General features: G+C 36.5%; 1 protein-coding gene and 1 long non-coding RNA gene across 4 annotated transcripts; both read right to left on the reverse strand.

The window, feature by feature from the left end:
* Positions 1-35,486: 35,486 nt before the first annotated feature.
* Positions 35,487-36,606, reverse strand: LOC147556534 (uncharacterized). Its single transcript, XR_015235440.1, has 2 exons — positions 36,401-36,606; positions 35,487-36,045 (listed from the first exon to the last, which is right to left on the reverse strand). It is a non-coding gene; the product is annotated as an uncharacterized LOC147556534 (long non-coding RNA).
* A 3,464-nt stretch (positions 36,607-40,070) lies between these two features.
* LOC147556535 (diacylglycerol kinase 7-like) lies at positions 40,071-54,706 on the reverse strand. 3 transcript variants are annotated; one of them, XR_015235441.1, is made up of 13 exons: positions 54,091-54,706; positions 52,223-52,345; positions 50,158-50,295; positions 49,989-50,074; positions 48,436-48,532; positions 47,190-47,256; positions 46,656-46,738; positions 46,192-46,262; positions 44,964-45,041; positions 43,840-43,927; positions 43,001-43,117; positions 42,393-42,504; positions 42,184-42,297 (listed from the first exon to the last, which is right to left on the reverse strand). XR_015235441.1 is itself a non-coding variant. In XM_086664529.1 (12 exons), exons 1-12 carry the CDS (start codon positions 54,418-54,420, stop codon positions 40,274-40,276), a joined length of 1,434 nt encoding a protein of 477 aa, XP_086520655.1. In that variant the 5' UTR covers positions 54,421-54,706; the 3' UTR covers positions 40,071-40,273. The 3 variants fall into 3 exon arrangements, 2 of the variants coding, with proteins under 2 accessions (XP_086520655.1, XP_086520656.1); XM_086664529.1 differs by lacking the exons at positions 42,184-42,297; positions 42,393-42,504 and adding an exon at positions 40,071-40,429; XM_086664530.1 differs by lacking the exon at positions 42,184-42,297 and having other exon boundaries at positions 42,391-42,504.
* Between the last annotated feature and the right edge of the window lie 17,383 nt (positions 54,707-72,089).

Genomic DNA, 72,089 nt, shown 5'->3' on the forward strand with positions numbered 1-72,089 from the left:
TGAAAGTTGAGTTTTTCTAACCGGATAACTTGACTAAAATGGATTTGAATTGAAGACATTAGTTATTGACTCATTTTGCTTACACACAACACAATCTTAGAGAAATTACCTACTTTTAATTCCAAGTGTTAATTTTTTTTTCTTACACTCAGTTTACACAAAGAATTTAATGATGTCTAAAAATGGTTTTAGGATATCACTCAGATAATGAAGAATCAACCAACTAAACGATGAACTTTTACTGTAATTTTAGAGACAAACCTTGTAAAAAAAAATTTAGAAACCTTTCCAATGCTCAAGTCAAAATATGAGTTTAGAGGTGAACATTCGATGATTTATTAGGATGAACCTGATGCGTTTCTGACCTACTAAGATGATCGACTGAAGTGATGCGGTGATGAAGCACCGACTTAGATGAAACCACTCTTTGATGGCCGTCAGATAGATAATTTTACTTGATTGCATATCTTTTAAATTTTAATAGATCTTCTTAAGTGATTCGCGTCACCTAGCTTTGTTCAAACTTTTTTTTAGAATCCGGACGAACCTTGCTTGTATAGTTGATCGTTTTTTTTCTCTTTCGAGACCTCAAATCCAGCCAAGACTTAGGTTGGGTAAACCTTGGTTCAGATTCGCCTTTTTGTGCATTGAGGCAAGACAGACATAAGATCCGAGTTGATTTCTGCAAGACTTTCCTTATTGTTCTAAGACTCATAGTAGAACCTTAACCAGCGTTGACCTGGTTTGTTATAGAGTCGCGATAGAACTTAAGATGAATAGGAAACTCATACTGACATATTAGTTCTGGGCTTAGGTGACATAACCCTTTCGTATCCGTCCCTTTGATTACTTGGATACCGATTGACGCTTTCCTTTCTTAGTCTTTTCTTGACTTTTTGGCTTGGTCAATTATTTGGATCATCACACTCAAAAGGTAGTTGACTTCCCAAGTACTCATTTCTTCTTACACTAAGCTTGCACAAATAGTCATAGAATTATAGAGAAATGGAAATTGTGTGACTTCCAAGTGCATATTTTTGCAGGATCATTTCCTTGTAACAGACTCACTAACAAAGATTAAACAATAAAAGTTAATAACCTTTGAAGTTCAAATAACAATGAGGATTAAGGTGAAAGTTAATTAGATAAGTGTAAACGATTAGGCTATTTAATTTGTTAATAATCCATTGATTTCAGGAAAACAGTTTTGGTAGGCAAAATAAGACAAAACATGATTTACCAAGAAAACATTTAACGTTTACCTTGTACCTGCAGGAACAAGTACAATTTGTATGTATTATTTACTTGAAAAAATGTTTAGATTTTTATTATAGAAAACAAAAATCCTGCTTATAATGAGTTATTTCATTAATTTGTTGGTTAGTAAAATCAAATACTAAAGCATCATTTAACCTTTTTTAGAAGTTGGGCTCCTCTTTTGGACTTGTTTTGAAGTATGAAATTAGCGGGTCTTTTTTTATTTATTTCAGACATCTAAATAATTCAGATCTTACTATCTTACTAAATAAAAATTAAGTTGATTTGAATGTCAATTCAGATTTCATATCCAAAAAATAAACAACACCGAAGTGAGTTTTACTCTCAAATTCAAATATACTGTTGAATTGAAAAACAATTAATATGGACAATTTTAAAATCTAATTGCATTAGAAAATAAGTTTTTAGTCTCAAATTTCATGAAATGGCAAGAACAGACCTATGAAAAATTAAGTTAGGTTTTTATACTAGCTATAACCTATGCATATGCTCTAGCTATAGTGCTATTAACATGCATAGGTCTCTAACTGAATCAACTGTTGCTAAAAAAAAAAAGTTGGAATATATTAACTGCCACTTGATTATATTATAGTTATTCTTGAGCTCTATTTAATGCAATAATTGATTTTATATCAATCCAATTCTTGGTTGTCCTTTTAATAAATTTGTATTTCAGTAAGTTATTTTCATGGTTCCTGTTAAATAGCTACTTTATATAGAAAAATAGAGATGGATTTTTAATATGGCTTGCTCTTTACAGTTGATTGTTTTTGCCACATTCTCAGAAATATTGTATTTCAATAAAAAAAACTAGCAATAACATAGGAACTAGGGATGACTTAAAAAAAATTTGCATATCAAATTTGCATTCGAAAGGTCAGTATTTGTAGAAGATTAAAACATCTTTTATTCGATTACAGTTACTTCATGCTTTTAATCAAACAATTTCTAGTTTTTCCACTACTAGACATGCCTAAGGTTTGAGACGCGATTTATTTTTGAATCTAGTGCGAAATAACATACAAAAAATGAAACAAATTCTTTTGACTTGCAAGTAAATGAATTAAGATATAAAAAACATACTAAGCTAGACATCTACGAAGAAGAGAAGTTCCGGCGACCCCTTCCCCACAATAACTAAGGGAAAGAGGAAAGTGGACAAAATAAAGAATGTGATAGAAAAATAAATTATCTACGAGAGAAAGATAAAGTCAACCAAAGAAAAAAGAAAATAACAATATGAAGAATGAAGAAAAGTAAAAGTACCATAAAAGAAATTGAAGGAACCATTTTATTGCGAATTGACCCCCACACCAGTGGGCTGCAAGACTATGTTTCTACCGACCGTTGTAACTCTTTCAAAAACAAACAAAAAAACTTTATATTGTAACTCTAACAAGTCATATATCAATTAAGATAGTTTTTCATAAATTACTACTATCAAATAAGAGACCCTACTCTTAGCAACTCAAATAATATTTTTTGGAGAACCTAAAAATTCATTAAAAAGGAAAAAACCTAGCAACCTAAATTTAATAGGTCCACAAATAATAGCTTCTTTATGTCCATTAATGAATTCCAACAAATATTAATCTTTGGTATTATTTATATCAAAAACTATTTTTCTCACAAAAATTAAGAATTAATTTAAAAGTAAAACCCTTTTTTTAATAATAAAGTTTGATTATTTAATAATTAATACCACGTTTATGATTATAATGTGACAATGTTTGGGTCCATTTGCCAACTGTATGTCCGCTAACCAAGAACCTAATTAATAAATAATATTTTAAAAAGTTTTATCATTAAACAAATCAAATTCAGTTAAGAGAATGTAAACCTATTGACATACATTTATGTACTAATGAAACAATCCATTGAATTATTATTTTGGAAGTTGAGACAACTTAAATGCTTAAATGAATTATTCACATTTATATATGACCCATTATAGGAGAAACTTGATCATTCTAGAGTTTTGAATAATAATCAAATAATGTTGGTTCAGTTGGTTATTATTTTTTTTTTAATTATTGTTGGTTATTACTATCAAGTGGATACTGATATATATAGTCATTAGGTTTTAGTGGTGGATCTTTGCATATTTTGGACAGGTTTGTAACAAAACATGAAAGATGATGAAGGACCTGTCCTAGTCATCAATGATTCAATGTCATAAACCTTGGATGTGTAATATAACTAGGGTATATCCCGTGCCCGTAGGACACGAAAATTTCTATATTTATGCTATACAAAATTATCAAATATTATGGTCTTATACAAATATTGAAGTAATAAAAATATATTAAAAATAATAACCGAGATTATATTGAGTTCTTTGAAGAGATCAGAAAAGAGGAAAGAGAGAAAAATAGTTAGAGAGTTTATAGGGAGTGGGTAGTTATTTTCATTTTTACACCTTTATTTTTTAAAATTCTTTAAAAAAGAACGGTTGTGATTTACAATAGAAAATTGGATGGCTGAAATTTATAAATGAAAATTATGACATGGCACAAAACCTATTTCATTTGTTATATAGATAAGTGTTATTTCCCAAATGGTTCCCCAATTTGTGACCAGCTTCTCACATAACCCCTTAGTTTATCAAAAATACTTTTCGGTCTCTTTTTTGCCGTTATCGTCACAGGACAGTTAAAGTCAGATTTTCTATCTCAAATCTACCATTCACGCGACTTTTGAAGCTGTTACATCAAATCTTTTCCTAATCATTTCCAATATTTTCTTTTTTTTGTCATCTTCTCCTTCATCTTCCCCTCCAAGAGAATTCTTGTGTACCGGTGAAGATTTTTAGTATTGGTTATAGCAATTCGCATTGTTATTTTCAAATTCCGAGCAGGAAAATCTTTACCAACAAAAGAACATCCGACTACTTTATTTCTTCATCGACATTGTTCACTAAATCTTCTTCCACCAGTTTTTAAGCTACGAAGAACTTGAATCATCCACAAATGGATTTGAAACGGTTAATCGGTGATGGTGAATTTGGGTCAGCCTATCTTGGCCAACTCTATGTTTCTCGTCTTGTTGCAGTTAAAAAGCTTCATAAATTACAAACTAGTACTTCTACAACAAAATCATTTCGTAATGAAATCTTAATTCTTTCATCAAATGATCACCCAAATCTTGTTAAGTTTCATGGGTGTTGTATTGATGCAAGAGGAATTCTACTAGTTTATGATTATGTGTGAAATTGACCCCTAGCTAATCATCTCCATGAATCTCGAAGTTCATACGTCTTTAACCTGAGAGGTAAAAAAATCCTTAATTTTCAAGATTCAATTTTTATTCATTCATTTTGAAATTTAAGAGGAACCCATTTTAATTCATGTAGAACCAGCAATTGTTCAAAAAGATATTGGTTTTAATAATGGTAATAATAATAAGATTCAGGAAATAATTGACTAAAGATTTTGGATGAGATTGGACTTGATTCTTTCCAATATATTGTATATACTATTTCCTACCTTATGTATTTTCTTTCCTCTCTTATGTATTTTCTTTCTTCTCTTGTGTATAGCTATCTATGTCAATTACATATTTATGTAAACTATTAACAATATAAATATACAAGGGAGGTTAATGGTTTTCCTCACACACAAAACCTATTCATATTCTTTTATGGTATCCAGAGCCATTCTCTAACGAGTTCGATCCTTGTTATTTTTTTTTTCCGGTTGTCTCCAACCGAGATCATTATTCTATTGTCCGGTTCATCTTTACCGAGGTCTTCTTCTTTTCAAGAGCTATTTTTTTTCCGATTTCATATCGAGGTTAAAATCTTCAAAAGGTTTTATTATTAAGTTTGTTTGCTATGGAATCTTCACCCGGTTCTTCTATTTCAAGTGCTATTTTATCTCCTTCGGCACCAACTATGATATCTTATCCGCATCTTAGCTCTATGATCAACTTAAAACTTGATTCAGAAAATTTTTTGCTATGGCGTCCTCAGATTTTATCTTTATTGGAAAGTCAACGTCTGGTTCATCATCTTGATAATACGGTCCCTCCACCGGAACCTACACTTGCTTCCCCTACAGGTTCGTTAACTGTTAATCCCGTCTATGAAACTTGGTTAACTACAGATCGCCTTGTTTTTTCGATTATCTATAGTTCTCTCTCCAAAGAGGCAATGACTGATATTATAGGCTTAACCCGAGCGGCTGATGTTTGGGCTCAGCTCAATCAAACTTATGCTAGTCCATGCATTACTCGCTCTCTTCAGCTCAAGGAACAAATTCAATGTATTAAACGAGGTAATGCATCTATAGCGTATTATGCTCGTAATTACAGGGTTTAATGTGAAACCTTAGCCACCACTGGTCATCATATTTCTGAAGCTGAGAAAGTACACTGGTTCTTGAAAGGTCTCGGCCCGGATTATGAAACTTTAGCCGAATCTATTCTCTCTAAACCACCTCTTCCAACTTTTAAAGATATTTTACCTATGCTTCAGGCTCAAGAAGGTGTTATAAAATCCTTTCGGGTTGTTTCTCCTATTACCGAAGGTGCTTATGTCTCTACCTACAATTCAGGTCATCGTCGATATCGGTCTCCACAACGTTCCTCTCGTTATGATCGGTCTTCTCGGTCTCCCCCTCGCCATGATAGACGACCCTCTCGGTCCACACCGACGTTTGTCTGTCAGTGGTGTAAGAAGCCTGGGCATTCTGCTGATCGTTGTTTTTTGCTTACTGGTCGACCACCGCGACGTCAAAGAGACTCTCCTCGTCGCCGTGATCAATATTCACCACGACAACCATACCGAGAACTCTCTCCTCGTCGGACCCGTGACTCATCTCGTCGTCGTCCTCATGATCGATCTCTATCACCTCGCCGAGAAGCCCACGTTGCCGATGCTGAATCTATTGAAGCCGCCACTGATGCTCTTCAGTCTCTCGTCATCACCAATCCGTCAGATCCGTCTTGGTATGCCCATAGTGGTGCCTCAAGTCATATGATGTCAAGTTCCGGTAACTTTTCTCACTTAACTCCATATTCTGGTTCAAATAAAGTCTACATCGGTGATGATTCGCCTCTCACCATTCGACATAAAGGTTCCCTTTCTCTTCCCACTCCTCATGGTGTCCTCACCTTACCTGACTCACTTCATGTTCCTTCTCTTACTAAGAATTTATTATCTATAAGCAAACTTGTTGATGATCTTCATTATTTTGTTCTATTTTTAAAACATGGTTTTGTTATCTTTCAGGAGAAAGGAAGGATTCTGGGCACCGGCAGTAGGCGAGGAAATTTGTTTGTCTTGGATGAAGCTCATTCCTCATTTTTTAGTTCTACTTCAGTCTCAGTCAAAGCACCACTTGCTATATGGCATAGTCGACTTGGTCACGTGTCTTCTAGGGTATTAGATATTTTAATTAAGGATAATTTAATTCAGTCTGTTTCCAAGAATTCTATGTCTTCTACTTGTATTTCTTGTAATATGAGTAAAAGACATAGACTTCCATTTACTTTGAATAATAAACGAGCTTCTTCTCCTCTTGCTCTTGTGCACATTGATTTATGGGGTCTTTCTCCTGTTCCTAATTCTAATGGTTTTAAATATTATGTGTTTTTTGTTGATGATTACAGTCGATTTTCTTGGTTTTATCCACTTTGTGCTAAATCTGAATTTTTTCAAGTCTTTGTAAAATTTAAATCTCTTGTCGAAAATCAATTGGACTCTAAAATTAAGACTCTTGAATTAGATGGAGGAGGTGAATTTCAAAATACTCAATTTTTAAATTTTCTAAGTGAAAATGGCATTGACAGACGTATTTCTTGTCTGTATACACCTGCTCAAAATGCTCGTGTAGAGCGTAAACATCGTCATGTAACTGAAACTGGACTGAGTCTTTTATTTCATAGTGGGTTACCTGCTATTTATTGGGTTGAAGCTTTTCAAACAGCAAATTTTCTCGTTAATTGAATGCCTACGACAGTGCTCCAGGATGCTTCTCCCTTCTCCACTTTATACGGTAAGCCACCTTCCTATTCCATGTTGCGTTCGTTTGGATGTCTTTGTTTCCCTTATTTGCGACCTTATGCTTCTAACAAACTTTCACCTCGGAGCTTCCCATGTGTGTTTATCGGTTACAGTCAATTTTATAAGGCTTTCAAATGCTTAAATCCTACCACCAAGAAGGTATTTATCTCTCGTCATGTTATTTTTGATGAAGCTATTTACCCGTTTAAAACGTCTGATTTTGTGTCTTCATCTGATGATCTAGTGAGTTTTCTTGATACTCGTCCCTTAATGTCTGTCTCGTCTTCCACTACTACCCCTAGCATTGAAGCCAATCCCATTCCCATTCCGGTGGATGATTCTGTCTCAAAGGCACCTTTAGTTACCACAATTCGTCTAGATGATACCCCTGTCAGTTCATTCGTGACCCCTATTCCTGCACCTACTGGGGAGGTGCTTTCAGTCTCGACTGAGGGCCCCTCCGCAGCTCCTTCTACTACACCACCGGAATCTACTCCTACCACTCCTCTAGTATCGGGTCCTCGTTCTTTGGCAGGTATTACTCCGGTTCCCATGCGTTCTCTGACGGATTCGATTACGGGAGGGGTTGCTCCGACGGTTCATTAGATTCTAGCTCAGAGTGTGGTCCTCAAGGTTATAGGTTGATGGACTCAATCATGCGTGATGCTCTACTAGTTGACACGACTCCATCTCAGGTATATTCTCGGTACCCTATTTCTCCCCGTGATTCTGATATTTTTGGTTCTTCTGGTTCCAGCTTTTATGCTGCCTTATCTGCTATCACGGAACCGCGGGGATATCGTATGGCTAGTAAATCAATACATTGACAACGTGCTATGGAAGAAGAAATGGAAGCTCTTATGAAACAACGTACTTGGTCTTTGGTGTCCCCTGACCCCTCTATGAACATTGTTGGTTCTAAATGGGTTTTTCGCACTAAGCTCAAACCTGACGGCACTATTGACAGGTATAAAGCCCGTTTGGTTGCCCAAGGTTTTACTCAGAAACCTGGACTTGATTTTGTTGAGACTTTCAGCCCTCTGGTCAAACCTACAACTATTCGGATTATTTTATCTATTGAAGTTTCTCGTGGATGGTCCATTCTTCAGTTAGATGTGAAGAATGCCTTTCTTCACGGGGATCTAACTGAGGAGGTTTACATGGCCCAACTTCCTGGCTATGTTTATACTTCCCATCCATCGTATGTTTGTCGTCTTCACAAGGCTCTCTATGGTTTGAAGCAGGCTCCTCGGGCATGGTATGACAAATTCAGCTCTTACCTACTCCGTATTGGTTTTCGTGTTAGTAAGTCTGATACCTCTCTTTTTATTCATACGACTCCAGTGGGTATGATTTATTTGTTGCTTTATGTTGATGATATTATACTCACGGGAGCTGATTCCTCCACCATTGATACTATTATTTCTCAACTATCTTCTGAGTTTGATATGAAGAATATGGATTCTTTACATTATTTTCTGCGTATTGAAGCAACTTCGAATAAGGATGGTCTTTTACTTACTCAATCTAAATATGCATTAGACATCCTTAAAATTTTAAATTTAGAGGGTGTCAAACCAGCTTCTACACCTATGACTACAGGCATTCAGTTGTCAGGACAGGGTGTTGCTTTTTCAGATCCTACTCAATATCGTAAGGTGGTGGGTTCTCTTCAGTACCTTACGTTGACTCGTCCAGATTTAGCCTATGCAGTCAATGTGGCGTGCCAGTTTATGCACGCTCCCACAATTGACCACTTTCAAGCTGTTAAACGCATATTGCGTTATGTTAAGGGGACGATTCACATGGGTTTACAGTTGTTTGCGGACTCTGCCTCTAATTATCTTCATGCTTACTCTGATGCTGACTGGGCAGGTTGCCCTGATACACGTCGTTCTACATCTGGGTTCTCCATTTTTCTTGGTCGGAATCTTCTCACCTGGAGTGCTCGTAAGTAGCCTACGGTTTCTCGTTCCAGCACCGAAGCTGAATATCGGGCTCTTGCCTCCACTACTGCTGACTTAACTTGGATTGGTTATATTCTTCAGGAATTGGGTATTCGCCTATCTACTCCTATTAGTATATATTGTGACAATAAAAGTGCCATCCTCATGACTGCCAACCCAATGTTTCATGGTCGTTCTAAGCACATTGCTTTGGACTACCACTTTGTTCGGGAAAAGGTGGCAGCCGGATCAGTGAAGATTCAGTTTGTCCCATCTCATGATCAGCTCGTTGATATTTTGACGAAAAGCTTATCTCATTTCCGGTTCTTGGAGCTTTGTCCCAAATTGAACCTTTGCGTCTCCTCGAAGCTCAATTTGTGGGAGGGTAATAATGGTAATAATAATAAGATTCAGGAAATAATTGACTAAAGATTTTGGATGAGATTGAACTTGATTCTTTCCAATATATTGTATATACTATTTCCTACCTTATGTATTTTCTTTCCCCTCTTATGTATTTTCTTTCTTCTCTTGTGTATAGCTATCTATGTCAATTACATATTTATGTAAACTATTAACAATATAAATATACAAGGGAGGTTAATGGTTTTCCTCACACATAAAACCTATTCATATTCTTTTAGGTTTATCAAGACTCTCTCTCTCTGTATTTGTCTATTTCTCTCTCTTTCTATTTGTCTGTTTCTCTCTTTCTAAAACTTTCCCTTTCCCTCTCTAGAGACTTTCTCTGAATCACACGAAGAAAGTCTCATAAAAGCAACTTTCAATAATGGAGTTAATTGTTTATTTGAGTATATTTATTCAACGCCATTAACGACCATGGAATTGGTTTAAACAAGTTGGACCTTGAAGACGGTTGTTGTCAAGGTAAACTTATTCAAGTTTAGAGAGAGAAACAATGGAAGGCGATATGTTACCAGAGACTAAATCTCTTTCTTTCTCTATAATTAATTGTAAACCTTGGAAAAGTATTCAAAAAGATTGAAGTGACAGATGAAAAAGGCTTGACTTGATAACGAAGATGGGTAATTTGGGAATATAAAGCTTGACTTTAACGACGGACGTTAACGAAAAAAAGGCGACCATCTCGATATTTTTGATAAACTATGGGCTAGACAGGAAGCTGGTCACAAACTAGGGGATTATCTGGAAAATAACCCACATAATAATGACAAGTAGATTATTGAATGCGAAATTTGGTAACTCCACAAAAAAGTTGGATTTTACTAAAGAAAAAAAATTACTTTCGTAATTTACCTTAAAAAAGAAAAGATGAAAAAAATGTTCTTATTTTCGTTCCTAGAAATTCAGTGAAGGTAGAAAACGAAGCAAAACCAATCTGGTTCGCAACACCTCTTATCTTCAAATCGAATAATTTTTCTCTCTCTAAAAAAACCCCCATAATTTAATTTCTTCAAGATGACAAAAGGAGAAGCTTTCAATTGAAGTTTTTAATACTCAAACAACAATATACCGAGGAATGAAACACTAAATTTTTTTACTTTTGATTTGATTCAAGAATTAATTTTTTCTTAGAATTTTTTGCGAACAACTGGGGGAGGTTTGCATTATATTTGCAATTTTTGCGAAAAATTTACAGTTGTTTACAAATAATTTGTTGTTGTTTGTGAAGAGTTTGCAGTTGTTTGGAAACAATTTGCAATTGTAACTTCCCATGTTTTTAATGTTAGTTGAGGGACTATGACAATTGGGTTAAGTCAAAAGAGCGGCCAAATCAACAGAAAGGACAATTTAGGGGGTATTTTACAACCAGCCCAAAATCAGGACCAAAGTGTAATTTCAGGTGACTTATGATAAGAAAGAAAAATTAGATTTTCTTTTTCTCTTTTGCTCGACAGAAATTGGGTTAGGGTTTTTTGAGAGAACCAAATTCGATCAAATAGACAATTTCAAGTTGATTTCAAAGGGGAATTCGATTTCTTTATTAAAGGAATTAGAATGGGTTTCATCATAGGAGAAGCCAAACATCTAAATCAAGTTAAAAGATCGATAGAATTTCGGTTAACACGAAGTCTTCCAAATTACGGGTTTCTTTTGTGTTCTTGTTCAACTTTTATTGTTTTACTTTTTTATACTCTTTAAATTATACCAAGGTTCTTACCGAAGAACCTAATGTATATTTGTTTCATTTATGGTTTGGTAGAGGGGGAGCCGGAACATTTCGTGAACGATTTGGCTATGGTTGCAGCGGAGGAAGACTAGTTCTTGTACCACTAGGTAGGGGTCCTGAATCCTTTATCCAGCATGGTTTTATAGATTATGAAATATGCTAGATTCTATAGTTATATATGCGCCATTATAATTAGAGTTTAGGTAGCATGAAACTAGATTTTAAGTGATGAACTGAAATATGATTGAATGGTTTTACTACGATACGAAAAATATTTTCGAATACTGTGATTGCGAACTACTTGGGGTTTTCTTGTATGTACCCGACTGCAGATTATGTCAACCTACGGGCACGTAGCCATTGAGGGTAAGATGACATGTGGACATGGGTGTGACCCGTGCGAGACCGGTGAGGTGAGCACACTAGTCATGAGACCCGTGGGAGTAGAGTGCTTCACTTGCTGGCCATTGGTGCTCGTGCCTCCAGCTCGAGGCTCAGGGCCGTAAACCCTGACCGCTCGCCTGGAAGGTGACATTGATTGGGAATCCCTCTATTTTGTGTGCGATATGACTATAGGTTTTTCCATTTCCGTGTTTGATAAGATAATGAATTGGATATGGGAATATGGTTTTGATATACGAATGAAACTGATTTGAATCGAACATGAGAATATGGTTTTGATATACGAATGAAACTGATTTTGAAAGATCGCATTAGATGCATGACAGGGTACCGAAGAGAATGAGGTTCAGGTCTTTCAATGGGTATTGGGGGACGACTCTCTTTTTCGTACTCGGTGATCTAAAACGTATTTAGATACTTAAGATATATATGTATCATGAGGTAAACTCTTCAATGATTGAGGAGTTCCTTAGTGGGAGAGGGGCTTACCGGCTAGGGGTAAGTCTCTTTCTCGAGGAGACGTTAATGCATTAGCTAGTGCCTAAATGGGCCGGTATTATCTAACGCACTCTAGGCTCTCCTGAGAAACTCTCCTCTTTATTGGGAGCGCATCATGGGTGGACAGCTAATCACTGCTATTGCTTGCTAGATTAAGGAAAATGGTTTTGTATATCGTATATATAGTAACTGGTATGATAACTCGTTTTGTCATGATGTTTACAACTTATTGAATGAACTTTTGAAAACGTGATGGGTTTTGGATTGGTCTTCTACCAGAATAACTCGTGTCGGTGAGTATTCTGACCCCCTACAAGTTGTTAGTGTGCAGGTGCTTGGTTGTAGCCTCGAGGCGGAGTGTGTTTTCCAGCAGGTGATCTAGTCTGACGAGGCTAGCAGTGTAGCGTTGTTTGCTTATTGACTTTTCGTTATTTCCAAGTTATGTATTTATTGCAGAAACCAAACTCAAATATGTATATACGTAACACTTAGAGTTGTTATAGATTGTATTGATGTTTATGAGGCTTTTATATTTTTGTGGTTTGGGTTTCGACCCGAAACTGAGTTGGATTTGTTTAGTTTCCGCTCGATAGTTCATTTTTTTGCGTATGCGAAAGTATGGTTTGCATGACAGGTTTTACAGGTGCGACCGGTTCGATTTACAGAAGAGACTCTGCCGGATTTTTGTGTCTTCTGTGAATTGCCGGTGCGTGATCGTGTCTATTTTGGGACACTGGGCGTCACAACAATTGTTTGCAGCCAGAGTGCAATGGGTTCATACTATTTCCAAATGCTTCACAACTTGCAATGATTTGTTGGGTGCTTTCAACCGCTCGCAAATTGTTTGCGGAAGGGTTGCACTTGATTTTATCTTGAAACAAAAAATATACAATGCTTTACAACTGAAAATTGGGAACATAACATAAAACTTGCACCTTCTTTGCAATTAAAAATCAGGAAAAGAACAAAAAATTCTTCTAACATAAAACCTCGAAACAATTGAAATAGAAATCCTCTCAAATATTAATTGTAGTCTAAAATCACCACGAAATTGTAAGCAAATAATATAATACAGAAAACAAGAAACCTTCATGGTGTGCTTGGATGATGGAATCATGAATCCGTGGATTCATGAGTCCAAGTAAAAAATTTTGGGTTTGTTTGGTAACTAATTAAAATCTGAGGATTTATTATTATTTGAGTTTTTTTTAAACGCTTCTTTAAATTTATTTTTTTGAAGAAATCATTTTCTTCAAACTCGTTTTGTCAAAATTGTTTGTTTTTTTTCAAATATCAATTTCTTCAAAAGTTGTTTCTTCGTAACAACAAATTTCGAAATTTATTATTTTTCTCAAAAACCGTTTTTTCTCGGAAATCGATTTTTCCCGAAAAAAACACTTTTGTTCTGAATTTTTTTTTACCCGAAAACTATTTTTTTGTTAACTGAAAATTGTTTTTTCTTCTTTTTTCTGAAACCGTTTTCGCCTTTAAAAAAAGGTATTAGGGAAAAACCATCTTCATGAACCAAAAAGTTTTTAGGAAATTTCGGTTATCAGAAAACATTTTTTTGGGGAAAAAGCTTTTCAGGAAATTTTGGTTACAAGCAAAAAACGGTTTCCGGGAATAAAGGTTTGCGAGAAAAATGGTTTTCGGGAAAAATTAGTTTTCGGGAAAAAATTGTTTGGAGAAAAAATAGGTTTGGGGAAAAAACGTTTATCGGGAGAATCGTGTTTCGAGAAAAACGCACCATCAATGAAGTTTCTCTTTAGAATCTTGCAAGCAAACGCACCATCAATGAAGTTTCTCTCTTTAGAATCTTTTTACAAAATATTCAACTAAAAAGCCCGTAAATAACATGATTTTAAGTTCAAATGAACTTTAATGGATCGTCCATTAGTTTCTCGAATAACTAATCACTTGAATCGTCCAAATCTTCAGTCGAAAATCTCAGCTCGTATCTCTCTTCCAAAAAATAATGACCCAATTAAGGAAGAAGTATGAAGGTATAACATGGGTAGTTTGGAAATTGGACGTTGATCTCATTTCAAATTTTGGACTTGAAGTCTATTTTGAAAATATAGTTGGTGTCTAAAGACAAAAAAAAATGGTCCAATTTCCTACTATTGAATCCAGTGATATTTCGACATAACTAGATGACGTAGCGGAAAACTCCGGAAAAGAATTAGATCTTCGTCTCAAACTCGAAAAAGTCTTCCGATCTTCGTCTAAAGACTTTTAGAATCAAAACTAACAAAGATTAAACTAAATACTTAATTTTATTGATCAAACTTCATGAATTAAACAACTCATAGATCCCCCCTTAATTATATGGCTTTAGGGTTTCCTTAACCTAATCAAACTCAAATAACAACTTCTAATAAATAAAGGGTTATTTCCCAAATGACCCCCAACTTTGTGACCAACTTCCTGCCTGGCCCCTACTTTAGCAAAAATATTCATATGGCCCCCTTTTTCCATTATCTTTAACTTTCCGTTACTCACTCTCCTCCATCTCATTTTCTCTTTCTGTCACATCATTTAAACACGTCACATCATCTTCTTCAAACATAAAAAAAAAAAAAAAAAATCTTTTTTTCCTTCTTTCTCTAAATTTTTTTTCCCTTTCTCTCTCCAGATCTGATTCGAACAAGCCTTCAAAGGTCTGTTCGAATCAAACCCGAACAGACCTTCATAGAAGGTATGTTCCAGCCGAACAGACCTTCATTAAAGGCCTGTTTCAGTCGAAGTGTCGAACAGACCTTCATTGAGGGTCTGTTCCAGCCGAACAACCCTTCATTGAAGGTCTGTTTCAGTCGAAGTGTCGAACAAACATTTATTAAAGGTCTGTTCGAATCAGACCTAGATCTGGTTCATGGTGAACCAGATCTAGAGAGAGAAAGGGAATTTTTTTTTTAGAGAGAGAGGGAAAAACATTTTTCTTTTTATGTTTAAAGGTCGCCCGCCGGAAATTTGGCCCCGGCCGGCGACCCCTGCCGGTGAAGACGATGGTGTGGCGTGCTCAAATGATGTGGCAGAGAGAGAAAATGAGATGGAGGAGAGAGAGTAACGGAGAGTTAAAGATAACGGAAAAGGGGGCCATATGGGTATTTTTGCTAAAGTAGGGGGCCAGGCAGGAAGCTGGTCCATAAGTTGGGGGCCATTTGGGAAATAACCCATAAATAAAATACTAGTTTCCTGAAAATATAAAACTGCTAAAACTAATAATTTTTTACTAAAAAAGAATAGAAAGCTACTAAAATAACTTGATTTGATGATATCTACGATTTTTAGAAAATTTTCTGAAAATCTCCCTGCATCACAAGAGTAAAGAATGTGACAATGATATTTGTTTTTTATCCAATCTAATGTGTTTGTTCGTATTTCTAATCCAAAGTAGTACACAAGAAGGAAAGATTATGGGTTGGACAAATCTAGGAGGCATTCATGAACACCACATGGGAAATGGCAAATTCTTTTGGGTTTTATGACCAACTTCTCTTTTTGGCTCATATTTTTTTATCAATTGAAAGACACACTTCTTTTTTGTTAAGCTTCCATCTAAGATAAGTTAGTGACATCATATCAATCAATCGAAGCAAAATAAAAACGTAGCACACTTCTTAATCTTAAAACAAAATAATTGCTCTTTTTATCTCTAAAAAATCTAGGATTCAAATTCTTCGAGACGAGTAAAGAAGAAAAATCTTTAAGCTTCAACAATGGACTCGACACACTAATTTTAATCTTCAAACTACTGTGTTTTTGGCTAAAAGGCTTACCCATAACAAACCCATTACTAACCTGGATAAAAAGCTGATAGGCAGACTGTGTAGCCACCATTTCATCCCACTCTACAAAATCCAAAACCAGTTAAAGCGTAAGTGGGAGGTTTCTTTCCCTTACACAGTTGAAGTCATACCTAACAAACAAAACTGTTTTATCTTCACCTTCAAAGTTGCCAAAGACAGAGACAGGGTACTGATTAACAAACCATATGTTATTTTGGATTATCTTCTGATCCTGCATGTTATGGATGTCGACACAGATTCAGAAACAATACCTCTCAAGCATGAGATATTCTTTGTCCAACTATCCCCTCTTCCTCAATGTTTGCAATATGAGTCAGATCTTAGGGTTATCTCGAGTCCTCTTGGACATGTACTCCGTTTCTTTCCTGCTCAATGGGGATCCCTTCTTGGAGACAAGATCAAAGTAGATGTTGTTTCGGATGTTACCAAATCTTGTCCTACAGGTGCTTCTGTGCAATTACAAGGAGATAAAATTAGAATTGAGTACAGATTCTTCCCATTTCCTAAATCCACATGTTTATATTGTAGAATCATAGATCATTCTCCATTCCCATGTCAGGAATTAGCTGAACCAAACCAGCAACCCATAGTTAGAGATGCTTCTCGTCTTCCCACCACTATAGAGTCACTTATCTATTCAAATCCTTCACTCATCTCAAGCATCATTCCCACTTCATCTTCTGCTAAAGGTGTCTCCATAAATCCGATTGAAGTTGAAGAATCTGAACCCCAAACTTCTATAAGCACCACCATTATCACCCCTCCTATTATACACATCACTAGATTCCAGGATCCCACAAAAAAGGTTATTTCTCCTACCTGGACTAAAGCTTTTCTAAAGGAACCCATATCCCAGCCTGGTATAAAAATCAAAGAACCTACTGCTCAATCTCTTCAGTCCTCAACAAAAAAGCAGGCATATTCAGGTAAAGGAAAAAAGCCAATGCAACAGTTGGATTTCACTAAATTGGATAGCAGAGAAAAAAAGGAAGCTTTTGAGTGATGAAAGTCTTGTAAAGGGAACAATCTATGAGGATACAGACTCCTTTCTAGTAGGGCTCGAACAGTTGTGGAAAAAGCACAAAGATAACTCATCTTTCAATCATCTTAACTCACCTTGGACTACAGAATTCAGTACTAGTCCTATTACTTCAATTGGCATTGATAAACCTTTCTCTTGTGCCCCTTTCTCCTCTACTGACATCCCTTATATCCCTACTACCTTCCCTAATATAAACTTTGATCATCTATTTGGAGTTGCTCCCCAATCATCAGCAAAACAGAATACTCAACCCAAAGCTAAGAAGAATCGAACTCCTAAGCAAAAAATGATGATTAAACTGAACTGTACAACAACCCAACCTCAACCGGATATCAAAATCCAATCTCAGAATTATCAAGACAACTGTACTATAAACACTCAGGATCAAAGTACTACTGTGATTCAGAATCAAAATTCCGCAAATGGTCAAGGCAGCACCCCACCATCTACAACCAACCAGGTAACCACTCAACAACAATTTATTCATTAAATTTTAAATTCCAGTACTACCTATAAATTCCTGTTCCCTACCTTATTTATAAAAATTCTAGTTATGGAAAATTCTTATCCTATTTCCATCCTTAGCTGGAATTGCCAGGGTTTGGGAGGAAAGGTAACCAGATATCACCTTCATAATCTGGTCAACCATCATGATCCTGATTTCCTTTTCCTCTCAGAAACTAAGAAAAATGAATCTTATGTTACTAATTTATTATCTTCTTATCATTATGAGAATTATATTATACAATCTCCTGTTGGTCTTAGTGGAGGCTTGGCTATTGCCTTCAAAAGTAAGTTTAAGGTTCATATCCTGCATCAGAGTAAAAACTGGATCCACATTACTACAAACACTCTACATGATAATTTTCAAATCTCTCTTGTGTTTATCTATGGAGAACCAAACAGTATGAATAGGATGGAGTTTTGGAATAATATGGGAGACTATTTTCAGCACACAAATACAAAGAGTTTGCCTGAACTCATTATAGGGGACTTCAACATCATATTCCACTCATATGAGAAAAGGGGAGGTATTGCACCTTCTAGCCAGCAAATAGATCTTCTAACAACTCCAATTCTTGAGAGTGGTTTTTTAGAGATACCTTATATAGGCTCCCCATATACTTGGACTAATAATCAAACCAATAGCACTTTAGTCGAACAACTATTAGACAGAGCCTTGGCAAACCTAAATTGGCTTAACCTTTTTCCTCGCACAAAAATTACACATCTTCATAGGATAGGTTCTGATCATCATCCCATTCTTCTCAATACTACTACTGAACCAAATCTCAGGACCAAGCCTTTTAGATACAATCCCATATGGTTCCAAGACTCAGAATTTGCTTCCCTCATAAATTCTCATTGGTCTCATAATGATATCTCACACCCAGCTATTAAAGTCCATAACAAGCTGATAGGACTCCAGCCTATCCTTCAAGAGTGGAATAAGTACCACTATAATGTTCTTCTGAATCAAATTAAGGATACCTCAGCTCAACTACAATACTGTAGAGATAAAAGTAGTTACACAGTTTTATTAAGAAGCTTGAATACTCTGCTAGATACTCAAGAAAAGTTCTGGAAACTCAAATCAAGGGATAAGATTATCACATTAGGAGATAGAAACACAAAAATTTTTCATGCTTTGGCCTCATCTAGAGCTAGAAACAACAGAATCAAAGGACTTAGGAATGTGGCAGGAGAATGGGTGGTAAACTATCAAGAAATGGAAACTATCCTTAAAACTCACTTTGACACTATTCTAACTGCCCAGTCCACCTCCCCTCCCATTTTCCTGGAAAACCTTTTTCACCAAAGCATAACAGAAGAAAACAATCTCATGCTGACTACTATCCCTTCAGCTGAAGCAATTGAGAAAACTGTCCACAGCTTGAAGGCTGATAAATCCCCTGGCTATGATGGTTTCTTCCACCAAAATTGGGATGTAGTATCTACAGATGTTATTGCCATGGTTCAACTTTTCTTCTAATCGGGTAACATTGCTGTGGATATAAATCAAACCCATATAGCTCTCATTCCTAAAACTTCTAATCCTTCACAACCATCAGACTTCAGACCTATAAGTCTTTGTAATACCACTTAAAAAATTATTTCAAAAATCCTAGCAAATAGACTAAAACCTTTGTTAGATTCTTTCATTAGTCCTCATCAATCAGCTTTTGTTCCTAGAAGGCATGGGACATACAACATTCTCCTTGCTACAGAGATTGCTCATTCTATGAAGCATCAAAAGGGTAGACAAAAATATCTTGGGTTGAAATTAGACATGAGTAAAGCTTTTGATACAGTAGAATGGAATTTTCTTCTGGATATTCTTAAAAACCTGGGGTTTTCAGAAAATTTTTGTAACTTAATTCAGCAATGTATTTCTACCACCAAAACCTCTGTTCTTCTCAATGGCATTCTTGGACCTTATTTCTTCCCTACTAGAGGATTAACACAGGGTGATCCTCTCTCCCCTTATCTTTTCATAATTTGTATGGAAGCTCTAAGCAGAATGCTTCATCAAGCTCAATCTCTGGGACACATACAAGGTTTTAAGCATTCTAGAACTTCTCCAGTTATCTCTCATCTCTTATTTGCAGATGATTGCCTTCTGTTTATTAAGATGGATATATCTTCTGTTCACAATCTGCTAGATCTTCTTCACATGTTTGGTAATTCTTCAGGCCAAATGATAAATTTTAATAAAAGTGGTCTGTTCTTCAGTTCAAATGCTCATAGAAAACATTGTCGTATGGTATCCAGGATTCTCAAAGTTAAGCAAATTAACCATCAAGATCCTTATCTTGGTACTAATATTTTCATATCCAGATCAAAAGTAACCCCCTTTCTTCCACTCCTTGAGAAATTACACAATAAGCTTAGCATATGGAAAAAAAAACCTCCTTTCTCAGGCAGGTAGAGGTGAGATGATCAAGTCCTCATTATTTGCTGCCCCTAGATACCAGATGGCATTATTCAATCTTCCTAAAAAGATTAAAAATGCCATTACATCTCTGCAGAGAGACTTTTGGTGGGGAACTAAGACAAATACTAGAACTCTACATTTGAAAAATCGGAATTCCATATGTAAACCAAAAACTCTAGGAGGTCTGGGTTTTCGAAACATAAATTTAGATAACCAATCTCTTAGGAGCAAGCTTAATTGGGATATTAGGAATAACTCTGATTCTATATGGGTTAAATTCATGGCTGACAAGTACAAGTTTCATCCGAATTCAGCTTTACATTCTCCTGTCAATGCTTCTTGGTTATGGAAAAACATTACCAAAAACCAGCTTTTAGTGGATCAGCACATCTCCTGGGAAGTTGGAAATGGTCAACATATCAACATATGGGACAGTTCTTGGATTCCAGGAATTCCACCTTTAGGCAACTCAAACTCCAACAAAGAATTTATCTGGGTATCCGAACTTATCACCTCCTCTTCTACTTGGAATCTTCCTCTACTTCAACTTCTTTTCCAACCAGATATCATTGAAAGAATTTTATCTATTCCTCTTTCCTCCAATCAAGATACTCTTAAATGGAATATCACTCAAGATGGTAAATTCTCGGTCTCTTCAATGTATAAGCACTTAGTTCACACCAACCCAACTCAGATACCTGCTAACACTTCAAATTGGAAGCAAATATGGGCACTTAGAGTTCATCCAAGAATCTTATTGTTTCTGTGGAAAATGGCTCATAATATACTTCCTGTTAATTTGATTCTTAATAGGCATCTCCACTTTATGTCCTCTTTGTAAGGAAGCTGAGGAATCGATTATACATCTTCTTCAAGATTGCAAAGTCACCAAAGAAGTTGTGAACCATTTCATGTCTTATCATCAATCTCAAACTATACCAACATCTTTTGAGGAATGGTTTAATCTCTACTCTGATAAGGATCCCAAAATCAATTACAACAATTCTCTTAACCCTTTAGAAACCTTATCAACCATTATTTGGCACTTATGGAAACAAAGATGTGAGATAGTCTTTAAGGATAAGAGTCTTGATCTTCCACTTGTTTACTCCTTAATAGATAGTTTTATTTCTATCCAAACAATGAATCTTAAGACCTTCCTACCAAATCAACCTTCTGTTATCACCAAATGGTCACCTCCACCCCAAGGATACTTCAAAATCAATTATGATGCAGCTTGGGATAGAGCATCTTTACTTACTTATATTGCCATTTGTATTTCAGACTGCACAGGTAGACAGCTTGCCAAAGGATCAACAAGGCTCCTTAGCAGAACGGTAGATGAAGGGGAGAGTAAAGCATGCTATTTTGGAATAGAATGGGCTAAGCAACACAACATAAATCGAGTCATTTTGGAAGGAGATTCGATGAACGTCTCCAACTTTTTGAATGGTCACCAGAGCTCGATCCACTGGACTGCTAGGCATGTTTTGAAAAAAGTCAAGAGCATTGCTTCTTCTCTAGAACATGTTTCTTTTCTGTTTGTTAATAGGCAGTTCAACAGCTTAGCTCATAACTTAGCTGTAAACTCTAGAAAGACAAAAACTTGTATCTTTAATTGTCTTTCTTCTTGCACTCTTTCTCACTGTAATATCTTAATCTTTAATCAATAGATATTACTTTGTCTCAAAAGACAACAAAAACAACATAGGGAATTGAACCTTAATTCTTTACTCTTGAATTTGATTTAGCAGTTAACTTCTTTTGAAATTTTGCGACCAGTTTCTGTAGTATTTGCAACCGTTTGAACTTTTTTGGAATTTTGTTCAAATAATTTGCAGTAGTTTGCGAATAGCTTGTAGTGGTTTGCATAGTATTTATAGTGATTTTGAGAATAACTTCTAGGCATTTGCAGGCGGTTGCAAAGAGTTTGCATTTGTTTACCAAGAATTTGCAGTTGTTTGCAAAGAGTTTTCAGTTGTTTGCCAACAATTTGCAATTGTTACAACAGGGGTGTAACACAAAGACGAAGCTCTCTGTGAATCCAAGCATGGCGGTCCGGGCTGCAAAGTCTTGGGTTCAAACATGTCAGGTCAGTCCTAATCGGGTCGTTCCAGGTCAGGAAAAAAGGAGGCACCTACATATGTCTAAATCAAGCCTAATAGGAAGGATTATATACGTCTGATTCAGGTTTAAAAAAACAAAATCTGAACTTACTGGTCGGATAAGGTATAGTGTTTCAGATTTGGTCGAAATTGAACAAAAAAAATGAAATCTGAAAGAAAATCGATAATAATGAAAAAACAAGAGTAACTTTGAGTGCGGATAAAATACTTTACGTCTTACGGTTGGTTGATATGGATACGGGAGGTGCCATATATGCTAAAGGCACAAATTAGTTTTAGTTACTTCAAAAATCATCCTCTCGTTTTTCTTATTATGGGTAATATTCTGACTCAGAAAATCATTTTCGGCTTAAATATAGAAAATGTTATTTTCAAGTAAATAACTTTCTAATATTTCCTGGTGAGAGGTATTGTTATGAACTTCTGTATTGTCATGACAATAGTGATTCCATTTTTTATTTTTTTGAAAATGACAGCTATGATTCTAAGCTACATAAGACATTGCTTTTGATTAAATGAGAGCCATAAGTCATATTTTAAGGAAAAAATAGAAAATGTGGCAAGTGGCTCTTGTAGTTTATGCATATAACACCTAACTAAACAAACAAGAAATTCAATAATATTTTACCATAGAAGAGTGAATGAAAGTTAGTGCTATCCATACTTTATTTAAGGAGACAGAACATAAACACAAACATATTCTCTAAATACCACATTATAGTAGGTGCAAGTGTGTCTTTAATTAATTTATAATACTTGTATGACATGTTAACCCAAATGTCACCCAAATAAAATTTGTGTTGGAATTTATATCACCCAAATGTCAAAAACTCATTTGTCAACTGAGGAGGTCTTAGGATAAGAGATTAAAAAAAGTATAAAAAAAACTTTCATGTTGTTTGTCTATGTATTACTTTTGTATTATATTTGTGGGACTTGAGAATCTCATCTCTCCCAATTTACTTTTCAAAAGTTCTTTACATCTCTCAAATAAACCAAACAACTAACTAATAGTTATATAATTTCATCAAAAAAAAAAAAACTAATAGTTATATAAAGCTAATTAGATCTGAGGGAGAGTATGTTTTATTTATAAATATACTTGTGGATAATACTCAAGCACTAGTGACATCCAAAAGCTACATCAATACATCAACCAACTTCACTCATTTACATAAATAAGAATACACAACAAAATTTGCTAAACGAGAATACGCAACCCAATTTGCTCCCACTTTCATCACTTTGCAATAAATAGATTACATATTAGTAAATAACATGTTCATCAGTACGAAGTTAACTATGTCGTTTAGCGTAAAACCCACGCGATCTAGCCTAGCAGAACTTCCACTATGTAGACTATAATAGATAGCTTGCCTAAAATAATAAAGGATCAATCAACTTTTTAGGATGTGTGATTAGTATCAGCAGGAATGTAGTTTTAGCGACGATAGAAACCGTTGCTAATGGACTGAAACCGTCGCTAATGGACTATAACGTCGCCAAGAGTTTTCAGCAACGACATAAAATCCGCTGCCAAAAGCGCCGTCAGGACATTATTACCGACAACTTGCACGACGGCTGAAAACCGTCGCTGATGTTCCTTATTTGTGACGTTTTTGTAAGAAATGTGTCGTTGCAAAAAGAAATTAGCAATTTTAATTCTTGGTCCCAACACTTCAGAAACATCGTTACTGTATAGTAACGACGGAATAACATCACTAATTTTCTGTTATACCAGATTGAGTCCAGTAGGGTTAGGGCATCATATATTTTACTTCTATTGTTTGCTTGATTATAGATCATATCTTAACATGGTCCAGGGGTTAACTATTTTTTGGGCATTGCGGTATGCTCACAGAAGATGTGTCTAGAGGTGGTGGAATGAGAAGGGGTAATACCATGTGTGAGATATGTCAGCAGGTGAACAAATTTTATTAATCTCTTTCTGATTCCTTTTTTCTTTGCTAATAATACTTTATTTACTACGGTTGTTCCTTAACTTATCTGGTTTTTGCTATTTTGTTAGTTTTCTTTCCTTGTGTGTTTGTGGTTGCAGCCATTCAGGTCGGGTTACACTGCACCTCCTCCGTTATTCCATTACAGAAGTTTTCAAATGAATTTCAGGTATCTGTTAAGTCTAGTCAAGTTATATACTCGTGCTAATATCCAGAAACAGATTACTAACTATGAATCTCTGAAACCATAAAAATCAAGAAACAAATGTTCGAGTTCAAAAACATTCTTCATTAGAAACTGGAAGAAGGATAAAGAAGAGGGAATGAAACGAGATCTATTAAAGAGAATGAATAGGTACCTGTTGCCATAACAATCTGCAACTAATAGGAAAAACATCAGACCCAAGAGGGAAGAAGCTCTGTTCATCAACATACCAGCAATGAGAGAGAGAAAAAGTGTAGAGAGAGAATGTAAGCACATTTAAGTGAAACAAAACTGCCTGCAAGTTTACTTATAGTTTAACCAAGTAGAATATGGATTGAAACTTGATAATGCGCTCAAGAAAACAGAATGATATGATATCATAGACATAGTAGATGTACCCATAGATTGATCTAATAGGATCTTCGTACGAAACTAAATGCGCATTGAGTGATTTTTCATAAGATGCAACATAAATAATCCAAAATGATAGTTTACCTATAACCGAAAATTTGCTGTTATATTTCAGTTAAGTGAAGTTGGTGCTTGTGATGAATCTCGAGAGTCCTACAAAGATATTCAATAGTTAAAATGTAAAATTAGGAAAGTAGTGGTTATTAGTAATTCGATGTCAAAAATTCATACCTTTGAAGTATTTTCATCGACAAAACGATCATTTTCTGTATGTGCAAACTTCTCAGCAAGTGTCTTCAATAGATCGTTTTGTTGTTTGAGTCGATCCTTCAATTGAACGACTTCTTGCCTTAGTTCAACAACCTTAGCTTTAGTTTTCCGACCAGAACTTGGTGTCTCTCCGACCCAAAATCGTTTTGGCTTTACTGGACCATAACCTCACACTCTACCTGCTCGATCAGGTCCCATTACTTGGGAGAAAATATCGTTTGGACCTGAATCGAAAAATTCTTCATCGGGTTGAATATCTTGAGTCATTTAACTTTCTAATTTTTCCATTTGATCCTGTCAAATACTACTAAATTGAGTGCAATATATATTAAGACTTCAAACAGTTATTAAGACCTTGAACTAATCTTACTGTTAATATTCCTTACCAAAACTGAAGTAGTAGACTTACTGAAAAAGTTCAATTAGAGTTTTTTTTATAATTCTTAACTAAGAAAAACAGTTTATACCAATCAAACCTAAACCCCCTTCTAATTTCTTTATCCATTTCAATCACCAACAACACAATCACAATAAAAAATAGTTATTACGACAACAGTATCACCATCATATACCATCTTCAAAAGTTCTGACTAAAGACTTATGAGGAAAGACTAGCAATAAAAACATGAAAGAAACTTATAAGTTAAATATACATCATCTTTTCCCCGTATAATGGGTTCACCGGAGCAAGATTTTTGCGTGTACGAATCTTTTTAAACAACATCGTACGAGAGGGGGGCTTGTTATGCTCTTTCCTCAACTATGAAAGAAAAATACAGTATGGTCTAAGCACATAACAAATGTAATCATTCCAATTAGATATGGGAAAAGACTAAAGTAACCTCTTCTGCATATTTAGCATACAGCTTTGAACCACCTGTGTGTTGAATCCAGTTACAAGCCTTATTTCGTGCATTTGTAAGGCTTTGTTCCTACATTATAAGAATCAATTTTTTTACAAAATATAATTTAATGATATATCTAGTTGTAATTTCTTAGCATTAGTACCTTAATTTTATCTTTGTTCCAGTAATTGACCATCTCCACCCATTGACTTGGGACAACTCCGTCAGTCGATTAGCGTGCTGATCTTCTACTTTGTCAAATGGAGTAAACCCTTCTCTTTTAGTTTGACATTTAAAATTTCTCCATCTAAAACTTAGCCTCTCAGATAACCATTCTGTCGAGATCACGAGGAATATCGAATATTTCCTTTTACAAAAAAAAACATATCAATTAGAATATATATCATGTAAGTTTAGATAGAAGGTATTCGTTTATACATATACCTTGATTTGGGTTATTGCATTAGCTGTATGAAATCCCTATGCAACTTCTCCATATCCTTCCAATTATATATAGTAAGTGGAAACATATTTCCATCCATCGTAAAATATTCGATATAGCTCGATAAGTGTGTTGCATGACCCCTAAAAGCTGCAAATTATTATCAAGTTATATTTTGAATTTCCCTCAATTGGTAGTTGATCTATCCATGTGAGCTTAATTGACCCCCTTCCTTTCTTTCTACGTACTTGGTTATCTTCATATATTACCCTGCAACTACAATACGCAAACCTTGTTGAGTCAAGAGAATATATAGTAATAAGTGATGACTGCAATAACTGATTTAATTCACTATTATGGAACTAAAACTTTGAAGAATGGTAATAACTGATGAGTGCAAGTATGAAGAGATGGTTGATAACATATAAAAAGTTATATAAGAAGACAAGGAACAAACAATGCGTGGCAACCACATTAATAATAATAATATTTCAACATAAGAAACGATGCAAATTAAAACGCTCAACTTGAGATCGTAAAGAAATTTTAATGTGGTAGAAATAGTTAAACAAAACATAAGGGACATTGCAAAATATGGTGTCCTAGAGGACTTAGATTTAGAAGTCAATGTAACATTTTTCATAGTTAATGTATCTAATAGCCTAAGACTCATCGTCTTCCATGTCCTCGAGCTCATTACTTTCAACATCATCATCATAAGTAAATTCTAGCTCCACATCTTCGTTATCGACCTCGTCTCTGACATCATTTCCATTCTCAATTACATTAGTTGGATCATCCGCAAGAACAATCTCGCCCAGTACATCCTCATTAACAATACTGAATTTCTTCATCATCAAGATTGACATTAATAAGAATCGGAAATGGATCACTATCCAATAGTTGGTCATTAAATTCAGGACTACTCATGTCAAAAGTGTCCCTCGGGTTATTCTTTACAACAACATTCCATTCAAGCTCACTTGGATCTTAAATATAAAACACTTGTCTAACCTGAGATGCCGAGACATAAGGCTTTTCATTTTGGGTCGACACAAATGAGCGAAATTAACAAGTGTAAAACCTAGATCGTCAACCTTCATACCTCTACATTTGGCAACATCAACAATCACACTTAAATAACCCAAATTTATAGTTTTGCCTATATGATACTTCAATTTTATCAGTCACCCGTCTATAATATGTTATCTTTGCATCAACTGGTTTTCGATCCTTCACACTAGAGTAGCATGGAACAATTGCATCTACCGCAACACAACTCTTCTGCGTTTTAGTTTAGAACCAGTTAATAGTCAAAAGAAATTTGAACCAAATCATATATGTCATCTTTAATTTATCTCAGTCAGATTGATAAAAATACGGAGAATAACCATCTGGACCTGAGTGCCATTAGTTTAGAACCAGTTAATAGTTTGACTGATCTCCTCGACAGGGGGTGTAGACGTAAGGGAATTATTTTGAATGTCAGACATGCTAGGACTAATAAGGTTAAGGACACTACTAAATTACGAAGTATTTGTAACAGGATATTATGACGGCTATGAAGGAACCGTTAGAAATACATTTTTAATGACGGTTAAGAAATAAAAAACTATTATAAATAAGTTTCTTATGACGACTTTGTAATGGAAACCGTCTTATATACATACTTACAATGATCTCTCAACAAAACCGTTACAAAAGAGAAAAATACGGAAGAGTTCTGTTTTTTTAGTTGAACATTTATGACGACCCTCATGGAGCAGTCATCACTATGCTATTATAACGGTCTATAAGAGCCATTATAAATAGCATAATTAAGTCTGCAGCATCCTTTGCGCCTATATTTGGGTTTTTGTAACGACTTTGGAAAATAATAGTCGTTACAAAAACCCTAATGGCACTATATCATCGCGCCAAAAAATCTTACTTCACACTCATTTTAGCAACTGTAGTGGCCAAAAATTGTACTAGGCCTACTTCGTCTAAATGTCGCCTAGACCTAACCTACTTCGAATAAATGTCACTTGGGCCCAGGCTACTCGTCTACTGGTTGGACACTTTCTAACTAAGAATTCGACCCATTAGAAGTCTGAAGGCTCCAAGCCCATGGGAACGTCCATCTAGACAAACAATAACCCATCAAAAGTAATAATGCTCCAAGCACCCATCGTCACCCTCAACCGAGGTTGCGGGGTGTCGATTCAACCTCAACTCGGAAGATCTCGCCACATGCCACTTGACTAGGTCAGTCAAAGGCCCCACGTCACCTCAAATATCTCGAAGTCATCTCTGAGTACGAAGGGTCTAAAGTCGAGGCGACGTAATCGTACGATCAAGTTACTCTAGGCGACAGATCGACGACCAAGAACGATTCTCCCTTAGTTTTCGGGGTCACCCTCGATACCGAGCATTTCGGATCTGATAGACTCCACGAGTCTGTCATTCGCCTATAAATAGAATGAGACTCAGACTCCGAAAGGCATCGAATATCGACTAGAACCCTACTGATCAGTCTTCTCTCTCCCACTTGTTATCTTTTAATCAGTACTCCAGACGACGATAACCTACCTTCGAACTCTAGTAAACTTGAAGCATTATCTTCTGGTAAATCATTTAAGACGACGATTTTCTATCTTCAAAACAGATAACATGAAGTATTGAATGTGTTCATCCATTATTTATATCATTCTTTATTGATAGAAAATTATTGATTTGGGTGTCGAAGGGTCGATGGTGCTGTCGTCGACCATCATTTTTATGTGTGCAGGTCGGTCAAAGCTCATAAACAAGTAGGAGAAGCACAACCTTCACCCATCCACCGAAGCTAACCGACCGATAATCAACCGAAGCTAGACTGGGGGGACAAATGGTGCCTAAAATGCAAGCTTGAATTCCCTCAAAGCTCTAGGGAGACTAGAGCTATAACCTCAAACTTCAGACGAGGAACATGAGACTTCGACGAAAAACCAAAACTTTCTAGAAGCTTAGTGTCGCTTCAACGAAGCAGCAAGGTTCGCGCTCGAACTCCAGTTGGCGTAACAGGGACAAACTGTGCATCAAAATGCAAGTTGAACTTCCATAGCCACACAAAACACTAGAGCAATCAACCTCAAACTTCAGATGAAGAACATAAGACTTCGACGAAAAAACAGCAATTTCTAGAAGCTTATTGTCACTTCAACGAAGCAGCGTGGTTCACACTCGAGCTCCAAGTGATCTAACAGGGAGTAATATTAGATTATACACCTTCTTGCACCCTCATTTCATCCCCACAATACACAAGACGCCACTTATCTCCCTTCCTCTATTACTCTTTTAGAACTCTTTCTACACATTGTAGTTTGCGCGGGTCGAGACATCTCCCAGACTCCACCCTACCTAAGGAAGGTTCGAGATAAACACAACCCGAGGAATATTAACACCTTGGATGTTACCTAAAAACATCAGGAAAAGATCGAGACCTCGAAGTCATCAAAACAACAGAACACCTCGAAAACTTCGCCTTCTTCTTAAAAGAATGCAACCTCGAGCTCTACCTGAAAGAATGGGGACTCAGTGCTTTTGACTCTGAACTCCAACTACAAAGTATTAAAAGTCTACCATTCCAGATGACCTTATTCAGAAATGTTAGCCCCTGGGCCAACTCAGTGAATGATAAAGGGACCTCAAAGGTTAACCTTAAGAAGTGCGCCCTCAAATTTCAGGTGACTATATTCGAGATGACAAACCTCGACTCCTAACTTGTAATGTTTTCTTACTCAACATGTTCTAAATATGTAAATTAAATTATGAATTTCATTGAACAGATTTCCATCTTTTTAAATATTCAGAAGTTCAATACTATATTTCTACTGAAGGAATATAAATAAAGCGTGGTGTAAACAACAATGAAACACCACAAAAGCCCCATGGGTGTTCGAAGTCATACATGCCTCGAAGGGGTTCAAAACATGTCTCGAAAATGAAACAGCATAAAAGCCCCATGGGCATCCAGAACGCTAAGTACCTCAAGGGCACCCACAATGCGTCTGAACAAAAAACTTACTATACACTAAAGGTCCACCCAAGCGTCTGATCCATCAGTCATTTCATGATCGAACTCATCTCCATTGGTCATTTGCCTGATCCTCTAGAGTGCCAACTCTCCTTCTACATCTCATTTCTTATGAAGCCCTTTCTAGTGGTCCTCCATTATCTCAGCTCGAGCACTGCAATCCAACAGAGTTCCCTATCTCAACAAGGTCTGCCTCAAATGTGCTTTGTTTTGCCTTCAACTCGTCATGTGTAACTCTCGACATAGACATTTCTATTTCGACAGCATGAACACCAATCTCAAATTCGCTCTCCTCCACCTCGCCCTTGGAGCAAGCCTAAAGCTACGAGAGTCACCTCCTTTCACCTGAACGAAGTGGCATTTGTTAAGTCTAAAGCTCTAAAAGTAATTTCATTTCACTCAAACGGATCGAACCGACACTAAGTCTATCTAGACTTTGATGTGAACTCCATAAAGATAGTTGTGGAGGATATGATCATTTCAAGTCTACAAGTGTGACAAAGACAAGCTCTGGTAAGTCTAGCCGGGATATGTGAAGTCTAAAGCTCTTCAAGTATTTCCATTTCACTCAAATAGATCGAGCCGACACTAAGTCTATCTAGACTTGGTTGTGAAGTACTCCATAAAGATTCGAGGTTATAATTGTGAAGGATGTGATCATTTCAAGTCTACAAGTGTGACAAGTACAAGTTCCAGTAGGTCTGGTCGACAAATGTGAAGTTTAAAGATTTAGAAATGCCACCATTCCACTCGAATGGAGCGAGCCGACACTTAGTCCACCTAGACTATGTTTGGTCTCTCTAGGGTAACTAAAATCCTGCTAAACTCAAAATGGTTAGACATCTAAAGCCACGATTCCACTCGAATGGAGCGAGCCGACACTTAGTCCACCTAGACTATGTCCGGTCTCTTCAGGGTAACTGAAATCCCACTAAACTCGAAATGATTAGACATCTAAAGCTATCATAACACCTTCATTCCACTCAAATGGAACGAGCCGACACTTAGTCCACCTAGACTATGTTCAGTTTCTTCAGGGTAACTGAATCCCACTAAACCCAAAATGGTTAGACATCTAAAGCTACCGTAACACCCCCATTCCACTTAAATGGAGTGGGTCAGCACTTAGCCCACCTAGACTACTTAAAGCAAAATTTGAGGAAAACTTCCATAAATAGCAAAAACATAGATTTCAACAAATATATTATTTCATAAAGATTCAAGCATCAATATCTAGCTAAGAGCATGCAAAGGAAAAAATGTGAAAACCGTTCGAAGAACATATGAAGAACATGGAAAAACAAGCAAAGAACACAAAGAACGCGAAGAACAAAGGTAAAAACCAAAAAAACTTACCTTAAATATCCAGAACAAGGTAAGATCCCTCCACAATTTGCTCTAAATCCTCACAACACAAGTGAGGGAATGAGGGGTCCTCACTCCTTTATATAGGGGTTGGACTACAAAAGGAGTAGATTACACAAACTCTCTTGTCACATCGCCACGTGACACTATAACATCCACAAAATTTACTTTGTCATAAATGTGTAACATAATTGTTGAGATCCCCCACAAAAAACGTGTGTTGTCTACATAATTATATATCACTTGAATAAATATATTTATACACACATATGTATATAATATATGAATATAAATATATATATATATATATATATATATATATATATATATATATACATATATATACACACACATTAAGAAAAAAAAAATGTGGATTCCCGAACTGCCTAACGGCGGTTTGAAAATACCTCCAAACTACCCAAAGGCGGTTTGGAGATACCCTCCAAACTACCCAAAGGCAATCTAGAGACTCCTACCTCCAACTTGCCTTTGGGAGGTTTAGAGGGTTTTTTCTCCAAACTGCCGAAAAGTTTGGAGCCCCTGAGACCGCCTAAAGGCAACTTGGGGGGTATTTCCTCCAAATTACCTTTAAGCCACGATTGGACGGGTCTTTCTCAAAACTACATTCGGGCAGTCTGGAGATTTTCTTTCACAACCACGATTTGGAGATCTTTCTTCTAGCTCGACAAAGGTATTTTAGACGTCTCATTTTAGATACCCAAATAGTGATCTCGAATTATCGGACGAACTATCGAGATCTCTAGGTCGACGAAGTAAAGGTTGGACTTAACCGAATTGTGGCTCCTGTGCGACACTTAACATGGGCACCTCCTCGATGCTACCAACCTACTCTATAAGCGAGCAACTCGCTAACTTAGAGTGGGGGACAAACTGTAGTGGCCAAAAATCGTACTAGGCCCACATTGTCTAAATGTCGCCTAGACCCAACCTACTTCGAATAAATGTCACTTGGGTCCAGCCTACTCGTCTACTGGTTGGACACTCTCTAACTATGAATTCGGCCCATTAGAAGTCTGAAGGCTCCAAGCCCATGTGAACGTCCATCTAGACAAACAATAATCCATCAAAAGTAATAATGCTCCAAGCACCCCTTGGTCACCCTCAACCGAGTCTGCGGGTTGTCGATTCAACCTCAACTCAGAAGATCTCGCCACGTGCCACTTGACTAGGTCAGTCAAAGACCCCACGTCACCTCAAATATCTCGAAGTCATCTCTGACTACGAAGGGTCTATAGTCTAGGCGACGTAATCGTAGGATCAAGTTACTTTAGGTGATAGATCGACGGCCAAGAATGAGTCTCCTTAGGGTTCGGGGTCACCCTCGATACCGAGCATTTCGGATTTGTTAGACTCCACGAGTCTGTCATTCGCCTATAAATAGAATGAGACTCAGACTCCGAAAGGCATCGACTATCGACTAGAACCCTACTGATCAGTCTTCTCTCTCCCACTTGTTATCTTCTAATCAGTACTCTAGATGATGATAACCTACCTTCGAACTCCAGTAAACTTGAAGTATTATCTTCTAGTTAATCATTCCAGACGACGATATTCTATCTTTAAGCATCAACCCACTTGAAGTTCTGTTGGAACGTCTGATCGAGAAGACCTCTCGACCTGCTCCAGGAGACAAACCTGACAATAATCCTGTAGAGTCGAAGCTCCGGCCACTCTACGAGTCGAGCCATCCTCTGATGGTACAACACGGTGACACCCTCAGCATTCCACCATTTAATATTTATCTTATTTATAGTTTGCTGACTTACCGTCGGAGTCCCCTTGGCCGGCACCATCCCGGTGTCCCCAAGACTTCACGGTTTCTACTTATTTTTTGTCTGTCTACAGGTACAACCAAAACTACGTCTATCTCGAGGTCTAAAGCCCAAGTTGTTGGTGGCCCATCAATCTCCCTTCTGTTAATTGTGTGATTTTCTACCGTCCACAACGACGAGGTTTATAGTGACGATTTTTTTTCCATTATGACGGCTTCAGGCCCTCACAATAGACGCTTTCTGGCGAGTTTTTTTAGTTGTGACTGCTTCCATCCGTCACAAAAACTTTGCATTTTTGTGTGAGCATTTCCTCCAAAATTTCGGGATTTGTGGAGGTGGGAATATTAACAAAATGGCAAGTGAAATTATCAAAGATTTCATCTTCATTTGATGTCCATTCATCAACATTTCTTTGTATACCAGTGATGATTTTGACAATTCCTAACGATAGCTCTAAGAACGAAAAAATTTCTTATTTTTGTCTCCAAAGACAATAAAGTCGTTTCTGGATTTCTCGTTCCACAAACTTTCATGTTGATGATATAAGAATTCGAGGTTCCTAGTATGACCCCCATCATAAGCACTTATGTTCTTTTTTTTTTGTAAGAGCCCAAACTAAACATTTATATTAAGTGAATGCTACTATAAATCTCTTTTCTACCATGTTCCCTTTTATAGTCAATGTTGTTTTGTACTTTAATGATTTACCTAGTCGGGTATTTGCATCGCAACTTAGACGTTAAGAGACCACAAATCTCTTTTCTAAGTATCACAATCTTTACTAGATTGACAAAAATATGAAGAGTAACTGTCTGGACCCGAGTGGCTTTAGTTTAGAACCAGTTAATAGTTTGATTGATCTCCTCGACAAGGGGCTTAGATGTAAGAGAATTATTTTAAATGTCAAACACATAAGGACTAATAAAGTTAAGGCACTACAAAAACACAGAGTATTTGTGACGGGTATTTACGACGGTAATGAAGGAACCGTTACTAATACGTTTTTTCTAACCATCCCAATCTTTACCCCACCCCCACCCCCAATACAAGTTGATAATTCTGCCATTTGTGGATGCTCACAAATGATTTTGTTCTCATAAAGAATAACAGTCTATGTAAAGAGGTAATTTCTAAAAAGGTCAAAATAATATTGAAAATGAGTAGAAAAGCACAAAACATTTGAAAATTATTATTCAGGTCAAAAAGTGTGCAAATACTAAAATACCCTTTTTTGTCATTTTGTGTAACTAAATTCTTTTATTTTTCTTTAAACTTTAAATCGATATAACTTTTGTTTGAGATGTCGGATTTCTATAAAAATTATATATTTAGAAATGATTTTTCATTAGCTTTCTAACAAGATCCACTTTCAATACTTTTTTTCTAAAAAGAAATCCCAGAAAAAAAAATGGCGTTTTTTCCTTTACGTTTTTCTGCAAACGTGTTTGCAACAATCTGCTATGCAAACGTGTTTGCAACAATCTGTTATGCAAACGTGTTTGCAACAATCTGTTATGCAAACGTGTTTGCAACAATCTGTTATGCAAACGTGTTTGCAAAAATCTGTTATGCAAACGTGTTTGCAACAATCTGTTCTGCAAACAAGTGTTTGCATAATGTGAACTGCAAACTGTGTTTGCAGAATATAATCTTGAGTTGCATATCTTACAAACTCGATTTGCAAATCGAGAATATAAACTAAAATAATGAGTTTGGAATTGATTTCATCGTATAAGACTCTTGAAGAAATTCTTTGGTCGACTTTAAGATCAAAACGTTCAAAATTCTTATTGTTTTGTACTTTTAAGATCAAACCTTCAATACTTCAAGATGAAATACTCGCTTTCAATGTATATTTACCTACAACGGTTGAAGTTGTATGAGTTGTATAATCGTCGGCATCTCTAGGAGATCTAAACTCGATTGATTGATTTATGAAAGAAGGATAAGAAGATGAAAAAGAAGTATCATATCTATCAACAATGCAACACAGTAGTTATATGCCAACACAATCATCTCTACCCCATTTGGTCCGTTCAGTCCATCAACAATGCAAAATAGTAGTTATATACCAACACAATCATCACTACCTGCAACAACTTACCATCCCCATTATCATCTACTCCTGCTTCAATACTATTTCGAATTCCAACAGCTACAAATATACCAAAATTCATAAAATAACATCTGCGAATAAGAAAATGTTTTACTTAAATTCATGAGGAATGAACTTTTACGCCTCCTTGCGGAGCCATTAGGAGCAACAGATCAACTACTCACCTCACCAGACCCCCACTTGTAAATTCATCAATAGCTCCTTTCTCAAGCTTATCATTCTTTATTGAGCAATTCCAACTACCCATCATCTTCACTGATGCTTTTTTTTTTCACAACCCCCATTTAATAACCCATCATCTCTATTGATGCCATCTTTTTTACAACCCCCATTTTTCTCAATCTGTTTCTTCACCTTTTGCATGCGTATCCTAATCACCACAAATGAAGACCTATAAACCCATTGTTAGTCACACATCCATCTAACATTGGTAGTGATAATGATTAAGTACCAAGATATAGAGATGTGGTTAATAATTCCAATTCAACTATGAAATAGGAACAAGTTTGATTGTTAGTAACAACAGTAGCATTTCTCATTCTTCAAATTTTGATGTAACTAATATTAATAAATTTCTAATTGGAATAATTTAGACTGAACAAGGTCGATTTTTTTTCTTCAATAATCGTCTACAAATCCCTAACCTCTGGAGCAGTGGTACTTTCAACCCTAAAATTCATTTAATCCTTTATTAATTTGGAGAAGGAATACTGGTTAAAGAGAAAGAACAACAAATTAACTTTTACCAATGGTTCTCCTCTTATGAACGTCATACTAACTTCACTATTAGCGAATCTCTTCTCGTGAACACCTTCTCCAGCGTCTGATCTTCCTTTTTGGTTGTCTCACTACGATTCACGATCGTGGTGACTGAACCAGATCTGCCCAAAGAAGAAGAGAAGAAGAACCCTAATTTCTGACTTCGGGAGAGAGAAATTTAATCTTAATAGGCAGGGGTATTTTGGAGATAAAAAGATATAAATTGACCTGAAGAGTAATTATCTATATTATTTTGAACTTTATATAGCATTAGCCATAATATTTTAGTAATTCTCAATTAATAGAAAACAATACATGCTTTTTTTGTTATTATGATAATATTATGAACCCAAATAACCATTTTCCCCTATGTAAAAGCCATTTTTTGCCCTTATTAGTATTTTTGAATGTCAAAAATTGAATTACAGAAATTAGTTTCAGATAAGAAAGCGAATCAGAATTTAAATATACACAGAGATGAATGAATCGGATCACAAGAAAAGAAAACTATACCTTGATAAAAAGTTACAAAATTTACCAGATTTGTAATGAGCAAATAAGAGAAAAATTGATTATGTGTGCTAATGGACACGCAGAAGCACTTCTCCAAACCGGCCCAAATTCCACATTTTTTGTATGTGTAGAAAAGTGACTTTGACAATTACGTCAAATTTGTAATTTTGCACACGCTGTGACATATGCGTAGTTACGCAAAGAAATGACTGACAAGATTGTACTCGCCCCACTAATATATTTCCGACGTGCTGTGACTGAACTCATATTTAGCCCCTAAATTTCATCCTTTTTACGCAGCACTCCTATTACTTATTAGACATTAATTCCTAGAAAGCCTCTGAATACAAAATACTAACCTGGCCACTTCCTGGGTAGGAAATATATTCAATATGGATAGTGGTGTTTGCAGACCAAAAAGGTTAATTAGATTAAAAGAGCCTCTCTATGACCTGGGTCATAATTGATCATTCAAACATTATTATTCCCACTAGAATTTGATTGTATATCCAGATTCCAAACTAACATGCATCTTTTAGATTAAACCTAAAGTCAATCCTAATATTCCTTTAAATAGGGTCTTTCTCACTCTAATGCATTGTTTATCTTGTTTCTCTTCCAAATATAAGATAAAAATGACCAACTCTACTTAGAACTTAGAAGTTCATTTTGCATTTTACTAATTATTATTTATTTAAAAGTAGAAAAATTTATTTAAAATACCCAACCACAAGATGATCGTAATTATGTCGTGTTACGGGTCCGTGATGATGACATTCTGAACTAATGACACGTAAAAATTATTGTTTCCGTCTCACTATAGAGAGTCTCTTAGGAAAAAGAGAGTTTTCGACTTGAATGGCTAAGTAAATGTTTTGTCTATTATGGTCTTAGTAGATTCCTTCTATTGTATTTTAATAAAACGCCAAACTAAATATTTATATTTAAAAATTTGGACGCAAAAGAAATGGTCGGTTCCAACTTTTTGTCATGTGAGTTGGTTATTATTATATCTTATACTCACATGAAGGAAATAGTATTTTGTTGTTGGTGTCAAAAGGGTTGTGTTAGGTTGAACAATCAAATGGTGTTTTGACATATGAAATTATATCCTTCTAAAGTTTGAGAGAGACTCAGGCTTCTTTAGTGATGTTAGACAGTGATTTTAAAGCACCAAATACCAATTGATACAATCTTCAAAATATAAGGTGTCGTTTGGCAACCAAAAGTAGAAGTTCTTTTGCTTGTAGTAGAAGTTCTTTTGCTTTAAAAAAGTAAAAAAAATTCAAAAGTATATTTGGCAAAAATGTTACTTATAAGTAAAAAAGTCAAAAAGTTAGTTTGGTAACTCAATTTACTTTTGATAATTTTATTTTTCTTTTTCATAGAGATACTTGTTTCAATTGAATTTATTTATGATTTTCACAATTACTCGCGTATGCGAAGTAGTGGTAATATTGGTGGTGGAGGTATGATGGTAGTGGAAGTATGACGGTGGTGGAAGTACGGTGGTGGTGATGGTGGAGATACGGTGGTGGTTGGGATACGGTGGTGGTGGATAAGGTATGTGAGTGATAGTGACAGAGTTATGGTGGAGGTGGTACGGTGATGGATAAGGTATGCAGGTGGTAACGATGGAGGTATGATGGTGGTGGTGAAGGTATGTTGGTGGTGGTGGTGGTGGCGGCGGTGGCTGTGAAGGTACGGTGGTGGTGGGGGTGGCGGCGGTGAAGGTAAGGTGGTGGTGTTGAAGGTACGGTGATGGTGGTAGTGGTGGAGCTACAAAGTGGTTATTGTCGAGGTGTGGTGGTGTATGGTGGTGGTGGTGGTGGTGGTGGTAGTTGAGGTAGGGTGGTGGGGGAGGTGCAATGCGTGTTGTGGTGGTGGTGAGGGTAGAATGTATGGTAGAAGTTTAGTTGGGTAGTGGAGCGGAGATAGGCAAAAAATAATTCGTCAAGTAAAATTCATGCATGCCTCAAAGAAAAGTTACTTTACTTTGAAGTCAAAAGCTAAAAATTTTAACTTCAAGAAAAAGTCAAATTTTAACTTAAATGAAGTCGGCAATTTTTGCGTACCAAACTAACTTTTTGATTTTTTTACTTAAATAAGTAAAAAAGTAACTTATTTTAGTGTTGCCAAACGACACCTAAATCTGGGCATGTCAGACTCATTAAATTAACATTAGTGTTGTTTCCTAGGGGTTCAAGACGTACCCATTAATAGACGCAACAATTCAAAAAAGGGCATACTTTCTTTCTCGAGAGAATACTGATGGGGCACTTACTACTCTCGAATCTTTGGACTCCACTCTAAAGAAATTATTCGGCTTCCATGGAGTTATGTATTTACTTTTCTATAGACTTCTACTGGTGTGGTTTGAACTATTCCAGGGTTTTAAGTGGTGTATTCGGTTGAGTTGTGCTTTGGTGGTTGCTCGCCAATAGACTTCTCTGTTTCTTTCAGGCGATCGTGGGTCTGGTCTCAAGTTGGCTGAGAGACCGCTACTTCTGAGAAATTTTATGTGACGGTTTTTGTTACAACCGTGAAAGTTGCAAGTTGGAGGGTGTGCTTAGAGTTTTACTTTTTTGTTATTCACTCCAATGTTGTAAATGTTTACAGATAAAAACAATACAAAAAAAAGGGTTTTAGCTATTTGAGTCAAATTAATATTCATTTATTATTATTATTATTCACGTTAAAAGTATTTCAACATGTCTGCTCACCTTCTAGCACCTCCTATTGTTACACATAAAATTATAGTAACTTCTACCTAATAGAAATTTTTTTACTTTTTTAGTTATTATCAATCCAAAACGTCGTTTTTTCCCTCACAAAATTTTATAGACACCACGTGTTACCTTCTCAACTGGTCCTTGTTAGTGAACCAAGTCAGTGTTACCTTCTCGACTGGTCCATGTAAGTGAACCAAGTCAATTGTAAAGAAAGGATTTCCTTACCTTCGGTCGGGATTCAACTGAATCCGCAATATTGCCCACCCAAAGTATTACGACTGATTGTTAAACCCACCACCTTCTCAAAATAAAATTAAAAATGACAATAGTAATGGAAAGAAGAAAATGAAGAGAAAGCGGAAGGAGACAATGTAATATAATAGAAAAAAAGGGTAGGAGTGAAATTAAACCCTTTGCACATCGAAAATTAAAAATGATCATATTTATTAGTTTCAGGCTTGGCACACATACAGTTCCATTGACAAGTAGTGCCACACAACATATGCAAACCCTATAAATTGGGTAAAGTAACTCAATATACAAATGCTTCCATGGTACACTCTACTCAATTACCAAACACAATAACCAGACACAAGATAAAAATAAATAAATGAATCAACCACTTATCATCCTTGACTGAAATGGAGCCCTAACTATCTCAACAAATGTTGAAATTTCCTTGTTTATAGGTTGTTTCCATGGCTCCCCATCCATCTGCATATAAGCTCTTTTCCAATCTCCACCCCTAACTTCCATTCTGATTGCAGCTGCCTGAAAACATACACCCGTAATTGCTAAATGGAAAAACTACTTGTTTTCTGATATCGGAAGTTACCAATTCAATTTGGAGAAAAAATGATTGACAACCAATTGCGCCTATCTGTATGTCGTTATACCTCGAGAAGTAGAAAGATTAACAGCCCCCATTTCTCAACAACATTTTAAGATTGTCGTTCAAGTACAAGTGGTTAGAACTTTGACCTATAAAACGCTTAACTCATGCCAATATGTAAAACCAGTCTCAATATCAAACACCACATGGGCCTATACTCAAGTCCACTTCCATATGGTACATAGTTATTTCTTGGAATGGGCCTATCCAATCTAACCCATGCTTCCATACTTACCAGTGCTAGCCCACCCAAGAGGCTGGGCCAATATATATATATATGTCTGTGTGTTTGTGCTTTTTTGCAGTAATATGAAATAACCAAGATCCATCAACAAGTGTTATGCAACCTAAGGTCAGTGAAGCACAAAGGAGGGTACCACAATGCAGCAATCACAACCAGGGATTTCCCATCATTTTGATTACTATTTAGTTACTTAACAACCATACATAAAGAAGAGACGTTTGGGCCCAAAGAAATAACAGAGTTCACATCAATTATAGTTATTGTCTGAGTGTGCAACTAGAAGATTTATTTCACTAGTATGTCGAGCCCATTTACAACCCACAACTGACTCACTTTTGCAAGAATACGACTCAAATACAGCAAAATCAGGTACATTTAGTAATGTTCATCTCTTCTGTTCAGTTTTTTATCTAATCAAATTCAAATGTTTAATCTAGTCCTAATGATTTAACGTAATTGTTGCACGTTTATGGTGTTCTTTGTCTAAAAGATGCCTTAAGCAGTCACATAAACTAGCTACAGAGAAACGACGTTTTGGGTAAAAAAATTGTTACGGTGACATGGACAAATTCCGACTGTGAAGAGACATCAATACCAGAATGCCTTCTAAACGGCACACATACCTGTTATCTTCAATAACTAAGAATTTTATCAGCCTTTGGATTTATTTTCTATGTCTACTCTAGATTGAAACAGTTGAAACAAATAGCTTCAAACTTGCGTTTTGATTCTGTTGTTAAGTGGCTAGATTTAGAGCAACATTTGCCCATTCGTATTGTACTGAAAAACACACAATAATGACTGCTTGTGAATATCTCCATGTAAGATATAAAGGTGCATACTCTGTCGTTCATCTAGCTAGGAATATTGTAACTCTATTAATTGAGATGATGAGACTAGGCTTTCAACTAGAGATCAGCCACTGATCTGATTCAGCTCTGTGGCACCTGCTAAGCCTGCCAATCCATCCAATATCTTTGTAGCAGCAGTCAGCACATCTAGACTTAACTCGTCCTCATCATTTGGGACGTTATCAACCTGTGCATCACCATCCGAGCGGTGATGACGAGCTAAGTCTAGATGTCCTGACTGTTGTTGCAAAGATATTAGATGGCTTGGCAGACTTGGCAGACTTGGCAGGCGTCAAAGGGTTGAATCGGATCTGTGGTTGATCTCTAGTTGAAAGCCTAGCCTCATCATCTCAATTAATAGAGTTACAATATTCCTAGCTAGATGAACGGCAGAGTGTGCACCTTCATATCTTACACGGAGATATTCAGAAGCAGTCATTATTGTGTGTTTTTCAGTACAATACGAATGGGCAAATGTTGCTCGTAAATCTAGCCACCTAACAACAAAATGCAAGTTTGAAGCAGTCAGTTTCAACTGTTTCAATCTAAAGTCGACACAGCAATCAGTTTCAACTATTTCAATCTAGAGTTGTTTCTCTGTAGCCAGGTTATTTGACTGCATGAGACCTCTTTCAGAGAAAGCACCATTAACCTACAACAAATACATTAAATCATTAGGACTACATAAACCGTTTAATTTGATTAGATCAAAAACTGAATAGAAGAGATAAACATTACTAAATGTACCTGATTTTGTTGTATTTGAGTCGTATTCTTGCAAAACTCGGTCAATTCTGGTTGTAAATGGGTTTGACATACTGGTGAAATGAATCTTCTAGTTGCACACTCCGACAATTAACTATAATTGATGTGAGCTCTATTATTTCTTTCGGCCCAAAAGTCTCTTCTCTATCTATGGTTGTTAGAAAAGCTGTAACTAAAAAGAAATCAAAATCATAGGAAATCCCTAGTTGTGATTGCTGCATTGGGGGTACCCTCTTTTCTGCTTCACTGACCCTAGGTTGTATAACAGTTCTTGATGGATCTTGGTTATTCATATTACTGTGTGTATATATATATACACACTTAGTCCATTCCACATGTTACGCGGTTATTTCTTGGGATGGGCCTATCTTACTCTAACCCAGGCTTCCATACCAGACCAGTGCTAGCCCACCCAAGAGGCTAGGCCAATATATAAATGAAGGTGCTACTACATAGCCCGTGTATGCACATGAACCTCCCGAACACACATCATGTGTCCACCAAATTCAATTTAAAACTTGATATTAGTTTAATATCTACACAATATTTTCCTACAAGTGTTAACCGGAGAAATGAAGTAACTGCTATACCTGGGCAATGTGCTTAGCAGAGATGAGTTCAACCATAACAAAGGCACCATGCCACCCTTGTTTTAGGCCAAAAATTTCAAGGAGACCATCGTCAGCATGCGCCTCGACAAAACCTCTCTGGGATTCGTATGGCAAGAGAATTGTCAATAACATAATAAGAAGTCGGTTCAAACAGATTCAGATATAGGTATATAAAGTAAGGAATTATATCAGCTTAAAACAGGCATCAGATTCGAGTTTTATGCTCTGTATACAGTTGGACATGGTTACCAAGGTGTCTCTTCTATTTATACAAACGAACAGTGTTTTATACAAACAAAAAGTAGGTTAACCTAAGTTAGCACAATAGGACAGTATCATCACAGAGCAAATAGAAGTCTTGTTGTTTCCACTCATTGCTGTTGGGATATCATTGACGCCTAATAACAAATCTAAAAGCTCATTTACCCAATCTATACGGACTTTATTTTCCCAATCAAGTAATCTTGCAAAATGAAAAGTGTAGTGACACCACATCCAACTGCCACTTTAGCAATGTATCGCTAAACGTGTAATTGGGGAAAACAGAAGAACGTAAACCAACAAATATCAAGCATTCTAGAGCAAATTGAACAGAACTATCATCTTAACGTTGAAAGCAACAATACAAGGTGAATTATTGTATTTCAGTATTCGGCATTAATTTTGCATCACAACAAGTATATTTAAAGAAATTGTTATTCTATAATGATTATCAAATAGGTCAGTGAAATGGTAAAATTGCTTATAGGGTACCATTTGATATCCTCATACCAAACAAAAGAAAAATGCATATGTGCGATCTGCAGGGGGAAACGTACCTTCTCCAAATACTCCGGCTTTAGGTTACCCCATGGATGTCTTCCACTTCCATAACTATGAAGATTCAGAGCAACAATTGATCTAATACTGAAAACAGAAAGAAAAAAATGTGAGCTCACCAAAGACAAATTAAGAAAAAAGTACATGAACTTAGTAATAAACATTGAAATTCTAAAACGCTTATTTGGAAATTACGGCGTCCTACTCAACTGACAAGAACCATTCTTCTCTGGAAGTCCTTTAACATATGATTTTCAGCAACAAAAAGAGTGTGATTTTCCGCCCAAGGGCGGAAATTAGGGGAAAAAAATAGAAAAGAACCAACAAAATGTACATCACATATATTCTTCCACATAATCTACTTGTAGCTCTTAAGATCCCTTTGTATATAAACTTAACTTGAATGACTACTAAACCGAGCAAAGCAAAATTTTGAAGTTCATGAAACCATACTAGATAACCTCCATCCCTCGTTTTATTATTTGTCACGTAGTTATATCAATAATTTGAGTCTCTTGATGTCGTGACCCAATGGGATATCAACAATGATTGATCAAGGAAATCTTATCAGAAAAAGTGACTGGCTTCACTCAACATGATCAGGCTTTTGTCATGTAGGCATATCAACAGTTATATGATAAGAAAAATCTTACTATATCAGCTTTTAACATGTTTAGAGCAGCATGTTAACAAAATGCTTTTCCTTTTTCGGGGAAGGGTACATGCCCCAAAATTGTGTGCGAGAGCAAATCATTAGTAAGTTCATATAGAATCAGAGTGCTATCTTTTACTATACGACGTTGACCATTGTTTCTTAGAATCAACACCAAAGAAAAGTAAGCACCGCATCAGGTATGTAATGTCTTAAGGACATTGAATACATTTTAGCCCCCGATAAGTTTGTCTTGATCTTAATTTCTGTTTTGTTTACCACGTGATAATGTAATTTTCAAGAAAACAGAACCACATATTTCTCCAACACTACAGGCAATTACTAACAAATGAAAATACAAATTCATAATATTCACAAGCTCTCGGCGAGTGGATACTGGATAGAACGATAAAAGTTTTCATCTTGTTCAAGAAAAAACACAACAATGCTTTTTGAACAGTTAAACATCACCTTGAAGGAACTCGAACCTGCTCCCACTCTGAGCAATTGACCTTCTTAATGTACAGGCGCAGGATATTTTTTAACCCCCTGCATAAATTAATTTGGATGCGTAAGGAGTTGTATTCACATATGAGAATATCAAAGAATAGTAACAAGGAAGACTTCATCATTTGGGCACGTATTTTTCTTCCAAAATATTCGAACACAATAGCGTTATTTTAGTATTATTGAATTTTGTAAACAGAAAGTATTATGGATTCTATAGTATCTTCCGTCACACTACTCCCATGTATATAGTTTGAGGATGTTCTAAGATACGTCTACCAGGAAAAACATTATAAACAAATTGATACCACGGCAATATACATGAAAAATATGCAGCTAATGCAAGAAGCAAGCAAGGAAATAAACAAATACATACAGGTGTTCGTACACATGCAATTATGCATAAACATGTATAATAAACACACACACACACAGACATAAGCGTATGTGAGAAGACAACATGTAAAAGAACTCAACAAGTAAAGCTCGCTTTCTTGCATGTCTAGAAAACTCAACAAAAATGTTGTCATAATACTTGGCCAAACAGAACATAAGTGGTCATTGGGTTGTTGCTTCCACCCTTCATTTTTCTAATTGCATCCTCTAATTAATGGTTTTTCACTATTCATGCATCATCTTCTCCATGCGCACAAACTCAACCAAATACGTATATATATACACACACATTAAAACTGGGAGGGTTTCTACCTCCAATTTTCGGTTAATGCCACAAACTCATCCTTCACTAGATAGATAAGTTACATTTCACATACTGCTTTTCACCTTATTACCTAGGTAGGCAATGAAAGAATTGTACATCAGGGATCTAACCCATAGGATGTGATGCAGCAGGTTTATCGGAAAACGGTTTTAAACAAAAGAATCAGAAACAAATAAAAGGACAAATCTTCTGCCAATTATATGACAAATTCCCCTATGAACAGGTAGAGAAATATATAAAATAACGCAAATGGACACAATAATGAAGAGAACATTATCAAGTGTGTGTAATATTTTAGGTAATATGTACGCAGAGAATGAGAGAAGAATGTGAAGTACCAGTTAGCCAAATTTAGTCGACAGGATGGGACCAAAACTTGCTCTTACAAATGAAGCCATTTCTTTTAATACATGATGACATGCAGAGATATAGAACCCAAATAAATACAGGTCAACTGATGTAATGACTAACCTTAAATTCGGAGTACTAATGCAAGGCGTGCAAAACCATCCCTGGGTGCAACTATATGTGGAATAGATCAACTGCAACAAACGAATCTCAATAAGCTCACGTACATCAACTTCTCCAAATAATATAATTTTGTCATGAACTACACAGATGTATCCTCAATTAACTGTGACATATGACATGTTAGGAACGGGAGCGTGCTTCTGAATCTACCAATGTAACATCAAATTTTAATATCCTCGATGGGTCTAAAAATCGAATGACTACATAACTACAAAGAAAGTATTGTAGATTTTCAATTTGAATCTACAATACGATTTACAAAAATCCGAAAACGATTCGCGCTACAATTTACTATTTGACAACATTGATTAGGAGGATTAATAAATGCAACATGGAACTATATGTTTCGCCATGTAAACTATACAAATGTAGATAATAGTAAGAGGCAAAACCATCTAACAAACCTTATTTGCTATTGGACCTTGAGCCAAGTAAGGTTTTTCATTTCGTAAATGGTGGAACCCATACGCAACTTTGGCATCCATTCCTATATAACAATAAACGTGAAATATAAAATAATTTAGAAAGACCAAAAGATACATTGCAGGATACAATTCGTATCCAATTTAATAACTACGCCAAGCATAATAAACTTTAGCAGAAAGCAGTAGAATGATCACAATATTTGCTACTATCTAAATCATCTGCGGCCAAAGAGATCTAAGCTTCCTAGAGCTGAGCTTTGGAACACTCATAAGAAACTGTTTCAGATCAACCTAGATTATACTCCTTATAAAATATTGGGAATCGGACACCAATATAAGTTTTAACGTGCATTCGAATTTTGAACCACATGAATTAGAATTGTGACTGGTACACTAAAATCACCAACCTCTATGGTCACTGCTCATATATATTCCTCTTTACACTTACCGAAGGTGTATTTCAAAACAAAAAGTCTATGAGACATCAAAATCTATGAGGTCCAAAAATCGTACCCATGCTGAAGTAATTATAGAACACACCCTCATAGGAAGTCTTCTTTGCAGGCGACCCCTCAACACCCTGTTTTACAAGAAAATTGGAGAAGGAATGCCAATGTGAGGGGAGAAAAATACATCAAAAAGCAACTTTAAATACCTTCTAGACAACACAAACTATCACCAGAAAGCGAAATTAAATACTTCATTGGTGAGATATAATAGAAAATAGTGCACCAATAGTAATATCCAGTTATCCACTAACATCTGAATCTTAACTTCTTCTTCCATATTGATGCATAATATAACTTACAGGAAAGTTTTACAGCTAAAGCATATTCTACATTTTAGTGCACTAGATGTTAATTCAACTTAACTAATTGCATCTCGAAAAGCATCATGTGACATTACCATCTACATCCTCTAGTGACCAGATTGTGGGCTAACCAAGAGAGCAGTATGTCTTGTGGATATCTATAAGGAGATGTCCATCCTTGTGACCATTTCTAAGATTGCTTTCTGCAGCAGAGTAGCTACAAAGATATTATGGAACGCTTACTGATTGTGTGAAAGGTAGAAAATCTTAAAGAACCACTGCGTATAATAAAGTACAGATTGTAAGAACTTACAAACTTCAACTGTTGTAAATATATGGCAAGAGGTCACTACACTGTGTAGGTATTATTTTGCATCGTATCTAAATCGGGGCCAAGGGGAGAAAACATGTTGAATGCTGCATAGTTGAAGGAGCTCAAATTGGAAATCTGAAGCTAATAGGGTGACACCGTGGCAGTACACTCAACTCATGTTGATGTGAATTGGGTAGCAACCCCTTGCGTGAAGAGTCAACTCCCACTTTCTCAGTCTACTTCTAATTTCTTTTCTTTATTCTTTTATTTGATTTGATTTTATCAATATCTTTACTTAGTTTCTACTTTAATTTTAATTAGATTTTAGAAGCCCAATAGATTTAGGAAACTAGTATTTTTATAAGTAAGGACTTACATTCTATTTGAGAATCAATTTAGTTTTTAGTTTGGGTTTTGAAAAATATAATTTTGTTTTGATAGTTTGAAGAACAGCATTCGATTATTAATAAAATATTTCATTTTCGGTTTTTTTTTCTAGTTGTTAGAATTCGATATAACAGATGACAGTAAACCTCCGTTGAAGTTTTCGCCAATGCGTTTACATCACATATATCCATCAGTAAGTTCCTAACTTAGCAAGAACAATGTAATTTTAGCAAAATCTAAATGACAACCTGTGTGTAAGTATCATAATCCTCTCTTCTTTTTTCTCTCAAACTATGAGGCAGTTCTACAGCTTCTCCAGCAAGCATTGTGACAACAACATTCCAACTGCAATAACATGAAAGTAAGTATATAGATACAAAATCTCTTCAGACCTATCAGAAAAGAAAAGATTGCAATATTTATAGTATTAAGTTAATATATGACTCACTTGGAAAGCCAACACACCCCAGACTATACTGCTAAAGTTAAAACATATCATTTAGGGTGCTTTTATGGTCGCCCCATCTTTTTGCTCTAAGCCAACCATTCAGTAGGCGCCCAACCTTTTTAGCCATTTTGGTTGTAGGCGACTAGGCGCCCCAAGCACTCCTTGACTTCTTCCTTTTCTCCTTCTTCTTCTTCTTCCTCCATTTTCATTTCGATTTTTCTTCCAAATTCTTCATCAAAACCCTTAAACTTCTTCGAGTTTTTTTAAGGGTATCATTTGTAGTTAATTCTTGAAGAAAGAGACTAAAAAAAGGTCCAGAAGACCTAAACTTCGTATTTCAAAACGGATCTAAAACCTAATATTTTTTATGATGTTATCTTTTAATCTAGTGTTTCAAAAGTTTTCGAAGTGGTTAAATCATTGAAAAATGTTTATCAGTTTTGGTTGATTTCGAGTGGTTTTAGAGCGAGTTAAGTTGTAATAGAGTTTCTCAAACCTGAATTTTGAAAGGTCTTGGACTGTATCCAGCCCGAGACCATAAGCAGGCCCTCACAGGTTAGTCTGAGAGCCTAAGTAGGGTCTCGGATTGTTCAGTCCGAGAGCCTACTTAAGGTCTCGGACTGGACAGTTCGAGGAAGGGCGCCTACAAAGTGCTTCAGTCAAATTGAATTGAATGGATCAATGACTCATTGACTCTAATGATCTAATCGGTCTCCTAGAGCAAAAAGGTGGGGCGCTTATAGAAGTAACCTATCATCTATCAAGAGAGACCAAGCATTTGTTATTGAGAGTCACCACCTGCTCTCACTCTCTAGAAATCTTTTTGTATGGGACTCTCTATCTCTAGGTTGCTTTCATTCTCGAGAATTTACTCTAAAGAAGCAGTAAAGATTCGGAAGGCACTAACCAGTAAGAAGCAACAGATGGGCCAACAGAAGGCTGTGTATGGGGCATGGGCCAGTTAATAAGTTCACTTGGAAGACTGAAGGTACTATGTGTAGTTCAATTGGACTTAGCAATGCTTATATTATAAGTCTAGTTAAGCAAGGCACTTGAAGTCTTTCAACTTTTAATGACTACCAACTTATGAAGTTCCATTTTTTTCTATTTCGGGACAATTTCCCTCTAACATCTAGTTGTTATGCCTAAGTATATTAAGACCAGATAGCTCCGTACACTATATATATGAGAATGATTTAAATTTTGTTTGCCCTACGAGTTTTATTCAAGTTATTAGTTTCTACCTGGATGTGGTTAAGAAGGCCAGCCAGATAGAAAGAACACGGAAAAGCTAATATTACTGGTTCCCCATGAAAAACTCATATCACTCTAATAAATAAAGTTTATATTTACCTATCAAGGCGGCTAATTGGGCCTGTAATAGCCTTACTAAGGCATCTCTTAATAGCCGACTTCCATGCAAAAGGAAATGAACCACCCTGACAAGAAATTCAAGGACACCTATCAATAAATACTTACACAACGGTAACTGAACAGGGGTCCAACTAAATAAGAATCTTACCCATCCAAAACTCCTAGATAGGTCATTTCCAGTACCAAGAGGTATAATGCCTATCGGAGGAACTGGTTCTCGGTTCTGTCCAAAAAGTTCTGTGAGCACTCCTAGTACCCAACCTACTGTCCCATCACCTCCTGCAACCTGTCAATAAAACCTTAAGCTTTGCACCAAAAACATTCTCAAACAAAAAATTAGGGGCAAGTCACATTCCAACCGGTGCTTCACACCTTCACATACAAGAGTTGCTCGCCGATGTTGAGATGAAGGACTTAGAGTAAGCAAGCGGTCTAGCTCGTATCTCAATCTCCTTCATGTCAGTATACACGATCACAACATAACGGTGGTAGAGAGAAATTTATGTGAAACCTCTAATGGGAATCGATGGAGAGGGCATTAAATGGAAGTGGTACAAAAGTGAAAGGACACTGAGGCTCTGAATCCACAAAACTGAAATTATGAATACCACGTGACTGTTTTAGCAAGTAGAAAAAGCTACAGAGGAGTTGTTTTGGCAAGGTATGGCAAGATATGTTCAGGTAATAACAAATGCTTACCGGTATACGATATGAAGAGGGGGATATCAAGCTCAGGTATTTCAGAAATACATAAACTTCAAACCAGAGTGAAGGGAAAAGATAAGGTGTTGGAAGTACCACTGGTTTGACTGTTTTAGCAAGTAGAAAAACAGCCTAGAGAGAAGAAAAAACAGCCTAGAGAAGAGTTGTTTTGGCAGAGTACGGCAAGACAAGATCAGGTACTAACAAACGCTTACCGGTATACGATATGAAGATAGGAAATCAAGCTAAGGTATTTCAAAATACATAAACTTCATACCAGAGCAAAGGGAAAAGATAAGGTGTTGGAACTTGGAAGGACCATTGATTTGACGGGAGACCATGATGGTTCTGAGTTTGTAGCAAATATCCAAGTATAGGTCAAACCGTTCATGAGGTGAAATCGATTGATGCATTGACAAGACTTGGTTGAGAAGTCATCTAAATGGATGGAAAGTGAATGTAAAGGCAATACTACTTACATATATAGCAATTTTGGACATTAAATAAGGTAAGTTCTTCTATGTCAAATCTTAAGATAAAGAGTTGGCAGAATCAAGGGAGGCACCCTTTCTTTGTAAGTTCTTCAGAAACCTAAGTACCTATACAGGTACTTATTTTCATATGAGAGACTCACCTACAGTGTATAGACGATAACAAATAACTGTCGTTTTGGTGTTGTTCACTGTGTAAACGTACAAAAATAAATAGGCCATTCATTCAGCTTAGCTACGAAGGCATTTCTCGAATTTTCAGAGCTACTGACGGGTACGTTCAGGAAATGATGGAAGAGAACTTTTCATTGTGTAACTGCCAATCAGCAAATCCCAGAACAAAGATCATTTAAAAACTTATTTTTGCACCACCTTGAGGGAAATTTGGAAAGAGATAAACAACCGATTTTTGAAAGACTCGAAGCTTCAAAAGAGAGACTTTTACGGAGCAAGGTGTTGATTCAATTATGGACATCAAAATCAAAATAACTAGAGTGGTTTTTTTTAAGACAAAGGTTTCAAAATGCCAAAACGCGAATAAAGAATACAAATGATGGCGAAACAAAAGAAATATGGAAAAAAAGAAGAATATATTAACTCCTCAGAAGAGGAAAGCGTCCCAATTAGATATGAAAAATTAGAGCCCCTCGGTCCGTTGTATTTGTAGGACCAATAGAGATTTGGACACAATCCTAAGATGACAAATAGAAATATGTAAAAGTTAATGGGAATCCTACGTATCACATTTCGTGATGGAAGTATCTTTTGTATAGTTAATATGTTTCTTGCCTCATGAACCAAAACAATATTTTGTCTTCCCCACAAAAACTGCAAGATTTTTGTGCTACTAGAGGAAGACGAATACTAAACAGAATTTACTTTCTTGCAAACCTACACGTCGCTGTCTCAGTTGATTGACATGATGCATAACATAGGTTAGCTATTGTAGGTCAAGCATGATGATCTTTTTAAAAGTGAACTATGCAAATCAAATGATCAATGGATTTAAAACCAACATACCATGATCCTTAACTTCTCACGAGTCCTTTTTGCACAATCATCTCCACGATCACTTAAGTTCTCAAGGCAAGCCAATGCATATTTAACAAAATCTGGAGGTTGTACTAGCGAAAGGTCAAAAACCTGCATTACATACAATAATCAAGTAAAACCCAGTTTACATTTCATTTGAAAAAAATTTAAAAAGAAAAAAACCTATCATGACTAAAGGATAAGTCCAGTTCACTTGTGTTAAGTTTCATGTAAATCACATTTGCTAGGGTAATATCTCAATTATCAATTAGAATACAAATTCAAAACTAAATTGAAAATAACAAACCCTTAACAGTATTCAAAAGTTTCAGCAAGCTTATGAGATTTCCAAACAAAAAAGTATACCGAGTAGATATGGGTCAAATGAAAAATAAAGTTTTTCTCATTTTCGTTTTTCAAGGGCCCGCGGCCACCATTATCTATAAGGAACAGAGCAACATTCGACATTACTCAACCAGTATACAAGCATATAAAATTTTTGTATTTTTAGCTTTTCTATACACTACGCAGTTTACTATGCTCCCCGAGCAATAGAAAGTTCAAGGCTTTGCAGCAAACCTTCTGTAATTTTTGACCTTAAATGATTTAATTGGATATAGGAACAGTAAGAGTGGACGACTTTCTTCCCAGAAGTAATTATGCTATTAAAATTTCTCAAAATCCAACTTCACTATTTTTATCCGTTAGACTATGTACTCCTACAAATGGTTCCCCTCTAAGTTCTTCATAATTCCAATACTTGAATATTCTCAAAAAAAAAGCATTAGTTTCACATTTAGTTAGTTGAGTCATCAATTCTTTACCTTGTTCTCTTTCACATCTTTTACATTGCTATCCTCAAATGACTTTGGAGCATACCACCTACCATGTTCACTAACTTTCTCCTAGAATAACTTCAGTGTATGGGTATTGATTATTCCTTCCTTCCAATTACAAAAACATGTATTTTGTTTGTACATCTCTCTATCTGATTCCCATGTGTTTTACTGTTACAGTTATTTAATGAAATGTCTTTCCTAGTTAATCAAATGCTTTAACAATGATCTTATACCAGAAGTAATACATTATTATCTTAATTTGTATGTTATTTTACTTCTTCCCCACATTCTTAATTTTCCATTCTAACTTTTTACTGTAGATCTGCAACCTAAGTAACTAACCTTATTGATACCAATATTTTCATTTCCTTTCTCAATCTTAAAAAAAGAATATTTGCACATCCGTAATAAACATTCACTCTACAACCATAACCTAAATTTAGGTTTCTTAAAAACCCTAAATTACAGTAGTAGAATCCGGAATCAACAATCTCGAACTTAATCCGGATCTGTAGGAACTCCCTAACAAGAAATCATCCATCTTCCTTCTACAGTTTCAATCAATTTTCTCACATTTCTGAATTCTGACAAAAACCCAAACTTGAAGTCAGATATCTTCAAGAGAATGTCAATTGTTCAAAACTGTCTAATTAATACTGTCCACCCCAACTTCATTTCTAATTTATCTCTCTCTCTCTCTAAAAATAGGGCAAATGCTTTCAATTCCCTCTCTCCGTATCTCTCTCTCTCTCTCTAAAAACTAAAAACGCGCATCGGGTGTTAGTCATCCGTACTATCTCTCTTTAGGACTCAACCAAGTAAGTCCACTATTCCTTCCTCTTCCCCTCAACTCCCCTTTTCCTGTTAATTTTGCCTCAAAAACTATGGTGGATTTTCACTACTCTCTCTTAATCTCTCTCTCTCTCTCTCTCTCTCTCTCTCTCTATATATCATCAGAAAATCAGACGAAAAACAAAAACTGGAAAACTGAGAAGAAAAAGATTCAAGTAAACTGACCTGTTCTTCGCCCATCAATTCCTGAAGCCATTCTTTAAGAGCAGGACCTTTTCTTCCACCACTCTTAGAATTAACAAATACGATCATCGGCGCTTCAGGAGCTTCACAATTCTTCTCATCTGGTTCATATTTACTACCACAACTTGAATCCTTAGATCGAATCGCTTCACACATAGCAAATCGAAGATACTTAGGGATCAAAATCCTCTCTTTTAATTCATCTTTATCGATTCCCATACCAGAAATTCCACATCCTTTGAAAGAATCGATCATTGATGTTCGTGCATGAATCAGAGTTGAATCGGTTCCATCACTTAACGGCGTCGCCATGAATGAATTGAAATCTCTCTCTCTCTCTGAAAACTTCAAGTATCACTTAATCGGTTCCACCACCACCAAGAGGCTAGTCTGAGTTGAAGAGAATATATAAATAAATGGGAGACTTTAGAGAGAGAGAGTATGGGAGAAGGCATATTTTAAAGAGAGAAAGTGAGCATAAAAAAGGCAGAGAGTCAGTGAGAGAAAGAGAGAGGGAAATTAAAAAGTAAGTTTCGTGACAGGCAGCCAATATTTGTATTCTTTTCCAGTGGAATTTTGAGGTTTTAATTTTCAAATTTGGTCTTTAGTGCTGTCATTTGTCGTTGGAAAATGGTATGTGAATTTCTAGACCGTTGATCAAGTGATTGACGTGCATCTCGAGACTTAATACTATTAAGGGTGCATTTTCATTCGAAAACAGAGACGACCTCAGTCCAAAAACTAATGTAGTCGGCTCTCATCTTAGTTCATGTGTTTTTCTTTCCACAAATCAGTTCAATGGGTTTCAACAAAAAAAAAAAAAAAATTCAATAGGAGTGGATCACGTCAATTGTCGAATTGTGATTGAATTCTATTTTGAGACTATGCTATTTCTGAATTTAAATAGGGTTTAATAGAGGGCGAGTTAAGACTCGTGGATACTAGAGGCTTTGTTCGAAATATTTTAAATTCTAAAATCTAGAGAACGTTAGGTTGTTTGGCCTGAGTAAAATTAAAAAAATTGCGAAAAAACAAACATGACACTTTTATAAACCTATTTATGATCAATCGGGCAACGGATCTCTTGAGTATCGGCGAATTAAGAATAAAATATTTTGATAAAATAAATTAGTTTACACAAGACTAATTTGAAAGTAATATTATCTATTTCTAAATCATTTTCCACTTTAGTGGGATTAAGGGTAGTTTTTAGGACTATTAAAAATGACCAACCTAAAGTTATCCAAAATGTAGACTTTTAGTTAATGGCGGCTACATATTTGTTGTGGATGGATAGCCCATCTATTTTTGGTGGGATTGGGCACATTTAACTTATCTAGTAGTCGGGATGGCCAATTTTCTTAACATTATGTGGTTATAGCGAATGTGTTGGACTCTCACGCTGACTTGATCAACGACCTACACATTTGACAACCCAGAGTGAAGAATACTTTATAAATCAAAGATATTTTATACAATTCTTCATTTATGTAATTTTGATGTTTATTTTTGTAATTTTGATGATGTCGGTATCGTCCTTGACACACAATATTAAGATACATATATGATGGAAATTATTCTGACAATGATCTCTTATCCAGTTATACTTTGTTTGCTTAATAAGTACTCGTATTATTTCCAATTTAAACTTTAATTTCTAATGCAGTTGTTCATGTCGTAAGCACAGGTTGCAGTGGCGGATCTACATAGGGGCGAGAGTGGGTTATAGCCTCCCCTCAGCCTTATGTAGACCATGGTTAGGTAAGATGGCTTGGGTTGGGAACCTCGGATTCATAGGTTGATCATTGATGGAATGTATAATTCTTCTTGTAAAACAATAGCAAATAAGTTGCCTTAGTAAAGTGGTCTTGTGTTAGGTTGTGGACTTGAACCACCTAAGTTTGAGTCCCATCTCCAAAAACTTTTCTTTTGTACCTTATTGTGATTCCTTTTCAAATGTAGTAGTTGAAACTTTTATACCTTTGTAAATCTTGTTCCATAGCTAAGAGAATATGGTTTCACTTTAATATTATTTCAGAACACATTCCATCGGTTTCTGACTGGATTATGTCTTGGCAGAATCAGGATCATACCAATTGTATGATCGGCAATATTCATTTTGTAACAATATTATGCTACATATGGAAAACGAGATGTGACCACTGCTTTCAACAATCGGTTTATGATGTGAATACGGTTATAGAATCGATTAAATCGTTTCCTAAAATTAGTGCAGAAAAAGTGAATCATGATAAAACTGTCATTTCTAAATAGCAGCCTCCGACTCAGCCGTATGTGAAAATTAACGTTGATGCATCTTTTGTTAATGTGGTTCAAATAATAGGAACTATTCTGATTGTACATGATTATAGGTCAAAGTTTATCTTTGCAAGCGTGAATATTGGAAGAGCAAGGAACAGTGAGGAAAGAAAAAAAAGGAACAGTGAGGAAAGAGAGGCTTTAGCCATACTGAACGGTATTACGTGGGCAAAAGAAAACAATTACATGCAGGTCATCATTGAAAGCGACAATATAAATCTAATCAAACATTTGAATAACTCAAAGCATCAGGTTCAATGGCAATCACTAGTACACATTAGGCAAATCAGGAACATAAAGAAGGAGATGCAACAAGTTAAATTCCATTACATCAAGCGGGATCAGAATACTCAAGCGGACAAGTTAACGAAATGGGCGCGTCGAAAGGAAAGAGTAAAAAAGTGGAATTGTATTCCGTATTTTCTTCGTAATATGTATTGTAATGAGACTCTGCGTTAGTTTAATAATATATATACTTTTAACAAAAAAAAAATCTTGTTTCATACATGCTTCAACTAACTTTATTTACTCAAAATGAGTTCATTAAATGTTTGAACTTTAACAATTTCTTTATGCTAAAAGGAGGGTCATTGTTGTTTAATTTTATCCATTTAGCTCAGTTTAGTTCCCAAATCTATAATTTTGTTTTTTTTTTCATATGAACGATAAGTCGACAAAGGCTATATCAGCGTATGTTACCATATCTACATTTACTAAAAATGAGCTCATATAGTGGATAATCTTAAATAAATTTGAAAACCCAAGTCAATAGTCTAAATTAACTATAAACACAATAGTGCTATGTATGTTTGAAAATACTTTAGTCATAGCAGGGTCAAAGAGAGTCATCATTAGATTACGTTATTTCTTTTTCGCCACTTCCAATAAATATTAGTTTTTTTTTTTTTGTTAAAAGCAATAAATATTAGTTTACAGTGTAATGTAAGTTTTATTAGAGATAATTTTAAAGAAAGTTGTTTACATGAATTAGAAAGTAGTCAAATTTTATTTTAGGCTTCTTCAATTTATCCTCTCCTAAAAATAATATCTGAATCCGCCACTGACAGGTTGTACTTAGTACTATATGTAGGATTTTGTGTATCCTATACACTATCTAGTGTTCTAAGCGGAATCTCAAACATCATATGTTAACACTAGATTTCCCAGGATCATATGCATAAACTAATCAATGAACTAGAAGAGAGATAAATACCTTAACGCGTTTTTCCCTCGAACCATTCCAATCGCATGTAAAGATCGAGAGCTCCAAGTGTAGCTCCTCTACTTGAGACACCGAGTGAATAGACTTGATCTCCCTTCTTTTCAGACTGCTAGGACTTACTAGAATGTTGAGAAGAACTCTTCTTCTTGACTAGATTGATAGAACGGGAGCTTTTTCTCTATATTCATCTCTCTCCACTAGCTGTATATTGAGAGAGAGAGAGAGAGAGCTGTATATTTTTCTACTAGAGAAAAATCCACACCTTTTCTGTTCTCAACTGACCCAATATAGACAAACCCTAATTAGAATCTCATTCAGATTAGGTTCTATTTTCGGGTCACAGAAAAGATAATTACCAAAATACCCTTTTGGGGTATTTTGATAATCCCTTAAGTGTGGCCGGCCAGGGCAGCCCACCATGGGCCTTATATGGCCGGCCCACTTACTCTGGTCGGTCATCTCATGGCCGGTCCAATGAGCCTTCCTTCTATCTTGTCCCGAATTTCCATTCGGACCCTTTCGGCCTTTCCAGTTGAATCCCATCCAACTTTAGCCAGTTCCCGTCTAGTCAATTCTCTCCGATCAAGCTACCACTCTTATGTGTAACCCGTTGTAGGATCCGGTCTATGTTAGCCGCGAATCAACTCCTTGATCCGACGATCGTAGTTGGCTTCTAGCAAAGCATTACGACCCCTAATTGGACCGGACTGGATGATCTTTACGTGTGGTCATCGTTATCCTAACTGACAAATTGATCGCATTGCCACCTTGGTCGAAGGACACTCCTTCGGAAGGACATCTCCTTCGGACCGAACGGATATATCCTTCAGTCTCCCACTTGTACTTAGAACAAGTGCAATGCTCGATTCCCATGTCTCTTAGTATCTCATCTGATACGTCATATCCTTCAGACTTTCTTGATCTGGAGAACAACTGTCAATACAAATGATTAACTCTTAATCCATTTGAGTGTGGCCACACATTTTCCAGTTGCTTCTCCTCAAGTGGCCCGGAGATACTTAATCCTAACTTAATAGGAGGACATCATCCAGTCTTGTACTCCCACTTAACTTCATGTCTATCCTGTCTCCCCCAGTATCCCGCCTTTATAACCTCCTTTTACGGCGCGGCGTTTGACGGTACCAAAGTTCGACATTCCTTACATAAGATGAGTGGAGTACTCATGTTTAAGGAATCTCTCCAATCTTGCCTATGAGAGTTTGTGACGTTTTTCAACTCCTTGAAGAACTCTCATCTTTTGGGTTATCCAGTGTATATTCCCCAATCATACACCCATGTAATTGACTTGAATACCATATTCCTATAGCCCATGGAACTGCGCTATTAGTCAATTCCCATGCTAGTCTTCTTGAGTCATTGTTGTCCATGCAATGACCTGGACTAGGGACTGAATAATGAATCTATTCCATGTTCACTTAGTAGGGTTCCATTTACCAGATCACGTATCTGATAAACCTACCTGGAATGCCTCATTATGTTTGGACTGTCATTAAACACTAAACCATTATTTAACGACAGAAATAATTTATTTATTTCTTTTTATTGAATGTAGCTAATTGATTACATGAAACCCCTTTCATTAATCCAATTACAACTTAAAGCCATTCATCGATGCGCTTTATACCTATGCCCCTTCTATGACTCTCATACTTGGGCTGAGGCAGTGGCTTAGTTAACGGATCGGCAACATTGTCGTCCGTATTGACTTTGCAAATGACCACATCTTTTCGCTCAGTGATTTCCCTAATCACGTGGTACTTCCTTAGGATATGTTTGGATTTCTGGTGTGCCCTTGGTTCCTTAGCCTGGGCGATAGCTCCATTGTTGTCACAATACAGAGTAACCCCATTTTCTATGCTAGGAACTACACCAAGTTCGGAGATAAACTTCTTTATTCAAACTCCTTCCTTGGCTGCTTCCGAAGCGGCAAGGTATTCTGCTTCTGTGGTAGAGTCTGCTACAGTAGTCTGCTTTGAGCTTTTCCAGCTTACTGCTCCTCCGTTTAGACAAAAGACATAACCCGACTGCGATCGGAAATCATCTTTGTCCGTTTGGAAGCTCGCATCCACATGGCCTTCCACGATTAGTTCATCTTTCCCGCCATAAACCAAGAAGTGATCCTTTGTCCTTCTCAAGTACTTCAGGATATTTTTGGCTGCGGTCCAGTGTTTCTCACCTGGATTAGATTGGTAACGACTACACATGCTCAGAGCATATGAGACGTCTAGGCGAGTGCAGATCATGGCGTACAAGATAGATCCTATTGCCGAAGCATAAGGCACCTTCTTCATGTGTGCTAGCTCATCAGGATCTCGGGGACACTGAGTCTTGCTTAGCGTCGTACCATGTGTCATGGGTAGGAATCCTCTTTTAGAGTCTTCCATCTTGAACCTCCCAAGAACCTTATCGATATAAGTCTCTTGACTGAGTCCAATCATCCTCTTCGATCTATCTCTATAGATCTTGATGCCCAATATGTATTCTGCATCTCCTAGGTCTTTCATTGAAAAACACTTCCTAAGCCACTCTTTTACGGAGTTAAGCATAGGAATGTCATTTCCAACGATCAGTATGTCATCCATATACAGGACCAAGAAAACTAGGTTGCTCCCACTAACCTTCTTGTATACACAAGATTCCTCTTCATTCTTCAGAAAACCAAACTCTTTGATTTTCTCGTCGAATCGAAGATTCCAGCTCCGACTTGCTTGCTTCAACCCGTAGATGGACCTTTGAAGCTTGCAAACCTTTCCAGCATTCTTGGAGTCCTCAAAACCCTCAGGCTGTGTCATGTACACATCCTCTTCCAGTTTACCGTTCAGGAAGGCGGTTTTGACATCCATTTGCCAAATCTCATAATCGTAATGAGCTGCAATTGCTAGAACAATCCTAATGGACTTAAGCATCGCGACAGAGGAAAAGGTTTCTTCGTAGTCTATCCCTTGGACTTGTCTGTAACCTTTTGCCACGAGTCTAGCTTTGAAAACACTCACGTTTCCATCCTTGTCTGTTTTCATCTTGAAAATCCATTTGCATCCGATGGGTTCTACTCCATCGGGCAAATCAACCAAGTTCCAAACTTGATTCTCAGACATGGATTCCATTTCGGATTTCATGGCTCCCAGCCATTTTTCGGAGTCTGGGCTCGTCATAGCTTCTTTGTAGGTGTTGGGTTCATTATCCTCTATCAACAACAACTCTTGTCGTTGAGATAACTCAATCAGCCTTGCGGACCTACGCGGGGCTCGAACAACAGGTGAGACACTCTCAACTCCTTGAGGGTTCTCCTGCGAATCACATTCGCTCTGCGCGGGAGGATCTACCATATCTTCCTCTCTTTCCTTTTCTATCGGCTCAGAATAGTTAGGAATCGCGACTTCTGACATCGGTACAACGGTGTCAGTTTGTTGCTCGGATCGAACTTCTTCGATTTCTATATTTCTCCCACTTGTCTTTTTGGAAAGAAACTCCTTTTCAAGGAAGACACCATCACGAGCAACAAACACTTTGTTCTCTGATGGGTTGTAGAAGTAATACCCCTTCGTCTCTTTTGGATAACCAACAAAGAGACACTTGTCTGATCTTGGTGCTAGTTTATCTCCTTGTAAACGTTTTACATAAACATCGCAACCCCAGACTTTGAAAAAAGACAACTTTGGAACCTTTCCAGTCCATATCTCATATGGCGTCTTTTCTACAGCTTTTGACGGAGCTCGGTTTAGTGTGAAAGCAGCCGTTTCTAGAGCATACCCCCAGAAGGTGTTAGGAAGATCGGCTAAGTTCATCATCGATCGAACCATGTCCATCAAGGTTCGATTTCTCCTTTTGGACACACCATTCATCTGAGGTGTTCCTGGAGGAGTGAGTTGGGACACTATTCCGCAACTCCGAAGATGATCCTCAAACTCTTGACTCAAATATTCACCACCTCGATCCGATCGAATGACTTTTATTTTCTTGCCAAGTTGATTCTCTACTTCATTCTGGAATTGTTTGAACACTTCAAACGATTCCGACTTATGCTTCATAAGATATACGTAACCATATCTAGTGAAGTCATCTGTGAACGTTATGAAGTAGCCATAGTTACCTCTCGCAAGTGTACTCATAGGTCCGCATACATCTGTATGTATCAGTCCTAATGGTTCACTCACCCGATCTCCTTTCCCCTTGAAGGACGATCTTGTCATCTTGCCCACTAAGCATAGCTCACATGTATCGTACGATTCCAAATCACACGATCCCAGAAGTCCATCTGAATGAAGCTTCTGCATGCGTTTCATGTTAATGTGACCCAAACGACAATGCCAGAGATAGCTTTGGTTAGAATCATGAGTACGAAGTCGTTTCGTGTCTATGTTCAGGATTTCGTCTTCTATGTTCCCAACATAAAGACCATTACGTAGCTTAGCACTGGTATAGAACATCTCACCTTTGTATAAAGAACAACACTTGTCCTTTATTATAGCATGATATCCCTCTTTGTCTAACACCGACACAGAGATGATGTTCCTTGATATAGTGGGTACATAATAGCAATTATGCAGCACTAATATCAACCCAGTCTCTAAACTGAGCTCAAAGGTTCCTACAACCACAACAGCAACTCTTGCCTTATTTGCGACTCGTAGAACCATCTCGCTCTTTGTCAGATACCTGACCTCCTTGAGCTCATCTAATTCTGAAATTATATGTGCTCCACATCCGGTATCAAATACCCATGAAGGAGAGTCAGCCATATCTGCCAAATTGACCTCTATAACATAGGCACCGACTTCCACTTCCCTTTCTGGTAGCTCTATTACGCTTTCTTTATTTGAAGCATCGAGAACTCTTCTCTGATCTTCCTCCCAATCTAGAAAGTCGTATAGATCTCTATCTAAACGTGAACTAATACTATATGCCATCTCTACCCTACATAAACATAATAAGGATTTTGCTAAGTACTACATTCAATGTTTATGCAAAAACAGTTTTTGCTATATTATTCAATGAAAACCGTCCCCTTTTGAATAATACGATTCCAAGATCCCATTCCTGTGAAGTTAAGCGTACTTTGGCACTGCCCTTAACTTCACCCTCCTGGGTGAGTAACTCCTTACTGATCATATCTCATATGACTCTTGGTTGATGAATAACACTTATGTGGTCAATTCATCCTTTTGCCTCGAAATCCAAAACTCTTTTGCTGACTCGTTGAGAATAACCATTTAGACATGTAGACCTCTTCATAGGTCTACCCGTATTGTCCCGAGGTAAAAGATGGCACCCTGCTTTGGCATGACCCACCATCGATGAACAAGGGCTCAACAGGTGTCTTAATCTGGGTAGGCATGACTTTTACGTTTTTGTTTGCATGCATTACTGTGAACTCTAACATAATCATACACCACATAAAACGTAAATAAGTAAATGCGCGCGAGAAAATAAATCAAGCAGACATGATCCTAGTATGGCCCCTAACCTAAAAGATCTAATCTTCTTAGGTTCTTGCTTGTTTTGCCTCCGTTCGCCTGGATCTCCATCCTCGAACCTCCATTGAATTCTCCCACTCGAACCACGGTCTCATCCTTTGGCTCTTCAATGGACTCTATTGGACCCTTAACTCTAATTACAAGACTCAACGATTCGCAGATCGTATAAAACTTGAAATTAAATTAATTACATCGGGCACCCATCCGTGCTTAAAAACAAGATAGAACAATTCTATGGCCATACTAGAACCCGCATTCACATTCATACATACATAATAATATGACACTCATAAAACACCCAAGTATGTTTGAGATTCGCTTCCTTAGGTCGAATCTAGGTTTGCTATGTTCTAGATAGCTATTCGGGAGATACTACCGACATCTCTATGTCTAACGTGCCTTAAGTCTAATTTTCTCAAAATTCTGACTAATGGCTCGTTTTGGTTTTATCCTAAAAGATTTTGAAATCGTTTTGGAAAAACTCCGGTTTAGGCTTTTGGTTGGCCCGGGTCGCTTTCGGAAAAAAAATATGGTTGAAGTTGGAAGAAGAAAAGTCAAAACCTCCCACTCAAGTCAAGGCCCAAAAAGCCCGAGTCAAACTCCAAAGACTTAAGTCAAACTTGGTCAAACACCCGCGGACCAGTCTCGGTTTGACCCAAAACTTGGCTCGGACAAGTGTTTAGCACCGGCCGGACCGAGAAAACATGTTCCAAACATGTCGGGTACCCCGGTTTGGACGCGTCCTGGCCCTAGGCCAGACGTGCTCCTTGGCCACAGACGCGTCCTAGACGCGTCTTGGTGCATCAAACGCGTCCTAGACGCGTCTGACCAAGTATTGCTCTCTCGGACATTAAGTCCGAGAAGCCAGGACGTGTCAGACGCGTCCTAGACGCGGCTGGACGGTCAGACTATGTCTCGGCCTATGGCCGAGACCTTCTGAAATGTCCGAGACCTTCTCGGACTCCCTGTTGCATATGGACTGGGATTCCAGACGCGTCCCAGACGCGTCTGGGATGTCCGAGACCTAGTCTCGGATTCCCAGTCCCACTCGGATTCCGTCTCGGTCCTAGACCGAGACGGACTGGGATTCCAGACGCGTCTTGCACGCGTCTGGGCGTCCGAGACTTCATGTCTCGGACTCCCAGTAGGACTCGGACTGGGACTATCCCAGTCTGGTCTTTCCACATCTCGGGACTCTGTTTCCCGAGATGTCCGGACTGGCCAGACGCGTCCTGGCTGGTCTGGACCGGCAGTTTCTATTTCCAAAATAGAAACTGCCATCCGAGCATGCTGTCTTCTCCCTTTCTCAACCCTAATCTGCTGTTTTTGATGAAAAATAAAATAAAAACAGTAGGTTTTGAAAACTTTTTTTCAAAAAACTCATTAACTTTTAAATTCCCTTTTCGAAAATTCTTTTCAAAATCGAAAATTTAAAGTTCTCCCAATTGAAACACTTTCAATTTCTATCCGATTACGTCTAAGTCTAAATCTAATTTAAACTAATCAATTTTATGTCTAAATCCATATTTAAACATAAAACCATCTAATCAATCAAGTTCGAATCTAATTCGACTAGTCAGAGATAGTTTCATGCAACCGGCTCGTGATGCCACTGTAGGGTTTTGTGTATCCTATACACTATCTAGTGTTCTAAGCGGAATCTCAAACATCATATGTTAACACTAGATTTCCCAGGATCATATGCATAAACTAATCAATGAACTAGAAGAGAGATAAATACCTTAACGCGTTTTTCCCTCGAACCATTCCAATCGCATGTAAAGATCGAGAGCTCCAAGTGTAGCTCCTCTACTTGAGACACCGAGTGAATAGACTTGATCTCCCTTCCTTTCAGACTGCTAGGACTTACTAGAAGGTTGAGAAGAACTCTTCTTCTTGACTAGATTGATAGAACAAGAGCTTTTTCTCTATATTCTTCTCTCTCCACTAGCTGTATATTGAGAGAGAGAGAGAGAGCTGTATATTTTCTACTAGAGAAAAATCCACACCTTTTCTGTTCTCAACTGACCCAATATATAGACAAACCCTAATTAGAATCTCATTCAGATTAGGTTTTCTATTTTCGGGTCACAGAAAAGATAATTACCAAAATACCCTTTTGGGGTATTTTGATAATCCCTTAAGTGTGGCCGGCCAGGGCAGCCCACCATGGGCCTTATATGGCCGGCCCACTTACTCTGGTCGGCCATCTCATGGCCGGTCCAATGAGCCTTCCTTCTATCTTGTCCCGAATTTCCATTCGGACCCTTTCGGCCTTTCCAGTTGAATCCCATCCAACTTTAGCCAGTTCCCGTCTAGTCAATTCTCTCCGATCAAGCTACCACTCTTATGTGTAACCCGTTGTAGGATCCGATCTATGTTAGCCGCGAATCAACTCCTTGATCCGACGATCGTAGTTGGCTTCTAGCAAAGCATTACGACCCCTAATTGGACCGGACTGGATGATCTTTACGTGTGGTCATCGTTATCCTAACTGACAAATTGATCGCATTGCCACCTTGGTCGAAGGACATCTCCTTCGAACCAAACGGATATATCCTTCACTATATACAGTAAAGTTTGAATATGTAAGAAACCTAACTTCATAGGAATAAAGTTTATCTTTCTCTCCATCCATAAACCAAGCTTTATAATGTCCAGTAAGTAAAGTATATATATATATACATGACAACCTAATATCTTACAAAAAAGTGGCAAATAGTTCTTCTTGTAAATCAGGGAAGACTTTGAGAGAGGAAGTGTTATAGAGGGAGAAATCTACAAAGCAAAAGTGAGAAGAAAACCTAAGAAAACTGAGAAGGGGAGATCCAAGTCGGTTATGCACATGGTTTTACTTCGAAGTAGGTTTATATCTTCCTATAACTTGAATAGTCATTTTCATGTAGAAACCAAACAACTAGCTTGAACCACCAAACTTGAATTTGACATAATTTAAATGATCTGACGATTAATCTAAAATATATATATATTGAGTTTAAGGTCTAAAATTAATAGGATAAAATAGAAAAATAGTAAATTTATTTTGAATATTTATTTTTTTTCCTCGTACAAATACACAAATGTATCATTAATGTGTTGATTATTTAGTGAATATGTAGATATGTGTAGGAATAGGTTTGTTTTGTGCGCAACACAAGCGTGAAGTTCAACGGTAAAATGTACTCCTATAAGGTTATTTACGTTTTATTTAATGCAATAAGATATCGACGTCATGCGAAAATGATTTATTTGGTGAATTCCAAAAAGTGGTGTATGCAAAAATAATTTGTTTGGTGCATTTCCAAAAGGTGGCCAATACGTGGACAACCGATTTTCTTATATGAACAACTATTTTTGGGTCCGATGCGAGTCAACTATGTTTGACTTAGTTGACTTGAAGTTAACAAGGGGACAACTTCATAAGGGCTTAAATATTAAGAGTTACTAAATTGTGGACCATTAACAAAAACAATAATTAAAAAAACCTACTTGTCATCTTCATCATCTTCTTCTTCTATTGCTCGGCTGTTAGGATCTAGGAGAACAACTTATAGACTAGCAAATTAATGAACGGTATGTGTTATTTTCGCAAGGTGTAGATTGGGTCATCTTTTTCAATCAAGAAAACAAAGAGTTTACCCACGGTGCAAAATTCATGATGATTTGGATCTTATTAATGAAGATAGTCTATTAACACAAGATCAATAATCTCATCATCATCATCAGCTTCTTCATAAAATTTCTTACACCAACTTCTTCATAAACTACTCTGATTTGGATCTTATCAAATTGATGATGATTTGGATCTCATCCAAAGCCAAACAATTTTCACCGTTAGGTTAGAGAGAGAGAGAGACGTCGTTCTTCAATTCTCTCTCATCATCAACTTCTTCATAAAATTTCTTACACTAGTGTTCCTCTTTTGAAGATCAATAATCTCTTCCTCCCCAATCACTTTCTTCATCAAATTCTTTCCTAATTTTCTCAAATTCGTTATCCTTTCAACTCAATGTGCAGAAATTTGAGAACAATCCTTTTCTGTTTCAGCTTCATCTCTTCAAGCCCTAACTTTTTACTGCGGTGGAGTCATCTAATTCGAACACTTACACAGACTGTTTCGTGAGAAATTTTCGAAACAGTAGCAATGGCCACTATTGTTTCGGGGAAACTCATGAACAATAGCAGTGTGGATCTTAACCGAGCAAATCTGCTTGTTTCCCACGAAACATGAGTAGATGTAGTTGTTTGTTAAACAAAAAATAATAATTTTTAGGTTTTAAAAGTTACAAAAATTGATCTCTAAATTTTAAAATTCTCAAAGAGTTTTAGGGTTCATGAAGAAGATTTAGATCTTCCCTTTCTCTTAGGGAAGATTCTTCAACAAGTCATTCCCTTTTTTAGATGTCATAATCAACAATCTCTGTCCAAAATTTTTCTCTATATACATTTGTGGGTGATGATGAAGAAGTAGTAGAAGAAGCCTAAAGTTAGGGTTTATGGAAAAAAGAGGACTTAAAATAATGTTCTAATTCTTAGATGATTCGAGTGAAATATAATAGAACGTTGTCCCCTTAAAAACTGTTGTCCATATAAAAATTAAATTTTTTTTTTAGTTGTCTATATAAAATAATTGTCCATATAAGAAAATGGGTTGTCCACGTATTGGCCACCTTCCAAAATTGCATGTCCTTACTTTTGCCCTACTTTGTGTTAATAGTGGACTCATTGTGTTATTGACCCTTCCACCAAAAATTTATAATTTTCAAATATGAAGTAGAATTCAAACGCCTAATACATGATAAGATGTGATCGGTTAGTTTCTTTTACAAAATCAAAATTTTAGGTCACTTTGAATTGTATTTAGATGTTTATTATCAGTGATAATTAATCTTAATGGGTAAGATAATGACCTATATAATTTTTATTATCGATTTTATGTTATATTTATGTGTAAGATTTTAACTAACAATGATATTTTGAAAATTCTCTGAGTACATATATATTTCGATAAAGATGACTCAAAATCCTTGTTTATTATGAATCATGTGTATTATATGTATTCTGATAACGATGACTCATACTCCTTATTTATTATGAATCATGTGTATTATATATACTTTGATAACGATGACTCGAACTCCTTATTTATTATGAATCATGTGTATTATATATACTTTGATAACGATGACTCGAACTCCTTATTTATTATGAATCATGTGTATTATATATACTTTGCTAGCGGTGACTCAAACTCCTTATTTATTATGAATCATGTGTATAACTCATTGTATTTAGAGGTTTATTATTGACGGTAGACTGTAGTTAATCTTAATGGGTAAGATGATGACCTACATAATTTTTATTAACGATTTCATGTCATATTCATCTGTAAGACTTTACCTATATTTTGAAAATTCTGCGAGTATATATATATATTTGATAACGATGACTCAAACTCCTTATTTATTAAGATTTGTGTATATAATGCTCGTAATTAAATACCTCTTACAAGTAAACACAAACATTTTATATACATGCTTGATTAGGTAACTAAAAATTAACATAATACTTGAATACAAGTTGTTAACGCTATTGTCTTAAGTGTTATTTAGCAACACAAAAATAAAATTTTCGTACAGTAGAAGCTCTTTTACCTGTAGTAGTTCTTTTACTTTTAAAAAGTAGAAAATAGTTTAAAAGTTAGTTTGGCTTGACACTTGCTCACATATTAAAGAGTTGAAAAGTAATTTGGTAATATTTTCTTTATTTTGTTTTTTATTGAGACACCCGAGTCTTCTTCTTTTTTATGTTTTTCATGAAATTGAGTCTCTCTATCATACCGCTCAATTCTTGAAACACAAATTCAAATAAAAGAATTGGTTTTAGGTAATTTTAATAGTCTCTTAAGAATGATAATACTTTGATGATTTCAGATTTGAAATCAAGGACACAAAAAGAAAAAATTCTAGCATTTATCAATAATAAGATGTTCTGTAACTAGTAAAACTTGATCTCCACAAAACAAGAAATTCGGTATAAACCCAAGCAATCATATTTTTACTATTTTAGTAGTGAATCCATTACTTTTTTAGGCAAGAAAAATAATTTTACGGCTTCCTAATAATGATAATACACCTTAATGATTTGGACTCAACAAATCAAGAACATAACAAAATTAAATTGGAAAACAATGAATAAGAGTTATGGAGAAGAATTACATACAAAAGAGGAACGTAGAAAAGTCATTTATTGTTTGGTTTGTTTTGTAAACGAATAGATGAAGAAGCCCTACTGAAGAGCAGCCAACTTGTGGGGAAAAAGATGAAGAAGTGGGGAACCATAAATGGTTTGGACTCAACCAATCAAGAACATGACAAAATTAAATTGGAAAAGAATGAATATGTTATAGGATGGTGCGGACCAGCCTTCCGGGCTGCTAATGATACTGTCCGCTTTGGCACACCTGGACTTCACGGTTTTAAAAGACCTCACTAAGGAAGGGTGTTTAAGCTCTTAAGAGGAGCACCACACTCCGTCTCGCCACCAATGTGAAATTGCTTTACAACACCCCCTGCCAAGACCACATCATAGTAGTGCGAATCGAACTGATAACGTGTTATAGGATGGTGCGAACCAGCCTCCCGGACTGCTAGTGATACTGTCCACTTTGGCACACCTGAGCCTCACGGTTTTAAAAGGTCTCACTAAGGAAGGGTGCTTAACCTCTTAAGAGTAGCACCAAAGTCCATCTCACCACCAATGTGACTTACAACTTAATAGGAATTATGGAGAAGAATTACATACAAAAGAATGTAGAAAAGTCACTTGTTGTTTTGTAAACCAATAGATGAAGAACTGTTGAAGAGCAACCAATTTGTGGGGGAAAAGAGAAAGAAGTGGGGAACCTAAAAAGAAAAGGTTGAAATCAAACTAATTTTTATAGTTCAATTTTAAATTAAATAAAGTCGGTCATATTTGTGTTACTAAACTAACTTTTTTACTTTACTAAAAACCCACGTGTCATGACATAATACAGAAAAATAAAACCGAAACAGAGAAAAACTTTATCAGTATGAATTTTTTCTTTGTCGTGATAACCTTTCATTTTACCAACACTTCTTTCACTTTTAGAATAACTATTTTCAGCCCAAAATGGTATTATGATGAAATGGAAAAGAGCAATAATTTTGATCAGTATAACTATATGAAGCGCCATTTATGCATTATAATGGGATTTGTACTTTATACATTGTCTAGTCACGTACTCATTGAATTATCATGCATTTTCGAACACATCAAATGAACACCAATGAACACTAAGTACTAGAAATAGGCGGAAGTTAGACGGTTTACCTCAGGACAAAATCCTTACTAGTCCTCAAACTGCTCTCCCATTTGATGCTTGGCCCAAATGTGCTCAACAAGATCATCTCGTAGCTGGAAATGTTTATCTTCGTCTCTCATTGCTGCTCCCCTCGTGGTAAACTGACTAAGGTCTACACCTTGGGCTACTTGATTGCGGGCCTTGTCAGTACTGTCATAGACATAAGACCAGTTTGGATCTCGTCTCTCGTCTTCAACGATAATATTGTGTAGAATAATGCATGTCTTCATAATCTTGTCGAGTTCTTCCCTGTCCCACTGCATTACGGGCCCGGAAACGATTCCAAACCTAGACTGTAATACTGCAAAAGCGCGCTCAATATCTTTCCTTTTGCCTTCTTGATGTTCATTGAACTTCAACTTTTGGGGAGAGTCTGCCACCCCGAATGATTGAACAATTGTGGCTAATTTCGGATATGTTCCATCTGCCATGTAGTAGCCCATTTCATATTGGTTACCATTAATAATAAAATTTGCTGGTGGGGCCCTGCCAGTAAGAAGATTGTCGAAGATGTTCGATTTCTCAAAGACGTCCAAATTGCTGGAGGATCCCGGTGTACCAAAGAAGGCATGCCAAAACCACAAGTCTTGAGAAGCTACCGCTTCTAAAATTATAGTAGGTCTATTACAGTGCCCCACATAATCTCCGTGCCAAGCAACTGGACAGTTTTTCCACTCCCAATGCATACAACCTATACTCCCCAACATTCCAGGAAATCCTCTCCTTTCGTTTTGTTCAAGCAACTTTCGAGCATCTTCTGCTGTTGGAGTCCTCAAGTAACGGGGCCCAAAATACTGAACCACGGATGAACAAAACCTCTTCAAGTTCAAATAAGCGGTAGATTTACCCATGGGAACATACTCTTCGGCGGCGCTAGAAGTACAGCCATATGCAAGTAGTTGCAGTGCACCAACTAACTTCTGATGGGGTGAGTGGCCAGGCATATTCCGTGCATCATATCTTTGACAAAAGAAATCATCCACGGACATCAACTCAGTCAAGATGCGGTTGAACAGATTCCGTTGCATGTGAAAATGGGTTGTAAAATCAGCATCTGAGTAAACACAATTTTCGTCAAAGTAATCATGCATTAATTTCAATGCTTGTTGTTTACGGTTGTGTTCTGAGTATCTACGGCGTTTGACATCACGGTGCTCGGGTTGCTTAATTGACATAGTCAATTTACGTCGACGACGGTGCATCATGTATGCAAGAGCGGCATCGTCTTCAGCCTCAAACTCTTCAAGCATTCCAGTTGTAAACTGACACAGATGAATAAAGATGGCGTCTTCATCCATTGATGAAGATGGAGTAAGTCTTGAGTTCAAGACTTCACTGTAATCAACTGCCGCCTGTAAAATCAGTCAATCGAAAATTTAATAAGGACATGATTATTCACCAGAAGAATATATTGGGGTATTGAAAAAATAAAACGAACATAATCTTCAAAGAAGTGAGACTACTGGTTTACCCTTAAAAAGATGCATATTTATAAGTGACTTGTAACTTTTTGCAGTCGAATACATACAGATTCTGGTACTACTCAATCTCATTGAATCTT

Source organism: Eschscholzia californica, unplaced genomic scaffold (assembly GCF_041429995.1).
Source record: "Eschscholzia californica isolate CP2 unplaced genomic scaffold, dmEscCali1.0.p SCAF_2, whole genome shotgun sequence".
NCBI classification, from domain to species: domain Eukaryota; kingdom Viridiplantae; phylum Streptophyta; class Magnoliopsida; order Ranunculales; family Papaveraceae; genus Eschscholzia; species Eschscholzia californica.

Excerpts from the sequence above, each read along its gene's own strand:
- LOC147556535 (XM_086664529.1), bottom strand. The coding sequence starts at position 54,420 with ATGGCGACGCCGTTAAGTGATGGAACCGATTCAACTCTGATTCATGCA. Across the intron at positions 46,739-47,189 it reads CTATAATTACTTCAGCATGG|GAATGGATGCCAAAGTTGCG; the intron begins GTACGATTTTTG and ends ATTGTTATATAG. Across the intron at positions 45,042-46,191 it reads ATTAGTACTCCGAATTTAAG|GGGGTTAAAAAATATCCTGC; the intron begins GTTAGTCATTAC and ends TAATTTATGCAG.